This window comes from Scyliorhinus torazame, chromosome 7 (assembly GCF_047496885.1).
Source record: "Scyliorhinus torazame isolate Kashiwa2021f chromosome 7, sScyTor2.1, whole genome shotgun sequence".
Lineage (NCBI taxonomy): Eukaryota > Metazoa > Chordata > Chondrichthyes > Carcharhiniformes > Scyliorhinidae > Scyliorhinus > Scyliorhinus torazame.
This window is the reverse complement of record NC_092713.1, coordinates 248,291,226-248,363,314: the sequence shown is the minus strand read 5'-3', so window position 1 is coordinate 248,363,314 and position 72,089 is coordinate 248,291,226. Positions and strand designations below refer to the sequence as shown.

At 48.7% G+C, this 72,089-nt stretch overlaps 1 long non-coding RNA gene across 1 annotated transcript; it reads left to right on the top strand.

Moving 5' to 3' along the window:
- The first annotated feature begins 51,046 nt into the window (after window positions 1–51,046).
- On the top strand, window positions 51,047–58,972 carry LOC140426935 (uncharacterized). The gene is made up of 2 exons (XR_011948348.1): window positions 51,047–51,238; window positions 55,183–58,972. It is a non-coding gene; the product is annotated as an uncharacterized lncRNA (long non-coding RNA).
- Window positions 58,973–72,089: the final 13,117 nt, after the last annotated feature.

Below are 72,089 nucleotides of genomic sequence, written 5' to 3'. Positions count from 1 at the left end.
TAGAGTATGAGAGTAAATGTGGAAGTAGCATAAAAGTGGACTGTAAAAGCTTCTACAAATAGGTAAAAAGAAAAAGATTAATGAAGACAAATGTAAGTCCCTCATAGTTTGAAACAGGAGAATTTCTAATACAGAACAAGGAACAAAAAAAAGTAAACAATTACTTTAGTTCTGCCTTCACGGAGGAAGACACAAATAACTTCCCAGATGTTATATTCTTTTTTGTAGCCACAAAGAGAAAAAAAAATCAAAGGTGGCACACATCGGGTTCACATAACATAGTGCAGGGAGTTTATTAACAAGATTCTGCTCAAACAGGGTACAATCTGAACTCCGTGAAATGCTCCAATGATGTCATTGCGTTACAAGTCACATTACACCAGCCACTGGTGCTTCTCTGACACATAACATCCCTCCCTCTTTACTCCTTTAGTGTCTGTGATATTTTTACTCAATGAACCATTTTAACATAGATCCAACACATTATGCAGTAACTAACGTTGTTATGTTAGGGATAATATACGTATATCTCTGGGCGGATGCCTGTCTCGTTTTGGCAGAACACGACGTTCAGGAACTTGGCTCTTAGGGGGTAATAGGATTGTTCTCCTGTACAATGGTTGGTTAGGGTAAAACAAACTCATTAACTGTCTCTAGTTGTGTGGATGATTCTGTTGTAACAGATTCCGTAGTTTCGGCAGTTGTAGTCCTCAAGCCAGGCATGTCACTGTGGTGAAAGTATCTAGTTCAGATTCTGTACTCTCTTTACATGCAGTCAATAATTGGTCAGTGTGCCAACGTCATATTTATTCATCATCAGGTTGTACAGTATATGAAATATGAACAGTGTTGGCTAATACAATTGCTGGAGTACATTTTTCACCTGAGTTGTAATTCCTCGCAAGAACACGTTCCCCACAGTCAAAGACTCTGCTTTTGGAATGTTGTTCCCTTCTAGCCACTTGCATCTGATTTTGTTGCCTGAATAGCTCTGAAGTTGAAGGGTGAGTCAAAAGGTTGAACTGCAAATGTTGTTTCCTTTTGAACATCAGTATAGCCAGTGAGCTCTGTAGTGTTGAATGTATAGTGTTTCTCTACATCATTAGAAAGCTACTGACACATTTATGTAGAGAGACTTTATCCCTCGCAACTTTCACTACATGCTTGAGCGATTGTACAAAATGTTCAGCGAAGCCGATGGCAAGGGGCAGATTTAATATGGCAGATGCCGCACCCCTTCAGGTAGTCCTCAAATTCGGCCGATGTAAATTGAGCACTGTTATCGCTCACAAGCTGTTCAGGTCGCCCGAATCTTGAAAATACCTTGTCAAGCCTTTCTATGGTCTGTTCTGTAGCTTTCGATTTCATGATGGCAACCTCCAACCACTTCAAGTGCACATCAACCATGACCAAACCATGTGTCCTTCGACTGGTCCCGCATAATCAACATGGATTCTTTGCCATAGCCTGGTCGACTATTCCCATGGATGCAAAGGCTGTAATGGAGGTACATTTCTCAGCACAGAACAGGAATAGTATTACTCCACCTTCTCTATTTGGGCATCCAACACAGGCTACCAGAAATGGCTTCTTGCCAACACCTTCATTCTTACTACACCGGGATGGCCTTCGGGCAGCTGTTACTAGATTCTACTTTGTAGACAAGGCAGAATGATTACTCCAAAGCCCACAACAATACTTTGTCTTGTACTATCAAAATGCCTGGTAAGATAGGGTTTACGGTCTGGATTCTTTCTGTGCTCTTGTGTTAGAGTGCCTTTTTGAATCATACCGACCACCTTCCCCATCACCGGATCTGTTCGGGTAAGTTTTCCACCTGAGAGGACGTTACTGAAACATTTTTTACATGAGTCAGATAGAATATGCTGTTGAAGTGTTCATCAGATTCGTACTTATCTTTTTGGTTTTGTTGATCTTGCAGCACCAGCCTAGACAAAACGTCTGCGTTCCTGTTATTCAGAACTACAATATTCGATGACACAACCGTGTGCCAACAAGATTAACGGCCAGTGTTGTAATGGACTAGCAGCGAGCGAAGGGATCTCCCTTATGCAGTCCAAAAAATGTTGTTAAGGGATAATGGTTGATCAATCGGATAAATTGGCGGCCAAATAAATAATGGTGGAACCTTTGAATACCAAAAATAAAGCTGAAAGTTTGTTTCTCAAGTTGAGCATAGTTGGACTCAGTGTTAATCAATGTCCTGGAAGCAAATGCTATTGGTCGCTCTTCATCTGAAGGCATTATATGCGAGACAACTGCTCCAATCCCACAGGGTGATGCATCGCAAGCAAGCTGCAGCTCCGGTTTTCAGTTATAATGAACCATTTACTCTGATTCCTGTAATTTATTTTGACATTTTGGTAAGCATCCTCACAATCTTTCATGCAGAGCCAAGCTTGTTTGTTGCAAAGCAACATGTGTAAAGGGTTCAGCCTTGTTGCTAAGTGCAGCATGAACTTTCCATCGTAATTTACTAATCCTAGAAACGATCTTAACGGAATCAGGTTCTGTGGCCATGGAACATCCAGGATCTCCCACACCTTCTAAGGTTCTCTGTCAAATCCTTCTTAGTCGTTGATGTGTCAAAGATAGTCAATAGAAGAATTTTTTTAATTTGCACTTCTCTTCCTTGACCCTGAGATTATGTAGTTGCAACCTTGCAAGAGTAGTTTCTAGACTCTGTACACGTTGTACATCGTTCAAACCTGTAATCAAATCCAGGTAGCAATATACACGCAATATTCCACTCAAGATCTGATCTGTAGATCATTGGAAGAGATCTGTTACTGACGTTATCCCGAACGGAAGCCTCTGATATCGATTCAGACCCTTGTGTGTTACTCTGGTCAGTAATGGTTGAGGCTCAATAGTTACGTTCATTTGTAAATAGGCTTGGGAGATTTCAATTTTGCTACATTTTAGGCAGCCTGAGAGATCTGAAAAAAGATCTTGGATAAGTGGCAGAGGATGCTGATCAACACATAATACAGGGTTGATAATCGTTTTGAAATCACCGCATATTCGAACTGAACCATCCTTCGGTAAGATTGTGACAATTAGAGTTGCCCAATCACTGGTGGTGACAGGCTCAAAGACTCCTGTCTTCAGTAAGCTCTTGAGTTCTTCTTCCACTTTAGGTCAAATAGCATAGAGTGTGGTACGTGCTTTCAAACACTTAGGCACAATGTCTGCCTTTATCTTGAGTTTCACTTCGACCCCAGTCATGGATCCCAGTGACTCCTCAAATACCTTCACATACTTTTTCAGACGCGGTTGAAGATCTTTCATGGAATCAACAACTTGGTTCAGGACGGCCCAATTTAGTTCAATCTTCCTTAAGATCTCCTATACAATGCTGGAAGGCTTCTTTGATCAATGTGAAAAGGAAACTCTACTTTCTGCTTGTTAACTTCCACAGTCAAAGAACAAAGAACAAAGAACAAAGGAAGGTACAGCACAGGAACAGGCCCTTCAGCCCTCCAAGCCTGCGCCGACCATGCTGCCCGTCTAAACTAAAATCTTCTACGCATCCGGGGTCCATATCCCTCTATTCCCATCCGATTCATGTATTTGTCAAGATGCCCCTTAAACCTCACTAGTGTCCCTGCTTCCACTACCTCCTCCGGCAGCAAGTTCCAGGCACCCACTACCCTCTGTACTTACCTAGTACATCTCCTCTAAACCTTGACCCGTGCATCTTAAACCTATGCCCCCTAGTAATTGACCCCTCTACCCTGGGAAAAAGTCTCTGACTATCCACTCTGTCTATGCCTCTCATAATTTTGTAGATCTCCATCAGGTCGCCCCTCAACCTCCATCGTTCCAGTGAGAACAAACCGAGTTTATGCAACCTCTCCTCATAGCTAATGCCCTCCATACCAGGCAACATCCTGGTAAATCTCTTCTGCACCCTCTCTAAAGCCTCCACATCCTTCTGGCAGTGTGGCGACCAGGATTGAACACTATACTCCAAGTGTGGCCTAACTAAAGTTCTGTACAGCTGCAACATGACTTGCCAATTTTTATACTCAATGCCCCAGCCAATGAAGGCAAGCATGCCATATGCCTTCTTGACTATCTTCTCCACCTGTGTTGCCCCTTTCAGTGACCTGTGGACCTGTACACTTAGATCTTTCTGACTGTCAATACTCTTGAGGGTCCTACCATTCACTGTATATTCCCTACCTGTACTAGACCTTCTAAAATGCATTACCTCACATTTGTCCGGATTAAACTCCATCTGCCATCTCTCTGCCCAAGTCTCCAGATGATCCAAATCCTGCTGTATCCTCTTACAGTCCTCATTGCTATCCGAAATTCCACCAACCTTTGTATCGTCCGCAAACTTACTAATCAGACCAGTTACATTTTCCTCCAAATCATTTATATATACTGCAAACAGCAAAAGTGCCAGCACAGATCCCTGCGGAACACCACTAGTCACAACCCTCCAATCAGAAAAGCACCCTTCCATTGCTACTCTCTGCCTTCTATAACCTCGCTAGTTCTGTATCCATCTTGCCAGCTCACCTCTGATCCCGCCTGACTTCACCTTTTGTACCAGTCTGCTATGAGGGAACTTGTCAAAGGCCTTACTGAAGTCCATATAGACAACATCCACTGCCCTACCTGCATCAATTATATTTGTGACCTCCTCGAAAAACTCTATCAAGTTAGTACGACATGACCTCCCCTTCACAAAACCGTGCTGCCTCTCGCTAATACGTCCACTTGCTTCCAAATGGGATTCGACCCTGTCTCGAAGAATTCTCTCCAGTAATTTCCCTACCACTGGCGTAAGGCTCACCGGCCTGTAGTTCCCTGGATTATCCTTGCTATCCTTCTTAACAAAAGGAACAACATTGGCTATTCTGCAGTCCTCCGGGACATCTCGTGAAGACAGTGAGGATCCAAAGATTTCTGTCAAGGCCTCAGCAATTTCCTCTCTTGCCTCCTTCAGTATTCTGGGGTAGATCCCATCAGGCTCTGGGGACTTATCTACTTTAATATTTTTCAAGACGCCCAACACCTCCTTTTTGGATCTCAATGTGACCCAGTCTATCTACACACCCTTCTCCAGACACAACATCCACCAATTCCTTCTCTTTGGTGAATACTGATGCAAAATATTCATTTAGTACCTCACCCATTTCCTCTGGCTCCACACATAGATTCCCTCCCCTGTCCTTCAGTGGGCCTACGCTTTCCCTGGCTACCCTCTTGCTTTTTATGTACGCAATTTTGATGAAGCCCTTCAGCGGTACAACCTCCTCAGTATATGTCCTGAAATCCACATCAGATGATTGGCCTGGCAGATACTTCAATTTCTGATGGTATATCGATTCAGGTATAAGTGATACCGCAGCGTCCGTATCCACTTCCATCTTAATACTGTTCCCATTTAATTTTGGATGGATCCAAAATGGTGCTGGTCTCCTTATACTGCTAGAACACCGAGCTTACATTCCTTAAGCTGACTTAACACTTTGCTACTCGGTGAGTCTTCAGTTGGATCACTGAACTGATAAATACGCCCTGTAGACTTTGCAGTGCTTATCTTAGTACATTTCTTTTGTGCTGATGATGGTTGGTGTGACCAACATGCAGGGCAGCACGATAGCAAAGTGGTTAGAACAGTTACTTCACAGCGCCAGGGTCCCAGGTTCGATTCCCGGCTTGTGTCACTATCTGCGCAGAGTCTGCACGTTCTCCCAGTGTCTGCGTGGGTTTCCTCCGGGTGCTCCGGTTTCCTCCCACAGTTCAACGATGTGCAGGTCTGGTGCATTGGCCATGATAAACTGCCCTTAGTGTCCAAAAAAGGTTAAGTGGGGTTACTGGGTTACAGGGATAGGGTGGAGCTGTGGACTTTAGTAGTGCAGACCCGATGGGCTGAATGGCCTCCTTCTGCCTTGTAAATTCTATGGTTCTATGCCTTAGCAATGTGACCAACTTTACCACAATTTTTGCATTTGTTCTCCTTGCTCCAACAATCTCCAGCCATTTGTCCCACTTAGTTGCACCAATGACATGGTTGGTTCTTGACAGACCTGCTTCTCACAGACTCCATCTTATGGACTTTAGCTTGAACTCGAATCAGTGAAGCTTCTCATGCAGCAAGTTTCATAGACGTTGCAATTTATATAACTGATTTAGGGATTAACACAATTTAAGGCAACAATTTCCTTTTGATGGCTTCATTCCCGAGCCCACAAACTAATCGGTAGCAAAGCGTATCATCCAAAGTGTGGCCAAATTTACGATACTTTGCTAGCTTTTGCAGTGATGTAACAAATAGTGAAATGTTTTCCCCTTCCTCCTGTGCACAGCGGTGACAGCAGAATCTTTCAGCTATTAATAGTGGATGGGGAGAGAAATGTTCTTACAAGAAGGTCAACACAGTCATATGACTTGTCTCCAGGTTTGGCTGGATGTACTAAATTCAGTAGCAACATGAATGTTTTTGTTAGAACCTGCCTACTTACCATTGGCTGGGGACTAATGACAATCCCACAATCCTGTGGGAGTATGAGCTTCCCCAATGAGGGGGGCGGAGAAACCATTAGTAAACTCCAAGTATAAATAAAGCTGGCCAGTTTGCAACCAGCAGGAAGAAGTGTGCAGCAAGGGAAGTTGCTGCTGCTGTTATATATATATGTTATTGTAAATAAATGTTATTATTTTGTATCCTTAAAACTCGTGCTGGATCCTTCGTGACCCTCACAAAAGTTTTCTTCCCAACTGAGCTGAGAAAGGCCTCAGTATGCAGGTCTGCTGGTGTCTGATTGGCTTTAAGGAACGACTGGAACCTTTCCTCATAAGAGCTCCATGCCTCCTCCTCCTCATCAAAGATCCATGGCACCTTTTCTTCCCACCATTTTTGGATTGCAGCTCCTTGATTTGTGCTAATCAGCCTTCAGCCTGTCTTCCCTACCATTTATTTTCTTTCTGTTTACAGCAGACAAACTCACAGCGCACAAGCAGACTAGCTGCCTCGCTATGTCTCCTCCGCTCTACCTCACTACAAAGGCAAGTGCACTGAAAACTTCAAACCTCTATTTGAAATAAACCCCGCAAAAATTCACAGATGTCCGATAGCCTTTTAAAAAAATCTTTACTTGCGCTAGCAGCTGTTGCGATCGGTCAGATGATTCGCCAATGGCCTGCTACAATCTGTACGATATCTATACGATATCCAAGTACTTGCTTGAGAGCTGTTTTTACTCGATTTTGCCGCAGAAGTCAATGATATTTCTCCTGACCTCACACCCAATTGTGTATGGACCTTTTTCTGGCTCACAAAATAGTCGTTGAAAGTTGTTTTTCTCCCGTTTTTTTTTGTTGGTGGCCCAGAACCCGTCACCAGTTTCTCTTTTGCTATATTCATTGTTGCAGCCACAAAGAGAAACAATCAGAGGTGGCACACATCAAGTTTGTATCACATAGTTCAAAGGGTTCATTGATATGATTCTGCTCCAAAAGGATACGACGGTGATCACCACAAAAGCCCATAAAACGCTCGGGTGATGTCATTGTGTAACACGTGACATTACACCAGCCAATGGTGTTACTCTGATATATCACACCAGAAATGCCAAGGGGCAAAGGGTCTAATGAGAAGGAGGAATTGAAGAAAATTAGTATGACTAAAAAAAAGTGCTGGAGAACTAATGGGACTGAAAGCCGATAAATCCCCAAGGCCTGATTACCTACATCTTAGGTACTAAAGGAGGTGGCCATGGAAATAATGGATGCATTGGTTGTCATCTTCCAAATTTCTGTAGATTCTGGAAGAGTCCTGACAGTTTGGGGAATGGCAAATGTAACCCCGCTAGTTAAAAAAGAAGTGAGAAAACAGGTAAGTACAGACCAGTTAACCTAAACCTGTGGTAGGGAAAATGCTGGTGTCTATTACAAAGGATGTGGTAACAGGACACTTAGAAAATATCTGTTGCTAACTTTTGGTTGGTTCTTAATTTGGCTCTATTTAATCACGTAGTGCTGAGTGCTCTTTTTTTTTTAAATAATTTTTATTAAAGGTTTTCATAAAATATCAATAACAAAATGAGAAAGAAAAAAGAACCCAACAGGGTTAAGTACAAAACACAATCTAAAAAAGCAACCCCCCAAACCCCTCCCTCCCTGTACATAAATAATAAATTAACATTAACACCCCGACTTAACACAACAGGTGTATACACCCCCTCAGACCCTCCAGTGTAAATAACATAAACAAAAATAAAGTAAACCCCCCCCCCCCCCCCCCCCGATCTGATGCTGCCATTGACCAATGTCTATCGTTCTGCCAGAAAGCCACCATCTAAAGAACCCTTGTACCGACCCTCTCAAGGCGAATTTCACCCTCTCCAATTTAATGAACCCCGCCACATCGCTGATCCAGGATTCCACGCTTGGGGGCCTCGCATCTTTCCACTGAAGGAGAATCCTTCGCCGGGCTACCAGGGACGCAAAGGCCAGAATTCCGGCCTCTTTCGCCTCCTGCACTCCCGGCTCCTCTGCCACCCCAAATATTGCGAGCCCCCAGCCCGGTCTGACCCTGGATCCTACCACCCTCGACACCGTCCTCGCTACGCCCTTCCAAGATTCCTCAGCGCTGGGCATGCCCAGAACATATGGGTGTGATTTGCTGGGCTCCCTGAGCACCTAACACACCTGTCCTCACCCCCAAAGAACCGGCTCATCCTTGTCCCAGTCATGTGTGCCCTGTGCAGCACCTTAAACTGTATGAGGCTGAGCCTCGCGCACGAAGAGGAAGAATTCACCCTCCCTAGGGCATCTGCCCACGTCCCCTCTTCGATCTCCTCTCCCAACTCCTCCTCCCACTTACCTTTCAACTCCACCACCGAGGCCTCCTCCTCCTCCTGCATCACCTGGTAAGTTTCCGAGATCTTCCCCACTCCCACCCACCCCCCCCCGAGAGCACCCTGTCCTGTACTGTGTGTGGCAGTAGCCGCAGGAATTCCACCACCTGCCGTCTGGCAAACACCCTTACCTGTAAGTACCTGAAGGTGTTCCCCGGGGGGAGCCTGTATTTCTCCTCCAGCTCACCCAAGCTCGCGAACTTCCCGTCCACAAACAGGTCCCCCAACTTTCATATCCCTGCCCTGTGCCACCCCGAAGACCCTCCACCTGTTCTTCCTGGGGCGAACCGGTGGTTCCCCCGTAATGGGGTCCACGCCGAGGCCCCAATGTCCCCCCAATGCCGCCTCCACTGCCCCCAAATTTTGAGGGCCGCCACCACCACCGGGCTCATGGTATACCTCCCTGAGTGCTGTTTTTAAAGCGTCCACGGCATCCGTATGCTGTGGAAGCCATTCCCAAGGTGCCTGCTTCTTGAGTAGTTCGGAAAGGGGCGCTGCTTTAGTGGCAAAACCGTCAATATGGTTTCGGCAGCAGCCAACCAGTCCTAAAAATGCCAGGAGGGCTGAGACATTGTGGGGAAGGGGCAATTTGACGATCGAGTCAATTCTCTTGTGCTCGATTTCACGTTTACCATGAGTGATCACTGTTCCCATGTAAATCACATTTTCTTTCAGAATCTGGGCCTTCTTGGGGTTGACTTTACAACCAATTTCGTTTAGGAGAGCTAGGAGTACGGCGAGAAGCAAAATGTGCTCTCCCTTTGTGTCTGTCTGTAGTAACAAGTCGTCTACATACTGGACCAGACAATCGGGTCGAGAAAATGTTGCTAATCCATTTGCCAGCTGTCGGTGGAAAATGGAGAGGGAATTGTGGAAACCTTGTGGAAGGTACGTCCACGTGTACTGTTGCCCTTGGAATGTAAAGGCTAATTTGTACTGGCACGCTTTAGCCAATGGAATGGACCAGAAGCCATTACTAATGTCCAAAACCGAAAGAAAATTTGACTGGAGTCCCTGTTTGAGCATGGTCTCGGGACTCGTGGCTACGGTGGGGGCTGGCTGCTGGGGTTACTTTGTTCAGTTCCCGTTAATCAATGGTCAGTCGCCATGATCCATCCGGTTTCCTGACGGACCAAATCGGTGCGTTGTTTGTGGAGGCTACTGATCTGAGTACGCCTTGATCCAACAAACTCTCTATCACTTTGGAGATTTCTCCCTCTGCTTCCTGGGAAAATCCGTACTGCTTCTGGGGTTTAGGGTCGGGACCTGTAATGTTCACAAAGCCAGTCAAACTGCCACAGTCGTGCTTGTGCTGTGCAAATGCTGCTTTATGTTCCTGCAGGACCGCCCTAACCTGTTTGTCTGCACTAATGGCTCAAGGGTCGAACCAGAAGTCTCCTACTGAGATAATCCTATTTATGTATTCTCCTACTGTGAGCGTGGCGGGGGCTCGTGCTGCCTTTGCCATTTTCCATACACACTTGTTAACTGGATCAAAAGAAATGTTATGGGAGCTCATGAAATCGATCCCAAGGATATGTTCTGCTGTCTGGGGCAGATCAACTAAAACTACGGAGTGCTTGGTTGCGATGTTCCCTATCTGTATTGCTATAGGGGCTGTGATGTGCCCCTGTTGTAAATGGCCTGCAAAGCCACTGAGTGTAATGGTGTCTGTTGTGGGCCACGTGTCTCGCTGGAACATCGTGGAGGAATTGAGTGTGGTGCGGGACCCTCCTGTGTCCCAAAGAAATTCCACGGGTTGTCCCCGAACTTTGCCTACTACTACCGGTCTACCGGACTTGGCCCAAAGGATGTCGCAGACCCAAGTTGGGGAGCCCGAACACCGTCAGTCTGTGCCGTTCATGTCTGTACTCTCTGAACGGGTGCTAACGCTATGGATCGGCTTTGCCCTATTCCTGTTTAGGGTGCCTGTCTGTTGGTTTCTCTGCTGCTTTTGGGGGGCGTTGCACTCTCGTGCAAAGTGTCCTAGCTGTCCACAATTATAACATTCCTGAGGTTTTGGCTGAGGTTGGCTGTTCCTGCCCTCATTTACCCATGCGGGGTTCTGATGTGCTTTAACTGAGTTCATTTCTGCCTGCTCTTCATCGGGTGTTATAAATGCAGTTTTGCCTGCAATTGATTGCTCCCAAGTGCGGGACAATCTCCTCAAAACCCATTTTTCATTGTGGGCCTCATCTGAGGGGTCGTAATTTGCGCAAGCTTTTCATCCTGCTTCTGTGGTGTGGGAGGCTAGAATTCGTGTCCATTTGGCCATATTATCTGGGGACAAATGGGCACGGGCTAACTCTCCAAAAACTGCAGTAAAGTGAATCCACAAACATCCAGCAAATGCTGTGGGGTGCTCTGTCTTCTTTTGCCTATACTTATTTAGGCCTTCTACGGGGTCTCCTCTGTTAAAGCCGATCGCATCAAGGATCGCTGTGTGCATCTCTTGGAGTGTGCCTCCTCATACATTCTGTGGGTCGGGAAGGGCTGCTACGACTGAAGGATCGAGGCTTAAAACTGTGAGCTTCACTTGCTCCTTTTCGTCCAGGCCGTACATGGTTGCCTGTTGTTTGACTTTCACGAAAAATTGGTGGGGTCTGAAGTGGGAAGGAACGGTGTAATTTTTCCACACGCGTCCCGTAATTGGGTCACGGTTAACGGGGTTGTGTAAAGGAAATCTGCTTCTCCTTCTCCTGCGGCCCTGCGGTGTGTGGTTACAGGGTTCATGGGGGGGGGGGGGGGGGGGGGATCTGCCTGTTTGGTTGTGGGTTGGGGCGCTTTCCTTTTCTGGGGTTTTTCCTGCGTACATGTCCCATGTACGTATCTATGGGCAGTCTCGTTCAATTCCTGCCAATCGGGCCCATTTTCTTGATCTAATTGGGGTCCGAATGTACTCTGAAATCCATTTTGCATGGACAGCAGAGATTGCAATTCTGCAATTTGCTTCTGGCACTTTGCATGGTCTACTGAGCTCTGCCTTTGTTCCGTTGTGGAAGTATGGAGCGCTCGTAGGGCTGCTTTTAAATCGTTGCACTGTTTCTGCAATTTCTCAACTTGCTGTTCTGTTTCTTGTCTTACCAAGACCGCACGTTGCGTGTCCTGGTAGGCCTTATCGTATTGTGTCTGAAAACTGTTCAAATGCGCGAGACAAGACTGATGTGCCCTCTTCGCATCATCCACCTCTCTGTCCCTTGCTGCTAACTGCTCTTTCAGATCTCGATTCTCTTTCTCTCCCTCACGCACGTCTACCTCACTGGTTCTGTCTCGCTCCACTATCTCTCTACGGAGCGTCCTAACGACCTCCTCTGTGCCTCGCAATTGTGCCAAACAGGACACGAATGCCATCGGCTTGCGAGCTTTTCCCAAGCTCTTCTTGTGGATCTCTGACAGGTTCTCCCACCAAGTATGTCCTATACTCCCGGGTCCTGTTTCCTCATTATCACAGAATTCACTCCAAAGGGGCCATCCTTTCCCTCTGAGATATTTTCTGATCTCATCTTCCGAAACGGGACACTGTCCTACTCTACTGCTGGTTGCTGCGACCTCGAATTCCTGGGGGTTCAGAAGGCGTTCCATTGCCTTCATTGCCATTTTATCGACTAGGATCTCTACTGAATTTGGAACAAGGGGTGATAAAGCGGTGATGTAAACACGGGTACGGCTTACACTAATTTCCGGCCTACAAAACTCCCGACAGTTTTTCGCTACAAAATCTCTCAGGTTTACCTTATATCCCTGTTAGTACGCATGCATTAACACACTTCCGAATCTCAGAGGCTTGATCAGTACTGTTTTGACGCTTGTGGTTTTTCTTTCTATTCCCAATTGGACTCTCAATTCAAATTTTGGGTTCTCTTGGAGTGGTTAGGCCGCTTCTAAGTCGAGTCCCACCAGAGTCGCCAGTAAATGTTGCTAACTTTTGGTTGGTTCTTAATTTGGCTCTATTTAATCACGTTTGCTCAAGAGTCGCCAGGTATCTTTCGATACCGCCACAAGATTCAGAACCGAATACTGATCAATGACTCGATACACCAGTTAGTAAGTTCAAAAGCAATGCTCATTTATTTACACACAGTCAAATCTACTCATACATAAACTCTACAAACTAAACTACCACTATTAGTAAAGCCTATACTTAGCTTCGGGCGCCCACTCAGTCAGAGGAACAATGGCCGTTGCTCGGTTCTGAGGCTGCTGGGTTGAGCTGTGTACAGGGTAGCAACTAGGAGCGTCTATCTCGTAGCGTGCGTTGACTTGGGGCTTACTTGGTCTGATGCAGCTGCTAGGCAGGTCTCTCTCTTCGGTGAGAGCCAAAGCCAAAGGAGAGGGATTCTGCCTTGGGTGATACTTCTTATACTGCAAAGGGCTTCGCGCCTTTTGGGCGGGCCTTGAACTTGGCCTCAACTAATTGGGTCTTTCCCAATCATCTGTATCAATTTTCCTCCAATAGAGGGGTGGTGCCCTGATCGTTGGGCGTGTCCTGGTGACTGTCAATCTGCTTTGTTTTAGCTTCTTCTGGCGCCGGGGAGTCTGTCTTAACATTGTGTATCTAAATGTTTCCCTTTTGTCCCCAGAGATGGCTCATTAGTATGTAAATCGTTTGGTAGTTTCTGTCCTGTCTGAGCGTTTAAGGTTCTAATCAACAGACAGAGCTTGTGCCTGCTTGTTTCTTAGCATTGCCCAATTTTCCCTGCATTCTTTGCAGGTGTCCATTTTGTAATCAGGATGTGGCCATCCCAGATGGCTACATATCAATGGATTGACAAAGTCAACAGTGATTCATGAATGGGAAATCATGTTTGACAACCTCCTGGAGTTTTTTGAGGATTTATCGAGTAAAATAGATAAAGGTGAAACAGGGGTTGTGGTGTATTTGGATTTTCAGGAAGCTTTTGATAAAGGCCTATATAAGAGGTTTGTGTGCAAAAATTAAAGCATATGGGATTGGGGGTGATATATTGGCAAGGATTGAGATTTATTTAGCAGACAGGAAACAGAGAGTAGGAATAAATGGGTCTTTTTCAAAGAGGCAGGTGGTGACTATTGTGTTGCAAAGGGATCAGTTCTTGGGTCCCAACTGTTCACAATATAGATCAATGATTTGGATGAGAAACCCAAATTTAATATTTCCAAGTTTGCTGATGACACAAAACCTGGTGGAACTTAAGTGGTTAGGAGGATGTTAAGAGGCTTCAAGGTAATTTAGACCAGTTGAGTTTGTGGACAAATACTTAGCAGATGCAGTATAACGTGGATAAATGGGAAGGCATCAACTTTGGATGGAGAAACAGAATGGCAGAGCTTAATTTAAATGGTGATGCATTGGGAAATGCTGATGTCCTGGGTGTCCTAGTACGCCAGTCACTGAAAGCAAGCATGCAAGTAAAGCAAGTAGTTATGAAGGGCAATTGGTATGTTACAGAATCATAGAACACAGTGCACTGGGAGGCTATTCGGCCCATCGAGTCTGCACCAGCCCTTGGAAAGAGCACCCTACTTAATCCCACGTGTCCACCCTATCCCCATAACCCCGTAACCCCACCTAACCTTTTGGACACTAAGGGCCAATTTATCACAGTCAATCCACCAAACCTGCACATCTTTGGACTGTGGGAAGAAACCGGAGCACAAGGAGGAGCCCACGCAGACACGGAGAGAAGGTGCAAACTTTACACAGCCAGTCACCTGAGGCCGGAACTGAACCGGGGTCTCTGGAGCTGTGAAGCAGCAGTGCTAACCACTGTGACACCGTGACACTTGTATTGACCTTCATTGCAAGAGGACTTGAGAACAGGGGCACGAATGTCTTTCTGCAGCTGTACAGGACCTTGTTGAGACCACACCTGGAGTATTGTGTACAGTTCTGGTCTCTTTATCTAAGAAAGGACATATTTACTGTAATAACCCTCACAAGACCCACAGGGGTGACCCAATTGATCTCCCTGCGGGACTCATGGAATACAAGCTCCCCCGCTGAGGGGCTCACTCAACACAGCAGTCAAAAGCCGGCCAGGATTGGAACAGACACTTTGGATGGTCCCAGCTGGGACTGATGTACTGTGTGACGCGTTGCAGCCTTATTTTTCTTTGACAGAATAAACCTGTGTGTTTAAGCCTTCTCGGGACTCCTGTGAATATTATAATTATCATAGAGGGAATGCAGCAGAGCTTCACCAGACTGATTCCTAAGATGACAGCATTGTTGTGTGAGGAGAGATTAGGTCGACTGGGCCTGCATTCCTTGGAATTTAGAAGAACGAGAGGGATCAGTTGTAACATATAAAATTCTGACAGGGCTGGCCAGACTGGATACAGGGATCTTGTTTCCTCTGGCTGGGAGGTCTCAAACAAGGGGTCAGAGTCTCATGATACGAGGTGGGCTATTTGGGACTGAGATGAAAAGAAATGTCTTCACCCAAAGGGTGATGAACCTGTGGAATTCTCCACCACAGAAGGCCGTGGAGGCTAAGTCTCTGAATATATTTAAGAATAAAATAGATTTCTAGACTCTAAAGGCATGAAGGGATATGGGGATAGTGCGGAAGTATGGCCTTGAGATAGAGGATCACCCATGCCCATATTGAATGGTGGAACAGGCTCAAAGGGCTAAATGGCCTACTCTTTGTTATGCGTTTTCTCTACTACTTGGTCTTTTCTGTGGCTCTGTTCCAATTAGGGCAAACAGTGGATTTGCCTTCTTTCTATATTGTCTATGTCCGAATGCTTAGAGTCGCCAGGTATCGAATGATACCACCACAAGTTTCAACTGGCTATCGGTCAAAGAGCCAAACACCAGTTAGTTAGTTCAAGGTCAAGGGTACTTTATTTACACACACAACTATCATGCAACATAAACACTACTAGTTAACTACTCCTATTACTAAGACAACCTGTACTTAACTTTGGGCACCCGGCTTAGGTCAGGAAACAGTAGCCGCTGTTCAATTCTGAATCTCTTGGGTTCGAAGTGGTAACTGCTGCTCAGCTGGGCTCATTCGTCTGGTAGTGGGCGTTGAACTCAAACTTGCTTCTGGCATTGCTGCAGTTGGTGATGGCTGTGACCGGAGTACCAAGGCTAAAAGAGAGCGAACATATGGCAAACTCTTCTTTTATACTCAGGGGGTTTCGCGCTCTTTTGGGTGGTCCTTCGATTTGGGCCTTACTAATTGGGTGATCCCTGATCACTCCGTTCGATTCCTTAACCAATAGGTGGGCGGGGATCTGGATGACTGGGCGTGTCTCCAGCGGTCATTGACCCCGTTGTTTGCGTTTCCCTTGGACAGGGAGTGGCTCCTAAATGTCTGGGACTGTCCCAGTTGCTGGAGTACCAGTCCTTTGTGTTGGGGGAGATGGGCCATCGCCTGCTAATTGGCCTGATTAACATGCTAATGGGACGGAGTTTCGATACCGTCTGGACTTTGCTGACAAATATGCATTTCAGGCTCTGAGCCTGCCTGATTCTTGGCTTATCCATTTTACCCATCAGTCTTTGCTAGTTGATCTGTACCTAGTTGGAAGTGGCCATCTCAGATGGCTACATCTTGCTCTTAGTTTCCTTGTTTCTATGAAGGGCAGCACGGTAGCACAAGTGGATAGCACTGTGGCTTCACAGCGCCAGGGTCCCAGGTTCGATTCCCCGCTGGGTCACTGTCTGTGTGGAGTCTGTACGTTCTCCCCGTGTCTGCGTGGGTTTCCTCCGGGTGCTCCGGTTTCCTCCCACAGTCCAAAGATGTGCAGGTTAGGTGGATTGGCCATGATAAATTTCCCTTAGTGACCAAAAAGGTTAGGAGGGGTTATTGGGTTACAGGGATAGGGTGGAAGTTAGGGCTTAAGTGGGTCGGTGCAGACTCGATGGGCCGAATGGCCTCCTTCTGCACTGTATGTTGTATGGTATGTATGTATGAAAGAAAAATCAAATTTGGCAAACCTTTTGGAGTTTTTTAAGGATGTTACTTGTAGCATAGCTAAAGAAGGAACAGTGGATGTGGTGTATTTGGATTTTCAGAAGGCTTTTGATATGGTATTGGACAAGAGGTTAGTAAACAAAAAGAGGGCACATGGGATGGGGGTAATATACTGGTAATAATTTAGAATTGATTATCAGGCAGAGGGTAAGAAAAAATTGGTCATTCCCAAGATTGCAAAGATCAGTGCTGGGCCCACAGCTATTGATTGGTCACAGCTACTCACAATCTATATAAATGATTTGGATATAGGGACAAAATGTAATATTTCCAAATTTGCTGATGTCATAAAAAAAACTAGATGGGATTGTAAGTTGTGAGAAGAATGCAAGGAGGCTTCAATGAGACTTGCTAAGAGTCTTGCTAAATTAGAAAGGGACTCGGTGAGACCTAAAGTAGTGTGTGCAGCTTTTAGCCTCCTTATCTAAAGAAGGATATACTTGCCGTTGTGCATAGAGGTTCATCAGACTAATCCCTGAAATGGTGGTACTGTCACATGAGGAGAAATTGAAGAAAGTGGGCTTGTTTTCTCTCGGGTTTCGGAGAATGGGAGGTGATCTCATTGAAACTTTAAAAATTCTTATAGAGCGTGACAGAGTGGATGTAGGTAGGATGTTTCCCTGGCTGGTGTATCGAGAACCGGGGACACAGTCTCAAAATAAGGGGCAGGCCATTTAGAACTGAACTGAGGAGGAATTTCTTCACTAAAGAGTGGTGAATCTTTGGAACTCTCTACCCCAGATGGCTGTGGAAACTCAATCATTGAGCATGTTCAAGACTGCAATCAATAGATTTCTGAATACTAATGACATCAAGGGATATGGCGATAGCACAGGTAAGTGGCTTTGAAGTAGGTGATCAGCATGATCTAATCGAATGGTGGAGTAGGCTTGATGGGCTGAATGGTCTACTTCTGCTTCTATGCCCATAAAATTTACAACCATCCTTAATCTTTTTGCCACAGGAGATAAAATGCTTGTAAAATGTGATGGTAATTTTGAAATGCAAACAAACCAATGACATCCAGCTATTTGTTGCGACCAAAACAAAAGAATCAATGATCACTGCTAAGCACTTGTTACAAATCATTACACAAAATGCAACATTCTTCAAAGCACTGAAAGAACCATTCACAAGCATTAAATCTGATTTAGATATTGACATCTCAGATGAGCATGAGTTAAATGAGACCTCATCTGATGTCAGACGATAACCTAGGCAACAGAGTAAACATCCACCATATTGAAGTGATTATGTTACAAAATAGATTATTTTCAGTTTGTGCACAATTCTTTGTCTCATTGTACATGATCGAGTGTATTGTTAAATTAATACAAAAGTTTGCATATGTAATAAGGTTGCTGGCAAAGTTGAATTTTCAAGTTATGTTTAGGTTTGCCCTGCTGGAAACAAACCATTGAAACATGCTGTTGTAGCCATCTGGGATGGCCAATTACAACTCGGCACAGAGAAACTCGCAAAGCCTGGCGGGTAAAATGGACAAGCTAAGACTCAGGCAGGCTCAGAGCCTGAAATGTATATTTGCAAGCAAGAAGTCCAGACGGTAACGAAACTCTGACCAATTAGCATTTTGATGGGCCGATTAGCATTTGATAGCCCATCTTCACCAAAACAAAGGACTGGTACTCGAGCGACCGGTACAGTCCCAGACAGTTCGGCGCCACTCCCTGTTCAGGGGAAGCGTAAACAACAGGGTCAGTGACCGCTTGAGACACGCCCAGCCATCCAGATCCCCGCCCACTTATTTGTTAGGAATCGAACAGAGTGATCAGGGATCACCCAATTAGTGGGGTCCAAACTGAAGGACCGCCCAAAAGAGCGCGAAAACCCCCAAGTATAAGAAGAGTCCACCATGTGTTTGTCCTCTTTTGGACCTGGTGCCCCGGCAATGACCATCTCCAATTGCAGCAACGCCCGAAGCAAGTCCAAGTTCAACACTCGTTACCAGACGGATGAGCTTAGCTGAGCAGTAGTTACTTCACGATAGATCCAGAATCGAACAGCGGCCACTGTTCCCCTGACCTAAGCCAGGTGCCTGAAGTTAAGTACAGGTTGTCTTAGTCGATAGGTGTCGGTAACTAGTAGTGTTTATGTTGCATGACTAATTGTGTGTGTAAATAAAGTACCCTTGACTTTGAACTAACAAACTGGTGTTTGGCTCTTTGATCGATAGCCGGTTGAACCTTGTGGTGGTATCATTTGATACCTGGCGACTCTGAGCATTAAAACATAGATATTGAGGCTTCCGGTTGCGGCGATGACCAGCTAAGCCGCACGTTTCGGCACCTCCCGTTTCAACAGACTTTTGGGCACTTATCGGGAGCACCAACGGAAATTTTTTACGGCCGAACCCAGTGTGAGGCGACAAAGGAAGGAGTCCCCCCGGGTGTGGATGGAAAGAAGCGATAGTAGTGGCCAGATTGCGGAGGATCCTCTGGAGCAGCGGCAGAGAAGAGAGGGGAGAAGCAAGATGGCGGCTGAGGATGCCCAGATGGTATGGGGCCCGGAACAGCAGGAGTTCCTCCGACGATGTGTGGAGGAGCTCAAGAAGGAGGTGCTGGCGCCAATGTTGCTGGCGATTGAGGGATTGAAGGAGACGCAAAAGACCCAGGCGATGGAGCTCCGTGGAGTGAAGGCAAAGGCAGCCGAGAACGAAGACGAGATACAGGGCTTGGTGGTGAAGACGGAGACGCACGAGGCACTACATAAGAGGTGCATAGAAAGGCTGGAAGCCCTGGAAAATAGCTCGAGGAGGAAGAATCTAAGGATTTTGGGTCTTCCCGAAGGGACATAGGGTGCTGATGTTGGGGCGTATGTGAGTACGATGCTCCATACTTTAATGGGAGCTGAGGCCCCGACGGGCCCTCTGGAAGTGGAGGGAGCATACCGGGTCCTCGTGAAAAGACCAAAGGCAGGGGAAATACCGCGAGCAAAAGTGGTGAGGTTCCACCGCTACAAGGACAGGGAGATGGTCCGGAGATGGGCTAAGAAGACACGGAGTAGCAGGTGGGAGAACGCGGTGATCCGCGTGTATCAAGATTGGAGTGCGGAGGTGGCGAGAAGGAGGGCGAGTTTCAATCGGGCCAAGGAGGTGCTCCACAGGAAGAAAGTAAAATTTGGAATGCTGCAGCCGGCAAGACTGTGGGTTACACACCAGGGCAAACACCACTACTTCGAGACGGCAGAGGAGGCGTGGACATTTATTCAAGAAGAGAAGTTGGACACGATTTGAGGAATTGATGTTTGGAAAGAAGTAGCGAGGTGGTGGCAAAGAAATGCAAAGAGGGGAGAGGAGGTGGGTTTATCTGTAAAAATGTTAGACGGGAGAATTTTTCTCTCCCCCCCCCCCCCCCCGAGGGGGACACACGAAGAAATGGGGGCGCCGGTGGGGAAGGGGACAGGGAAGGGGAGAGGGAGCTGCGCCACTAGGGGCGGGGCCGAGAGGGAAGCGCGTTTTTTTTCCCCGCGCTATGGAAATTGCGGCGGGAAAAGTGGGCGCAGGAAGGAAGGGGGCCTCACACGCAGGGAGGCCAAGGGTAAACGGGGGAAGCCGAGGTCAGCCAGAGTTTGCTGACTCCCGGAAGCAATATGGGGGGAACAATCAAGCTAGAAGGGAATCTAGCGGGGGGGGTGGGGGGGGATTAACTGGGTTGCTGCTGCTGAGGGTAAGGGGGAGCTGATACGGGATGGGATGGTCGGGACAGGAGGGCGCCATCTGGGGGACAAACGGGTGCGTGGGACCCGGGTGAGGAGCTGGTTTAAAAAAGGGGATGGCTAGTCGACGATGAGGGGGGGGGGGGTAAAGGGCCCCCCAACCCGGTTGATCACGTGGAACGTGAGAGGGCTGAATGGGCCGATTAAGAGGGCAAGGGTATTTGCACCCAAAGAGACTGAAGGCGGATGTGGTTATGCTTCAGGAGACGCACCTGAAATTGGCAGATCAGGTCAGATTAAGGAAAGGATGGGTGGGACAGGTATTCCACTCAGGCTTAGATACGAAAAATAGAGGGGTGGCAATACTGGTGGGGAAACGGGTATCGTTTGAGGCTAAGACCATAGTGGTGGACAGTGGGGGCAGGTACGCGATGGTGAGTGGCAGATTGCAAGGTGAGGCGGTGGTGCTGGTGAACGTATATGCCCCGAACTGGGATGACGCGGGTTTTATGAAGCGTATGTTGGGGCGCATCCCGGACCTAGAGATGGGAAATTTGGTAATGGGGGGGGGACTTCAACACGGTGCTGGACCCAGGGCTGAACCGGCCCAGATCTAGGACCGGGAGGAGGCCGGCAGCGGCCAAGGTGCTTAAGGGGTTTAGGAGCAGATGGGAGGAGTAGATCCCTGGAGATTTGCTAGACCGAGGAGTAAAGAGTTTTCCTTCTTCTCCCACGTCCATAAAGTATACTCCCGGATAGACTTTTTTGTCCTAGGAAGGGCGCTGATCCTGAAAGTGGGAGGAACGGAATATTCGGCTATAGCCGTTTCAGATCACGCCCCACATTGGGTGGATCTGGATCTAGGAGAGGAGAAGGAGCAGCGCCCACTTTGGAGATTAGACATGGGACTGTTGGCGGACGAGGGGGTATGTGGAAGGGTGAGGGGATGTATTGAAAGATACCTAGAGGTCAATGATGATGGAGCAGTCCAGGTGGGAGTAGTATGGGAGGCGCTGAAGGCGGTGGTTAGGGGGGAGCTGATTTCCATAAGAGCCCACAGGGGGAAACAAGAGGGTAAAGAAAGGGAGAGACTGATTGGGGAGATTCTGAGGGTGGATAGGCAACATGCGGAGGCCCCGGATGAAGGGCTATACAGGGAAAGACGGAGACTACAGACGGAGTTTGACCTGCTGACCACGGGTAAGGCGGAGACGCAGTGGAGGAAGGCACAGGGAATACAATACGAATATGGGGAAAAGGCGAGCCGATTGCTGGCCCAACAACTTAGGAAGAGGGGGGCGGCGAGAGAGATCGGAGGAGTTAGGGACGGGGAGGGAAGGATGGAGCAGAGAGCGGGGAGGGTGAACGGGGTGTTTAAGTCATTTTATGAGAGGCTGTATAAGTCCCAACCCCCGGAGGGGAAAGAGGGAATGCTACACTTCCTGGACCAGCTGGAGTTCCCGAGGGTTGAGGAGCAGGAGGTGGCAGGTTTGGGAGCGCAGATTGAGGTGGAGGAGGTGATTAAAGGAATTGGGAACATGCAGGCAAGAAAGGCCCCGGGACCAGATGGGTTCCCGGTGGAATTTTACAGGAAATATGTGGACCTACTGGCCCCACTCCTGACGAGAACCTTCAATGAGGCTAAGGAAAGGGGGACACTACCCCCGACAATGTCGGAGGCGACGATATCGTTGATCCTGAAATGAGACAAAGACCCGCTGCAGTGCGGGTCATACAGGCCCATCTCCCTCCTAAATGTAGATGCCAAGTTACTTGCCAAAGTGATGTCGACAAGGATAGAGGACCGTGTCCCAGGGGTGGTACGTGACGACCAGACAGGATTTGTTAAAGGGAGGCAATTGAATGCCAATATACGAAGGTTGCTGGGGGTGATGATGATGCCCCCACCGGAGGGGGAGGCGGAGATAGTGGTGGCGATGGATGCAGAGAAGGCATTTGATAGAGTGGAGTGGGACTACCTGTGGGAGGTACTGAAGAGATTTGGATTTGGAGAGGGGTTCATCAGATGGGTTCAGCTCCTGTACGGGGCCCCGGTGGCAAGCATGGTTACAAACAGGCAACGATCCGACTATTTCCGATTACATAGGGGCACAAGACAGGGGTGCCCCCTGTCCCCGTTACTGTTCGCGTTGGCAATCGAGCCATTGCCCATAGCACTGAGGGGCTCTAAGAAGTGGAGGGGGGTGCTCAGAGGAGGAGAGGAATATCGGGTGTCATTATATGCGGATAACTTGCTGCTATATGTGGCGGACCCAGTGGAGGGGATGCCAGAGATAATGCAGACACTCAGGGAGTTTGGAGAGTTCTCGGGATATAAATTGAATATGGGAAAGAGTGAACTTTTTGTGATGCACCCCGGGGAACAGGGCAGGGGGATAGACGACCTGCCGCTGAGGAGAGTAGCAAGGGATTTTCGATATCTAGGGATCCAGGTGGCCAGGAACTGGGGAACCTTGCATAAACTTAACTTGACGCGACTGGTAGAGCAGATGGAGGAGGACTTTAAGAGGTGGGACATGGTGCCCCTGTCATTGGTGGGCAGAGTACAGGCGGTTAAAATGGTGGTTCTCCCGAGGTTTCTTTTCGTGTTTCAGTGCCTCCCCATACTGATTACAAAGTAATCAAGAATTCAAGAAAGTGGACAGGAGTATTATGAGCTTTGTGTGGGCTGGAAAGACCCCGAGGGTAAAGAGGGGGTTCCTGCAGCGCAGTAGGGACAGAGGGGGACTGGCACTGCCGAGTCTGAGTGACTATTATTGGGCCGCCAACATGTCTGTGATATGTAAGTGGATGAGGGAAGAAGAAGGGGCGGCGTGGAAAAGGCTGGAGATGGCGTCCTGTAAGGGAACAAGTTTAAAAGCACTGGCGACCGCTCCGTTACCGTTCCCCCCAAAAAAATACACCAGAAACCCAGTAGTGGTGGCGACTTTGAAGATTGGGGGGCAGTGGAGACGACATAGGGGAGTGACAGGTGCCTCGGTGTGGTCCCCGATAAGGAACAATCACAGGTTCGTCCCGGGGAGGATAGATGGGGGATTCCAATCTTGGCAGCGAGCAGGAATTGGGAAGTTGAAGGACTTGTTCTTGGACGGGACGTTCGCGAGTTTGGGAGCATTGGTAGAAAAATATGGGTTGCCACCTGGGAATGCCTTCCGATATATGCAAGTGAGGGCATTTGCGAGGCAACAGGTGAGGGAATTTCCGCAGCTCCCGGCGCAAGGGATCCAGGACAGAGTGATTTTGGGGGCATGGGTCGGTGAAGGTAAAGTGTCCGATATATACAGGGAAATGAGAGACGAGGGGGAGATGATGGTAGAGGAGCTGAAGGGTAAATGGGAGGAGGAGCTGGAGGAAGAGATTGAGGAGGGGCTGTGAGCAGATGCCCTAAGTAGGGTAAATTCCTCGTCCTCGTGTGCCAGGCTTTTAGCCTGATCCAATTCAAGGTTCTACACAGGGCACATATGACGGGAGCAAGGCTGAGTAGATTTTTGGGAGTGGAGGATAGGTGCGGGAGGTGCGCGGGAAGCCCGGCGAACCACACCCACATGTTTTGGTCATGTCCGGTATTGCATGGGTCCTGGGTGGGTGTGGCAAGAGTAATCTCAAAGGTGGTGGGGGTCCGGGTCGAACCGAGCTGGGGGTTAGCTATATTTGGGGTTTCAGAAGAGCCGGGAGTGCAGGAGGCGAGAGAGGCCGTGTTTTGGCCTTTGCGTCCCTAGTAGCCCGGCGAAGGATTCTACTTATGTGGAAAGAAGCCAAACCCCCGGGCGTGGAGGCCTGGATAAACGACATGGCAGGGTTTATAAAATTGGAGCGAATAAAATACGCACTAAGAGGTTCGGCTCAAGGGTTCACCAGGCGGTGGCAACCGTTCCTTGATTATCTCGCAGAGCGATAAGGGAAAACAGGAAAGACAGCAGCAGCAACCCAGGGGGGAGGGGGGGGGGGGGAGGGTTTACTCTGTGTTTGGGTTTTTTGTTCTTTTCTTTCTTTCCATGCTAGTTGTTTATATTTATTTTTTCAGTATTATTATTTCTCTTTTCTTATTCTTTTTCTGCACTTGTTGTTAGTTTAATATATTGTTTAAATAACGGTCAATGTACATTTTGTTACAAAGTTGTAAAAATGGAAAATTCTTTTTGATCGAAAAACTTTAATAAAATATATATTTAAAAAAAAAACATAGATATCAAAAGAAAGGAGGGCAAACTCACTGATTGCCATAATTGGTACAGAGCCGCGGAAAAAGATAGGAAAAAGAAAGCACAACAGCTATTAGCGGCATCTGACGGGATTCGACCCAGAAGTGACCGTGTCACTCCGAGAGAACCCACAAAAGTGTTTGAATTAGAAATCCAAATTGGCAAAGTAAAAAAAAACACAAGTGAAACCAGTATCGATCAAAACTCCAGAATTCGGAAGTGTGTAATTTGCATGCGTACTAACAAAGGGATATAAGGTAAACTCGATAGATTTTGTTGCGTGAAACTTTCGGGAGTTGAGGAAACCGGAAAATAGCTTGAGCCGTACCCGTGTTTGCACCACCGCTTTATTCCCCCTTGTTCCATATTTCCGGTAAAGACAGAAGTAATTGTAGGGATGGCCATGAAGGCAATGGAACGCCTTATGCATCCACAAGAGCCCGAGGTTGCAGCGACCAACAGATCAGAACAGTGTCCCGTATGGGAAGAAGAGATTAGGAGATACCTAAAGGGGAAAAGATGGCCCCTGTGGTCGGAATTTTGCGCAAATGAGGAAACAGGTCCTGGCAGCATAGGACAGACTTGGTGGGACAGCCTGACCGAGATCCACAAGACAAGTTTAAGTAAGGTTCGTTAGCCGATGGCAATCGTGTCCTGCTTGGCACAATTGCGAGGCACAGAGGAGGTCGTGAGGACGCTCTGTAAGCAGCTTGAGGAGAAGGAGAGAAGTAGAGAGGGAGATATCATTGAAAGCGAGAGATTAAATGTACAGCTCCGGGAGCAGTTAGCAGCGAAGGACAAGGAAATGGATGATGTCAAGAGGGCACATCAATCTTGTCTCGCCCACCTGAGCAACTTCCAAATTCAGTATGATAAGGCCCACCAGGACACGCAACGTGCTGTAATGGTAAGAGATGAGACAGAGAATCAGGTACAACAATTGAGGAAACAGTGTGATGATTTGAAGGCAGCCCTCCGAGCACTCCACAGTTCCACCAGGGAACAGAGGCAGAGTTCGATGGATCATGCCAAGTGCAGGCAGCAAATTGCAAAATTGCAATCCCTGCTATCTGTTCAAAACGGGTTCAGAGACACCTTTGGCCCACAGCGAGATCAGGAAGACGGCCCCGATTGGCAGGAACTCAGTGAAATGGCCCGGCGGTACGTGAGTGAGACCGAAAATCAAAATAGGGCACCCCAGGCCCTGAAAAGAAAAGCACCCGCGCCACCGACCCAATGAACCCCATCACTATGCAGCGCAGGGTCACCATGGAAGACCAACCCGATTTTGGGTATACAGCCCCATTAACCATCTCCCAGTTAAGAGATGCCTGCAATAAGATTGAGACTTTCTACCCCACATCAGACCCACACCACTTTTTCGAACTAGTGAAGCAACAGACCCTCATGTATGGCTTAGACGAAAAGGAAGAGGTAAAGCTCATAGTTATGTGCCTTGACCCGTCAGTTAGTTCAGCCCTTCCCGACCCACAAAATGTATGAGGAGGTAGCCTCGAAGAGATGAAAACAGCCATTTTAGACGCCATTGGCTATAATAGAGGAGATCCGGTGGAAGGACTCAACTGGTGCCGACAGAGGAAGGGAGAGCATCCAACAGCATTTGCTGGACACCTCTGGATCCACTTTACTGTGGTATTCGGTGAGTTAGCCCGCGCCCATTTATCAGCAGACGATATGGCCAAATGGACCCGTACGCTAGTATCCCATGCCACAGAGGTAGGACAGAAGGCATGTGCCAGTTACGACCCCTCAGACCCGGCACACAATGAAGTGTTGGTACTTAAACGCTTGTCGAGAGCTTGAGAACAGTCTGTACAGAGAAAGACAGAGCAGGAGAGAGTAGACGCCACAATGAATCTGGTGGGGGCACACCAAACCCCGCATGGGTAAATGAAGGCAGAAGTGGCGCGCAGCACCCTAAAGCACAGGAATGTTATAATTGCGGACACCAAGGACATTATGCCCGGGAATGCAATACCCCCCTGAGGCAGCAAAAGAATCAGCACCCAAACGACCCCCCCGGAGGCAGTGCCAGGCCCATCCACAGTGTTAGCGCCCGACCAGATAATTTGGCCATGAATGGCACCAATTGATGGTGTTCGGGCTCCCCAACTTGGGTCTGCGATACCCTTTGGCATAAGTCCGGAAGACCGGTTGTTGCGGGCGCGGTCCGGGGATGCCCAGTAGAGTTCCTTTGAGACACAGGAGGGTCCCGAACCACGTTCAACTCCTCCATCATGGACCAGAGAGAGATATGGCCCACTACGGACACCATTACCCTTAGTGGCTTTGCAGGTCACCTCCAGCAGGGACACACCACAGCCCCTGTTGATGTACAGCTTGGCAATATTAAAACAAAACACTCGGTCGTGTTAGTAGATTTACCCCAGGCAGCAGAACACATCCTAGGCATAGATTTCATGAGTGCACACAACCTTTCGTTCGACCCAGTTAATAGATGTGTATGGAAAATGGCTAGAGCAGCACAAACCCCCGCCACGCTCACAGTAGGAGACTATGCACACAGAATCAGCTCAGTAGGGGAGTACTGGTTTGATCCACAGACCATTGCCACGACAAAGCGGTTAGAGAGGTCTTGAAAAGACATAAAGCAGCGTTTGCCCAGCACAAGCACGACTGCGGCAAAATCCCAGGAGTGGTTAACATTACAGGTCCCGATCCTAAGCCCCAGAAATAGTCCGGTTTCCCCCAGCAAGCCGAGGGAGAGATAGCCAAGGTAATCCAAAGTTTATTAAACCAAGGAGTGATTCGACCTGTAGCATCGACGAACAATGCCCTGATTTGGCCAGTAAGAAAACCAGATGGTTCATGGCGACTGACCATCGACGACAGGGAATTGAACAAAGTGACTCCCCTAGCAGCCCCCACCATTGCCATGAGTCCCAAGACCATGTTAAAACAGATACTCCAGTCGAAGTATTTCACGGTACTGGACATCAGCAATGGCTTTTGGTCCATACCACTGGACAAAGCTTGCCAGTATAAATTTGCGTTCACTTTCCACGGACAGCAGTACATGTGGACGTGCCTTCCACAAGGCTTCCACAACTCCCCCTCCATCTTTCACAGACAATTGGCAAATGGCTTATCTAAGTTTTCCCACCCTGAATGCCTTGTTCAGTATGTGGACGACTTGCTCCTACAGACGGACACCAAGAAAGAGCACATCTTGCTTCTTGCAGAATTATTAGGACTACTCACAACAATTGGATGCAAAATTAACCCCAAGAAAGCCTAAATCCTCCAGGAAAAGGTCACATATTTAGGTACGGTCATCACGCATGGGAAGCATAAACGCATAGATTCCATTGTAAAATTGCCCTTGCCCCAAAACATTACAGCACTCCGGTCATTTTTAGGACTGGTTGGATATTGTAGGAACCACATAGATGGTTTCGCCACATAAGCAGCCCCACTTTCCGAGCTACTAAAGAGACAGGCCCCATGGAAATGGCTTCCACAGCACATGGATGCCGTGGGTGCATTGAAACGCTCCCTGAGCACAGCCCCCGCTTTGCAAGCCCCAGATCCACACTCCCCATACGCGATAGAGGTAGCGACCACCGACCGAACCCTTTCAGCCGTACTCCTGCAGGAAAGGCACAATCGTTTAGGACCTGTAGCCTATGCCTCACGAGTCTTAGATCCAGTAGAACAGGGATTTTCAGCCTGCAAAAGGCACCTACTAGCAGGTTTATGGGCTGTACAGTAATTCTCGTACATAACCGGACTCAACCCAGTAACCATTTTGACCGAGCACACCCCGACACAGCTTTTATTGGACGGCACAGTAAGCCAAATTCTAGCAGCCTGATGGACCCAACACCCAACACAGGATCCTTAAGGGGGAGGGCGAGCAGCCAGAAGTCGTGGTGCACATTGGTACCAACGACATAGGTAGGAAAAGGGGTGTGGAGGTAATAAACAAGTTTAGGGAGTTAGGCTGGAAGTTAAAAGCCAGGACAGACAGAGTTGTCATCTCTGGTTTGTTGCCGGTGCCACGTCATAGCGAGGCTAGGAATAGGGAGAGAGTGCAGTTGAACACGTGGCTGCAGGAATGGTGTAGGAGGGAGGGCTTCAGGTATTTGGATAATTGGAGCGCATTCTGGGGAAGGTGGGACCTGTACAAGCAGGACGGGTTGCATCCGAACCAGAGGGGCACCAATATCCTGGGAGGGAGGTTTTCTAGTACTCTTCGGGAGGGTTTAAACTAATTTGGCAGGGGAATGGGAACCGGATTTGTAGTCCAGCAACTAAGGTAGCCGATATTCAGGACGCCAAAGCGTGTAATGAGGCAGTGGGCAAGGGAACACTGACAAAGGAGAGTACTTGCAGGCACGGAGATGGGTTGAAGTGTGTATACTTCAATGCAAGAAGCATCAGGAACAAGGTGGGTGAACTTAAGGCATGGATCGGTACTTGGGACTACGATGTGGTGGCCATCACGGAAACTTGGATAGAAGAGGGGCAGAAATGGTTGTTGGAGGTCCCTGGTTATAGATGTTTCAATAAGATTAGGGAGGGTGGCAAAAGAGGTGGGGAGGGGGGTGGCATTGTTAATTAGAGATAGTATAACAGCTGCAGAAAGGCAGTTCGAGGAGTATCACCCTAATGAGGTAGTATGGGTTGAAGTCAGAAATAGGAAAGGAGCAGTCACCTTGTTAGGAGTTTTCTATAGGCCCCCCAATAGTAGCAGAGATGTGGAGGAACAGATTGGGAAACAGATTTTGGAAAGGTGCAGAAGTCACAGGCTAGTAGTCATGGGTGACTTTAACTTCCCAAATATTGAGTGGAAACTCTTTAGATCAAATAGTTTGGATGGGGTGGTGTTTGTGCAGTGTGTCCAGGAAGCTTTTCTAACACAGTATGTAGATTGTCCGACCAGAGGAGGGGCAATATTGGATTTAATACTTGGTAATGAACCAGGGCAAGTGATAGATTTGTTAGTGGGGGAGCATTTTGGAGATAGTGACCACAATTCTGTGACTTTCACTTTAGTAATGGAGAGGGATAGGTGCGTGCAACAGGGCAAGGTTTACAATTGGGGGAAGGGTAAATACGATGTTGTCAGACAAGAATTGAAGTGCATAAGTTGGGAACATAGGCTGTCAGGGAAGGGCACAAGTGAAATGTGGAACTTGTTCAAGGAACAGGTACTACGTGTCCTTGATATGTATGTCCCTGTCAGGCAGGGAAGAGATGGTCGAGTGCGGGAACCATGGTTGACAAGAGAGGTTGAATGTCTTGTTAAGAGGAAAAAGGAGACTTATGTAAGGCTGAGGAAACAAGGTTCAGACAGGGCATTGGAGGGATACAAGATAGCCAGGAGGGAACTGAAGAAAGGGATTAGGAGAGCTAAGAGAGGGCATGAACAATATTTGGCGGGTAGGATCAAGGAAAACCCCAAGGCCTTTTACACATATGTGAGAAATATGAGAATGACTAGAGCGAGGGTAGGTCCGATCAAGGACAGTAGCGGGAGATTGTGTATTGAGTCTGAAGAGATAGGAGAGGTCTTGAACGAGTACTTTTCTTCTGTATTTACAAATGAGAGGGGCGATATTGTTGGAGAGGACAGTGTGAAACAGACTGGTAAGCTCGAGGAAATACTTGTTAGGAAGGAAGATGTGTTGGGCATTTTGAAAAACTTGAGGCTAGACAAGTCCCCCGGGCCTGACGGGATATATCCAAGGATTCTATGGGAAGCAAGAGATGAAATTGCAGAGCCGTTGGCAATGATCTTTTCATCCTCACTGTCAACAGGGGTGGTACCAGGGGATTGGAGAGTGGCGAATGTCGTGCCCCTGTTCAAAAAAGGGACTAGGGATAACCCTGGGAATTACAGGCCAGTTAGTCTTACTTCGGTGGTCGGCAAAGTAATGGAAAGGGTACTGAAGGATAGGATTTCTGAGCATCTGGAAAGACACTGCTTGATTAGGGATAGTCAGCACGGATTTGTGAGGGGTAGGTCTTGCCTTACAAATCTTATTGAATTCTTTGAGGAGGTGACCAAGCATGTGGATGAAGGTAAAGCAGTGGATGTAGTGTACATGGATTTTAGTAAGGCATTTGATAAGGTTCCCCATGGTAGGCTCCTGCAGAAAGTAAGGAGGCATGGGATAGTGGGAAATTTGGCCAGTTGGATAACGAACTGGCTAACCGATGGAAGTCAGAGAGTGGTGGTGGATGGCAAATATTCAGCCTGGATCCCAGTTACCAGTGGCGTACCGCAGGGATCAGTTCTGGGTCCTCTGCTGTTTGTGATTTTCATTAATGACTTGGATGAGGGAGTTGAAGGGTGGGTCAGTAAATTTGCAGACGATACGAAGATTGGTGGAGTTGTGGATAGTAAGGAGGGCTGTTGTCGGCTGCAAAGAGACATAGATAGGATGCAGAGCTGGGCTGAGAAGTGGCAGATGGAGTTTAAACCTGAAAAGTGTGAGGTTGTCCATTTTGGAAGGACAAATATGAATGCGGAATACAGGGTTAACGGTAGAGTTCTTGGCAATGTGGAGGAGCAGAGAGATCTTGGGGTCTATGTTCATACATCTTTGAAAGTTGCCAGTCAAGTGGATAGAGCTGTGAAGAAGGCCTATGGTGTGCTCGCGTTCATTAACAGAGGGACTGAATTTAAGAGCTGTGAGGTGATGATGCAGCTGTACAAAACTTTGGTAAGGCCACATTTGGAGTACTGTGTACAGTTCTGGTCACCTCATTTTAGGAAGGATGTGGAAGCTTTGGAAAAGGTGCAAAGAAGATTTACCAGGATGTTACCTGGAATGGAGAGTAGGTCTTACGAGGAAAGGTTGAGGGTGCTAGGCCTTTTCTCATTAGAACGGAGAAGGATGAGGGGCGACTTGATAGAGGTTTATAAGATAATCAGGGGAATAGATAGAGTAGACAGTCAGAGACTTTTTCCCCGGGTGGAACAAACCATTACAAGGGGACATAAATTTAAGGTGAAAGGTGGAAGATATAGGAGGGATATCAGAGGTAGGTTCTTTACCCAGAGAGTAGTGGGGGCATGGAATACACTGCCTGTGGAAGGCAGTTGAGTCGGAAACATTAGGGACCTTCAAGCAGCTATTGGATAGGTACATGGATTACGGTAAAATGATATAGTGTAGATTTATTTGTTCTTAAGGGCAGCACGGTGGCATTGTGGATAGCACAGTTGCTTCACAGCTCCAGGGTCCCAGGTTCGATTCCGGCTTGGGTCGCTGTCTGTGCGGAGTCTGCACGTCCTCCCCGTGTCTGCGTGGGATCCCTCCGGGTGCTCCGGTTTCCTCCCACAGTCCAAAGATGTGCAGGGTAGATGGATTGGCCATGATAAATTGCCCTTGGTGTCCAGAATTGCCCTTGGTGTTGGGTGGAGGTGTTGAGTTTGGGTGGGGTGCTCTTTCCAGGAGCCGGTGCAGACTCGGGGGACCGAATGGCCTCCTTCTGCACTGTAAATTCAATGATAATCTATGATTAATCTAGGACAAAGGTTCGACACAACATCGTGGGCCGAAGGGCCTGTTCTGTGCTGTATTTTCTATGTTCTATGTTCTTACAAGGCCGCGACATTACCGTAAAACGAACAAAAACGCACACGTTTCTGGCCGACAATTTGCACTATGCAGGAACCCCACATGAGTGCGCAATCATAGCCGCCAAGCACAGTACAGGTCTCTTTGTTCCCAAGTCGGTACCAAAAAAGACAGGCATCCGACCACAGACGACCCAGCCCACAGACAAAGCTTTGAGAATTTATGTAGATGGCTCCTCCACAGTCCTTGATGGAAAAAAGATCACAGGATCTGGGATTTATGTAGAGGAGGCGCAGGGACGCGCTTTAGAAGAAATTGCTTTAAAGTTGCCTGGACACTTAGGTTCGCAGGCAGCCGAGTTAGCAGCCATCGCTTACATTGTCCAGCACCCCGATTCGTTCCCGACCCCAGCAGACATATATTCAGACAGTTTGTACGTCTGCAACAGCCTAACAGAATTCCTACCCCTGTGGGAATCTGGAGGATTTATTTCCGCCGACGGAAAACCTCTCCCCTCAGCCCCATTGCCCAGACATATCCTTCAGACAGCGAAAGGCAGAAAATATGGCATAGTTAAAGTAAGAAGTCACCATCGTTCTTCCCCACCCGGTAACGTGAAAGCTGATGCCCTAGCGAAGGCAGGCTCACGTCATGGCCACTTTTGGCAACCCCCGAGAGTGCCCCAGTACACGCAGCTCAGGTCTCACAGACCAACATCCAAGACTTAGCCCAGGCACAGAAGGAAGACAAGACATTGAAGGAAATTTTGAAAGGAAACTTCCCAGCTCCCTACGAAAAGTTTAGGAATTCTTTAACGATCCATGAGGGAATCGTTTTAAAAGATGGCATTTACGTAGTCCCCACCCAGGACAGGAATGAAATCATTTGTAAGTTCCATGACGGACATTGACACCAAGGGATTGAATCCACCCTTGCCCACCTCAGACCTCTGCTGGTGGCCTGATTTAAAAACCGACGTATCCCATTACGTTGAAAATTGCTTGATTTGTGCACAGAGCAACCCGGATAGATATGCGAAGAAAGCCCAGCTATGACACACCCGCCCTGTAAATGGCCCGTGGACAAACCTTCAATTAGATTATATTGGTCCCCTTCCCCCCTGCAGAAATGGATACAAATATGTGTTGGTGGTAATCGACACATTTACAAAATGGGTCGAAGCTTTCACCTCGAGAACAAATACAGCCAAGTCCATGGCAAAGATCTTAACTGAGCAAATTTTTACCAGATGGGGCTCCCCGGTAGTATTGAGTCGGACCAAGGTTCGCACTTCACAGGCAGGGTTATGAAGAATGCCATGACAATTTTTGGTATTAAACAAAAGTTCCACATTGCCTATTGCCTATCACCTGCAGTCCAGCGGCATTGTGGAACGCATGAACTGGACACTGAAGGCCACACTTAGGAAAATGGTGCAGCACTCCCATTCACACTGATATTTATTAGAAACACGGTGTCGAGTTCAACAGGATATAACCCCCATACCCTCATGACCGGACGACCCATGAAGGGTACCGAGTATTTATTTGTACTTGATTTGGCCAGCCCCGCAGTCACCGCCTTGACCCATGAGAAATCAGTCCAGTACATGGTCGAGAATATTGAAGCAGCACAGCTCGCTGCAGCTGTTTGACTAGGCGCTAAACAAAAGCAGAATAAGGCCTGCTTTGATAAGACTGTACACCCGACAGAATATACAGTTGGACAGCAAGTAATGATCGCCTGATACAACCCCAGCTCATTCCTCTCCCCTAAATTTGCAGGACCCTATTCAATCTTGGACAAAGTAAGCCCCTCAATTTATAAAATCACACATCTGAACGGAAAATCAGGATGGTTCCATGTAAACCAGCTTAAGGTTTATAGAACGCAGTGCAGCCACTCGCACCACATCTCATTGGCGATGGCAGACAATGAGGACCCGCCCACTGACAACCCAATTCCCCCCTCCCCCAGCAGCAGCAGCACGTCCACAGACATGACCTCCACCCCGCCCCCAGGATCAAATTTCACCCTAACGCTTGATTTGGCTGCTGGCGACAGCGACAGCAACAGCGACTGCGACAGCACAACTGAAGCCCCTGAGAAACACAGACCAGGCCGCAGTCACTACAGCCCCAGAGACACCGACCAGGGTATGTTCAGCCCCTCTGAGATGATTTATTTGCCCACACTGGAACCTGACCCACCACCCGACGATAGCGACACCCCCCTTGCCCAGACCGCCCTACGGAACATGACACATTGGCACCGTGATAATTCCTGTCGTCTGACACGGAATGACGAAATGGACCCCACATCGGCACACGCGTTAGCACGAAAACTCCACACGCGAGTTTGGCACCCGGGAGATGGTGATGACTCCGAGTCTGACTCCCACCATTGTAACCCCTTTGAGACCCTTTTCGGAATGGAACCTTGAGGTGTCCAGATGATGAGAGTCAGGAACCGATTGAGATTTACGGTGTCCTGTGCTCTGATGGAACCTGCCCGCTTTTCTTGTTCAGTTTATTTTAAATGTTGTACTTTCTCTCTTGTACAATTTGTGAGTCGGCCTCACGGACACTTTCTTGATACAGTCATAATTACTCTTCTGACGCCACATGGCAGTTAAAGAAACAAGTTTGTTGGAGCCCATATATTTCCAAATTCTTACCGCTCTTGGAAGGTCACTCAGGCAGTGGAGTAATGGCACTTATCACCGCCTTGCCTGAGGACTCCCTCATTTGATCAGCCAAGCTTGGGTAGTGGGGTAACGGCACTGGTCACCGCCCTACCCGGGGGATTCCACCCATTCGGAGAACTGTTTTTGAAATTCTTTTGCTGTTCTTTTTCATTCCTGTGGTTTAAAGAATGCATTTTGCCACAACTTTTGCCCCTTTCCGGCGACCCTTCGGTTGCTATTCCCCCCACCTACTATTTACATGTCAGAATCACTTGGTTGGAAAAACAAGTTTGCAGAGGACGGAGTAATTGTCCGCCCACTCAGCCCATCAAACACAGGCTGCGAGAGTGCTCGCACTGTGACACAGAACCTTTTCGGATGTCTTGTCTCCCAAAAGGTTGTTTTTTTTTTAAAAAATGAGCGAGTCACATATGGTGACGATTCTGAATGGGAAATTGACGATAAGGAGAAACAGACAGACAGACGAGATATTAAGCAACATGATAATAACAGATATTATGCTTGTTCCCCTTGGAAAATATGAAGACACTTACAGACGGAGAAAAGCCCGAACAAAATGAAGACGGACCTGATGATCTACATCATGATCATCGCTGGAACAGTACAGTTGCGTGCGTTACCCACCTCTACCTCCCTCACCACACAGGCCCCAAACAGTACTACCCAACACAACACCCCCAGCCCGGACACTACACCACACATAGACCCAGCCACTGATACCCCCACATGGTGTGAGAATCTCATTAAATGGTACTCCCTGTCCTACACAGTGGAAGCCGTATTAGTGATGGCCATATTGTGCAGTGTCATCCAGACAATCAGATTGTGGAAATGGAGAAGGAGAGGCTCCCACCCTCCAGTATACACCTTTAGAGCCCCTTTCCTTGGACTCCAGCAAACCCCACACTCTTTCTGAACCTTTCTCTTTAATAAATTCCGCGGTTGTTGTTTCGTTAATAAAGCTTATTTTTCTGCATATGAATGCTAGTGATAAGAAGGATGGTGATGCTGCTATTGGATTATTTGTGTTGTAAGATAAGTTCTTTGATTGTTAAATAGCAGCATGAGTGTAGTCTAGTTAGAGACAGTTCGAGGTCCCCTTTTTTATTATTTATAAAGAAAATGGAATATAGGATTGAATGTTAAGTGCCCCCTTAGGGATTTTTAGATATGTGTTGTATTAGGGAAATTTAGATAAATGTTTTTGACCCATAGGACAGAGTAGGGTAGAACCTGTCCTTGATTGAGTGTACCCGGCATTTCAGAGAACAGGAGAAGACCCAGCAGTGTGATCCTTCACGCTTCCCATTGAGGATCAAGAGGACGGAGTGTTGCCATCTGGGATGGCCACTTACAACTAGGGACAGAGAAACTCGCTTAACCTAGCGGGTAAAATGGACAAAGCAAGACTCAGGCAGGCTCAGAGCCTGAAATGTATACTTGCAAGCAAGAAGTCCACACGGTATCGAAACTCCGACCTATTAGCATTTTGATGGGCTGATTAGCATTTGATGGCCCATCTTCACCAAAACAAAGGACTCGTACTCGAGCGACCGGTGGTACAGTCTCAGATTTTTCGGCGCCACTCGCTGTTCAGGGGATGCCTAAACAACTTGGTCAGTGACCGCTTGAGACATGCCCAGCCATCCAGATCCCCGCCCACTTATTGGCTAGGAATTGAACAGAGTGATCAGGGATCACCCAATTAGTGGTGTCCAAACTGAAGGACCAACTGAAAGAGCGCGAAAATCCCCAAGTATAAGAAGAGAGTCCGCCATATGTTCATCCTCTCTTGGACCTGGCGCCCCGGCCACGACCATTTCCAAGTGCAGCAACACCAGAAGCAAGTCCAAGTTCAACGCTCGCTACCAGACGGATGAGCTTAGCTGAGCAGCAGTTACTTCTCCAGGCGCAATAGATCCAGAATTGAACAGCGGCCACTGTTCCTCTGACCTAAGCCGGGTGCCTGAAGTTAAGTACAGGTTGTCTTAGTCGATAGGTGTAGTTAACTAGTAGTGTTTATGTTGCATGACTAATTGTGTGTAAATAAAGTACCTTAAACTAACAAATGGGTGTTTGGTTCTTTGATCGATAGCCGGTTGAACCTTGTGGTGGTATCATTCGATACCTGGCGACTAGAACATAGATATCAAAAGGAAGGAGGGAAAACTTACTGATTGCCATAATTGGAACAGAGCCACTGAAAAAGATAGGAAAAAGAAAGCACAACACTGTGTCCCTTATTTACTAAAATGTGGATGGATGTAGTGTATTAAAAATTGCATTGTGCATTTGGTCCACTTAAGGTTACCATACATGTGTATCATCAGAGGGAACCAAGAAGGAGAAAAAGGAATCTATGTTTGAACAACATGTGCAGTCCTGATTCTGAATGCACCTTGCTGAATCTTACTTTTTCTTCCCAAGAACTTCACAACATTCCTTAGCAATCTCAACTTGTGTGAGCAATACTGCTACAATGGAGTCACAATGAATGGCACTAAGTGTACCGATGGCATTTTGAAACTAAGGTGCCTTGTTTACTCTGGGGTTTCCATACAATATGTTGCAGACCTGCATTGTTACATTGGCAATGCCAAGAGGATTGAATTTGGCGGATGTACAAGAAGAAGCATTATAAGAACATAAGAACTAGGAGCAGGAGTAGGCCATCTGGCCCCTCGAGCCTGCTCCGCCATTCAATGAGATCATGGCTGATCTTTTGTGGACTCAGCTCCACTTTCCGGCCCGGACACCATAACCCTTAATCCCTTTATTCTTCAAAAAACTATCTGTCTTTATCTTAAAAACATTTAATGAAGGAGCCTTAACTGCTTCACTGGGCAAGGAATTCCATAGATTCACAACCCTTTGGGTGAAGAAGTTCCTCCTAAACTCAGTCCTAAATCTACTTCCCCTTATTTTGAGGCTATGCCCCCTAGTTCTGCTTTCACCCACCAGTGGATCTGGCAAGAAAGGACTGGAAGAAGGCAAGGGAGATGCAGAACGACGAGGGGAAATACAATGCATTAACGTTGTAGAGACCCAGAAGTAGTTGGCAAAACAATGGGTGAGATCTTCTAATGTTCACATCGGCGAGATCTTCTGGTCCTGTCGACAGCACATTCATTATGGGTTTCCCGGGCAGCGTGGGGTGTTTACAATGGGAAATCCCATTGACAGCAGTGGGACCAGAAGATCTACCACCAGCCAATGGCAAGCCATCTCCTGCTGCCGAGAAGTACCTTGGAATGCCCAATACTTCATTGACCTCCTCTAATCCCTAACCCGAAAAGTTAGAAAAAGCCTGTCAGCAATAACAACCCTTGTTATCCCTTCACCGCTCCCTTATTTCTGCATTAAAGAACATTGAAACCATTTAGCCAATCTTATATCACAGTCATTCTTACAAACAGACTAAGCTTTATTGAGCGAAAAATGGAAAATGCTGGAAAACTCAGCAGGTCTGCCAGCACCTGTGGAGAAAGAATATAGAGTTAATGTTTTGTGTCTGTACGACTCCTCTTCAGGGCTCTGAAGGGTCATATGGACTGAAAATATTAACTCCTTTTTCTCTCTCCCCAGATGCTGCCAGACCTGCTGAGTTTTTCCAGAACTTTCTGTTTTTGTTTCAGATTCCAACATCTGCAATATTTTGCTTTTATTAAAGCTGTATTGAGAATTAGCTACAGACTAACTTGCAATTCAATACAAGTGTTTATTTTAATTCCAAACAACAAATTGCAGGTGCTTTTAATCCCCAGGGTTGTGTTGATTTGGATTGCATGTGAAATATTTTTTTAAAATTTAGAATATGGCCTCAACCTACCCAGTTCTCATCTTAAAAGGGATGGGTCAAATGTAGCAGGTGATCAATCAGGACGTGGGTCAATGACAAATCCTTTGACACTTTGTGCCTCTGTTTTAATTGTTATTTATTTTTAGCTCGTATCAGCCAGGATTCCCATGACTCAGGACTCTCAGCAAATAAGAGAGAAGAGTTGGTTTTGAGGGAAGTGAATTTAAAGCCCTACTCCCAAGAGGAGCAAGAACATTTCCTCAAGGCCCAACAAGCTTACCTCTGTACAGATCAAGTGATTGCCCTACTCACAACACCCCACATTAACCTTAATCTCCCCACCTGCCATGATAACTATGCAATCTCCAAGCTTCCCTCATCACCTCATGATCTTGAGTGGGCTTGATGGCGATCTGCTCCTGATTCTTAAAGCTTCACTATTTAAATGAGCCCTGTGATGGTCAGAATGGAACCAATCTCTGACCGTTCAGAGAAAGACTGCTCTTTGGGCGATGGAGTCTCAATGAAGGAAGGCCCCACTACATTTCTCTGAGACCATCTTTGGACATCATGTTGTGCCCTGTGGGTGCAACAGGGGAGATTCTGTTTCCAACAGATGGGAGAAAGAAGCATGCCAGAGACCGAGCAGATATGGCTAGAAGTGTAGGAGGAGATGCTTGCTCCCGGATACCTTGTTGCATGAGGTTTAATGACTGGATCCGGAAAGTTAACTGACATTGCCACATTCAAGTGTAAAAGAAAGGTATACATTTATCTGGAATCATTCATGACATCCGAATATACTTTACAGCCGGTGAATTATGTCACTGTTGGAATGTAAGAAATATCGCAGCAAATGTATGCACCGTACCACAAAACAGCAACAGCAAACTGATGTGTTTTTGTGATGTTGATTTTGGGAGACGTATTGGCCAGGACACTGGAGATATTTCCCCTACTCTTCTTTCAAATGGGACATTTATGTCCACCAGGGAGTTTAATATCTCACTCAAATGATAGCACCTCCACCAATGCAGCACTCCTCTGTACTGCACTACAGTGTCAGCCTAATCGTTTTTTCAAATCCCAATCCAGGGTACCCACAACTTTTACTGTCTCAAAGGTGAGAGGCCTACCATTGAGCCACAGCTGGCACACAAACAATATACAAACCCTTTCATTTGAACTCACAGAGCGTTCTTTTCTCCTGAACAATGCTCCTCAGACTGCCTTAGCTTTCAGGTCCAGCCATTTTTCTCTTTCAAGGCATCTTCTCACATCCCCACCTTAACAGCCACCACTGATACTAATTTCCATATTATTGCACATTACTCATAGTGAGTCTCTGCAAATGTGTCCATTTATCTGTTCCATTTCTCACACTTGTAGCTCTCATCTTTTTTTCCTTGGAGGGAGAGAGAGTGACGAATATCAGGGACAGGCGGGAAACTCCAGTCTTTGCATTCCTGACCACGACAGAGGAGGACACACTGGAGATAAGAGTCTCAAACATGCATGGTCATTAATGATAATGAGCTGTGGTTCTCCCATATACCTGATAACAGAATCACGTACCGTACAATCGCAAGGCAGACAAAACTTACTAATGTTGATTTGATATCTGAAGGCAATGGAAATTGATGATCTGCACAATAAAGACTGATAACCCTCACACCTCTAATTCGTGTATTTAATCTCCCAAAGGTCCGGCAAGTGTGATACAGGAGTTGGTGTCAGACGAGGATGAAATTCCTCAGGGGAGGTCATGCACTCTGGGAAGCACTGTCACATGCCTCATGCACACATTCCATCAGCTCAGTTACATACACCTCATTGGAGCTTCTAGGACAGGTTGCTGCATGGTAAACCACATATCACAAGTGAGCAGGAACACGTTTTGGAGATAGAGTCAGCAGTGAACCTTCAAGTTCTGCACTGCTCGGAGCAAGTTCTGAGCATCAGGGATCATTAACAAAGGGGGCTATCATGGAACAGGAGCAGAAAATGTGCGAGGCCCTGTCAGCCTTTCTAGATGCACCGTGAACAACTGGAGAGAGATTGGAAGAGTTCATCTCCACCATGAGTGCTACGATGGTTCAGGATTTTGCACTTGTGTTTACTTTCATGAAAATGTGGCCACTTGCATGAGGGATCAGACATGACATGGAACAGTGTGCATGCTGGTCCTAACTAATGGCCTGCACATTTGATCTGGCAGCTTAAGTATGGTGGAGGATGATTTGTTATGTTGTAGGTGTAACATAAGCGACTTCCTTGTGGTGCACTTGACAAAGGAAGGTTCAGACATGGAGATAATTTCAACATGTTTATTAAACTATTTACACTTCTATTACTCGGGTTCAACACTACTGCTAATCCTACTATAGCTACCCAGACTGACTAACCAGCTGCTGCAATCCACGTGGTGGGTCTAATATTGAATCAACCCTGTGTCTGTACTCACTGACTGTCTCCACTGGAAAGAGGTAGATCATGTGTGTGGTGTCCTTTATATATGGGTTGGTGTAATGCCCCTCTGTGGTCGTGTCACCTCCTTGTGTATCGTGAATGTCCATTGGTCGCATCCTATCTAACTTATCTATTGGTTGAGTGTGTGTGTGTGTGATGTTTCTGGTGCTCCCTCTAGTGTCTAGCTAGCCTACATGTATTTACATTGATGCACATTACCACATCCCCCTTTTTTATATGTTACATATTTTCTGTACACTTTAAGGAAATAGAACAAAGAACAGGTTGATAAGGTAAGGTATGTACAAGTCATGGGAACAGTGATTAAACAATAAGTCTAAATCATTCGTGTGAGTCCATAAACCATCAATCATCATGGTCAAATGTCTCTCTTGGTTATGAACGCCATCAACGTCCCTGTGCCACAGGAACCAAGAAGTGGTCAAATCACTTCACTGTCTGATTTGGAGTCCCTTTCTTTTTTCGATGTTTGTGATGGTGCTATTGGATGGCATCTTGTAGCTCATAAGGTGTTGACGTTGAAGAGGTACCATCAACAGTATCATTTGAGGTCATGGATGTGCCATATGGTGAAGTTGGATAAGACTGGACATATTGGTTCTGGCCACGTGCTGTGCTGGAAGAGTGATTCAGCTAAGAAGCGTTGAAGCTTGTCGAATTGGAGACAGAATTGCTGCTCGGATAAATAGCTGGTGATGGTGTAAAACTAGAACCTTGCATCTGATAGGAATATACCATCTGGCCAGGCTGGGGTGCAGCAAATCCTGGGATGTAACTAAGGCTTCCAATCTGTAGTGCAGATTGCACTTGCGGTAGTCCTCCTTCAGTCTTGATTCCATTAGTGGGCAATCCGTAGTGCTGGCCTGTTTGAGAATATGCTGCATAGACTGCTGGCTGCTGCATGCCTGAATACTGGGTTTGTCCAGCATGAGCTGTCATTGGCTGCACTGCTGGTGTGGAAAAAATGTGTGGATATAGCTGTGGTGAATATTGGTGTATTCCTCTTGGACTGTAGCCGCTGCTTGTTATTACTAACCCAGTGTAATTGTTAAGTGATCCATCTCCTGTCATTGTGGCATCTGCTGTCACGCTGAGCGTGCCATCATTGAGGTTGTGGCACTCCCTGTCTGGAGTAAAGTCCGGCTTACGTGAATCAGAGTCGGCGTTTGGTTGCTCCCCATCTGGAGTCTGGTCTGTTTTAACTGAGTCAGTGTTGGTTTGTTGATGCTCCCCGTCCGGAGTCTTAGCAGGCTTTGAAAGCAGATCAAGGCAGGCCAGCAGCATGGTTCAATTCCCGTACCAGCCTCCCCGAACAGGTGCCGGAATGTGGCGTCTAGGGGCTTTTCACAGTAACTTCATTTGAAGCCTACTTGTGACAATAAGCGATTTTCATTCATTTCATTCATTCATTCATTCAGGTTCACTGGAGTCCGCAGAGATTTCTTGAAGCTGCACGCCTGCAGTCGGAAATGCAGGAATGCATTGACTTGTGGAGAGGTGCGAGCGAATGAGGGTGGAAGTATCATGGTGTCACCGGAGTCACCAATGTTCTCACAGTGATCGTTGAGTGCCTCTGTAAATACGAGCTGAGGTCTGTCACTTTGCACATCTTGCATGGGAAGTGGGATGCTGTCGTCACTCGTCTCACATGCCGTGGGTAGATCCTCAGTAGCTGCTTGTTGTTCACTTGGGTTGGGTAAATTGTCAGAGTCTCCATCTGGTGGCGCAAACAATGTGGGTGGACTGTCATTGTCTTGCTGTTGTCCTTCATTTGGGCTTGGATTGTCATCGTCACTTTGTTCTTCACTGTAGCATGATAGACCGTCATGGTCGTCCTGCTGTGCACTGGAGCGTGGTAGACTGTCGTAGCCTTCTTGCTGTTTACTTGAGCATGGCAGACTTGCATCATCTGTCGCTAGTTGGTCAGAGGAGGTTGCTAGACCCTCGTGATCTTGTTCCTGCAAGGACTGCGCGTTGGAGTCTTGCGTTGCTTCTATCGTGGAGGCTGTCCACGAGCTCGCTGCAGAGGCTTGTGACACTGGAGTCACGTCTTGTGTGTGCAAGAACTGCGGTGTGGAGTCTTGCATGTCTTCTTTCGTAGAGTCAGAAACCCTTCGCGGTGCGTGGACCACGCTCTGTGTGGCAGCAGGCCGCTCTCTGTGGGCTTGTACCGCTCTCTGTCTCTTGGTTTCAGGCTGCAGCATCATCCTGAACTCACGAATTGGGATGTAATATTTGCTGGGCTGAAGATCCTCAAATCCGAAGAACGAATCCGCGTCTGCGTCGGATTCAGTACGGGGGTCGCGATTTCTAATGAAAGAACCTTTGTCCGAATCATAGTCTTCTAGGACCATGTCATCACTGTTTGCGTCGGAGCTGTCATTGGGCTTGCGAGGTCCAGAGAAAATGTAAAGGTCGGTATCGAAGTATTCAAGGCCGGAATCATCGGTTTGTGCGTAGGTAACTGATTGTTGCAGGGTTCTTCGGAGATTAATTTCATTCCCTGGTTCAATTTGAGGCATTGTGCTGCCTTTCCAGGTGTAGAAAGGTTGTTTTACAGCTTTAAAAGATTTTCTCTTTGATTTGTGACATTTCCCCTTTAAATGGGCGTGGTCCACGTTCTCTGACGTCATGACACATGTGATGTAGCGCGTAGGAAGCGGTTGCGCATGCGCAGATCGCTGTTCCTGTACTGATGGCCTTTTTCGTGATTGTGTATGCGCGGCGTCTTGCGCATATGCAAACAGACCTTCCCGTTCTGCGTGCTTCTCGTGCAACTACGCAAGTGCAGTCCCTTTAGAAAGATGGCCGCCAACCAAAATCGTTCTCTGCTCCGGGATTTCGGCCTCGAGGTGAGTACTGGCGCTTCTCTTACCTTTTCTTGCTGGTTGGAGTGTGTTTTCCTCACAGTATTTGCCGAATTTGTCCAGGACTGCCTGGAAGTCGGTCCTGTTTTGTCCCTTGGAGAATTTGAATTTTTAAAAGATTTCTTCTGCTCTGGCACCGGCGATGGTGAGCAGAAGCTCTGTTTTATTCCGGAGCGGACACTTCTTCTAGTTCGGCTGCCACCAGGACGATTTCAAACTTTTGCCGGAATGCCCGCGAGTTTTCGCGGAGATCGCCGTGGCACTGGAGCTGCTGCGGAACCCGGATCTCGAACATCTTGCCTGGGTATTGCTGGTTGTCACTGTACGCTGAGGTATGGCTATCTAGATTGAAACAGTTCACTTCTGGTACCATGATTTGTTATGTTCTAGGTGTAACATAAGCGGCTTCCTTGTGGTGCACTTGACAAAGGAAGGTTCAGACGTGGAGATAATTTCAACACGTTTATTAAACTATTTACACTTCTTTTACTCGGGTTCAACACTACTGCTAATCCTACTATAGCTACCCAGACTGACTAACCAGCTGCTGCAATCCACGTGGTGGGTCTAATATTGAATCAACCCTGTGTCTGTACTCACTGACTGTCTCCACTGGAAAGAGGTAGATCATGTGTGTGGTGTCCTTTATATATGGGTTGGTGTAATGCCTCCCTGTGGTCGTGTCACCTCCTTGTGTATCGTGAATGTCCATTGGTCACATCCTATCTAACTTATCTATTGGTTGAGTGTGTGTGTGTGATGTTTCTCGTGCTCCCTCTAGTGTCTAGCTAGCCTACATATATTTACATTGATGCACATCACCACAGAGGAAAGCCTTGTCTTGGCCCTTTAGTCTAGCAAAGTGCGGCAAGCTGCTTTCATGTTCTTGGCCAGCAGGAAAGTGCATGTGGCCCATGTAGGGCAGCATGGTAGCATTGTGGATAGCACAACTGCTTCACGGCTCCAGGGTCCCAGGTTCGATTCCAACTTGGGTCACTGTCTGTGCGGAGTCTGCACATCCTCCCCGTGTTTGCGTGGGTTTCCTCCGGGTGCTCCGGTTTCCTCCCACAGTCCAAAGATGTGCAGGTTAGGTGGATTGGCCATGACAAATTGCCCTTAGTGTCCAAAATTGCCCTTAGTGTTGGGTGGGGTTACTGGGTTATGGGGATAGGGTGGAGGTGTTGACCTTGGGTAGGGTGCTCTTTCCAAGAGCCGGTGCAGACTCGATGGGCCGAATGGCCTCCTTCTGCACTGTAAATTCTATGATAATCTATGATGATGTGAAGCAAGATGGAGAGAGGGCCATGGATGTGGCCATTGTCGGTGAATAAATGTGAGTTTATTCTGGCCATAGAAAATGGCTGCTATGGTGACGTACACACACTAGGTCCCCATTTGGGACTATCAGAATGCCGGTCCCTGTCTGGGCCAGCTTTTACACAGTCCCGTAACAAGCCCCAACTGTGTGAGCCTCCGCCCTCTAGCGGGGAAGCTCGTATCCTGCCCTTGAGCTTGTGTGATATCAAGGCGTGGCTGGCAACATGTACCGTGGAGCCTCAGAACATTATAGGGACCACCATGACCCCGGTCACTCAAAGGCAGCAGATGGTTAGGCTTCAGCTAATAGTGGTACGGGGCTGGGATCAAAGCTGTTGGGCTGCGAACACTTCGCCTGGACCGGCAACAAATCTTCTGGATGGACCCCGGCAGCTTTTATGAGGTTCTCAGGAAATATCCGGAGGTTTTCCAGGAGGGGCTGGGAAAAATGAAAAGGGCCAAGGTAAGAATTTACATTTATCCGGAGACCCAGCCCATATACTTCAGAGCACGACTGGTCCCTTATGCCTTGCTTGTGAAGGTGGAAACCAAAATACGGAGCTTAGAGAGCTTGGGCATCGTACGCCCGGTCCAATTTGCAGAGGGGACGGCACCAATGGTCCCAGTGTTGAAACCAGATAAGTTGTTTCATTTCTGCGGTGATTATAAATTGACATGATCAGGACCTACCACCTGGACCAAAACCCCATGCCACGTGTGGAGGATTTGTACTTGAAGCTAGCAGGGGACCACTTGTTCACAAAACTGGACATGAGCCACTCGTGTCTCCAACTAGAGCTAGGCGCAGCATCACGGAAGTATGTGCCCATAATAGCTACTGGGGTCTGCACAAATATAATTGGCTCCCCTTCAGGGTCTCATCCATGTATGCAATATTCCGGAGGGTAATGGAAGGCAACCTCCAGGGGCTACCCAAAGTGGCAATATATCTGGATTATGTACTCATTTCGGCAGCACTGAGAAGGGACACTTGGAAAATTTGGAAGAAGTTCTCAGGCAGTTCTCCCAAGTGGGGGCCCGCGTTAAGAGAGACAAGTGCGTGTTTCAGGCGTAGGTGGTCACATACCTGGGTTACCATGTAGACAAGGATGGCTTGCACCGAATAGAAGAAAAGGTTCAGCCCATAATGGGAGCCCCGACACCAGAAAATATAGCTAAACTGAGATCATTTGTGGGGCTCGCGAACTATTATGGGAAATTTATCCCGAACCTAGATACACTGTTGGCATCTCTTCATGCGCTACTGAAGAAGAACCAAAAATGGGCACCGGGAGTGTTTCCAAGGGTGAAATGGCAGCTACTATTTTCCAAGCTGTTGACACATTACGACCCTTCAAGACCCCTTGCCCTCATATGCGGAACCTCCCGAAGGCATTGGAACAGTATTGTCCCGTCGGTGGGATGAATGCATGGAACGCCCGATAATACATGCATCTAGGACCCTTGCACATGCGGAACGTTGCTAAGCCCAGATAGAGAAAGAAGGTCTGGCTGTGATATTTGCAGTGAAAAAATTCCAACAGTACGTCTACGGCCACCGCTTCTTTATAATCACTGACAATAAGCCCCAGCTGGGCATCTTCAAGGAGGACAAGGGGATTCCCCCCATAGCCTCAGCCTGAATCCAGCGCTGAATCTTGTTTTTAGTGGCTTGTGAGCACACGTTTCAGCATTCCCTGGGTGTACAGATAGCAGACACTGACGCTCTCAGTCAACTCCCACTGCCTGTGAACACCGCCCTTTCCACCAGTAATGGACGAAGTCGTGGCAACGCTGAACTTCATGGACACTCTGTCCGTGATGGTTGGGTAAATCTGTACGTGAACGCAGGAAGATTCCTCTTTGGCGAAACTATACCACATCATGCTGCATTCCGAGTTACAGGGAAGAGCACCGGGAGCGCCAGAGCCCTATATCATGGAGCAGTAGGAGCTCAATGTGGAGGACGATGTCCTCCAATGAGGAGCTCGCATGATTGTTCCATGGCTGGGTCGAGAGACGATCCTGAAAGACCTGCATAGTGGATACCCTGGAACCTCAAAGATGAAGATGCTACTGAGGAACAATGTGTGGTGGCCCAGAATTGACGGTGACATGCAGACAGTAGTAACGGTGCCCGGCAAGTTCCAGATGAGCATACTTGCTTCCTCCTTTAAGGGGGAGAACTGACTGGTGGTCGTTTAACCGAAGGATCACCACACCTCAGACAATGGGGAAGGTTGAGAAGGCGGGGCCTTCATGAATAATCTCAGCTGTACGGGAATTGAACCCACATTGCTGGCCTTGTTCTGCAGCTGTCTAGCCCACTGAACTAACCTCTGGGGTGGGGAAGCTATTGGATTGGAAACAATTCTGAGAGACAGAATTAATCTGCATTTGGGGAGGCAGGGATTAATCAAGAACAGTCATTGTTAAGGGGTAGTCATGTCTGACCAACTTGATTGAATTTTTTGAAGAGGTGACCAGATGAGGGAAATGACTTGGACTTCAGCAAGGCTTTTGATAAGGTCCCACATGGGGGACTGATCGCGAAGGTAAGCGCCCATGGGATCCAAGGAAATTGCATCCAGTATTGGCTGAGTGGCAGGAAGCAGAGGGTGATGGTCGAGGGGTGTTTTTCTGACTGGAAGCCTATGTCCAGTAGGGTCCCGCAGGGATCAGTGTTGGGTCCCTTGCTGTGTGTGGTTTATATAAATGATTTAGACATGAATGTAAGAGGGTTGATCAGTAAGTTTGTGGATGATACGAAAATTGATGGGATGGTAAACAGTGAGGAGGATAGCCTTAGATTACAGGAGCATATAGATGGGCTGGTTAAATGGGCTGATCAGTGGCAAATGGAATTCAATCCAGATAAGTGTGAAGTGATGCACTTGGGCAGGACAAATAAGACAAGGAAATACATGATAATTAGCAGTATCCAGGGAAGCACCAAGGATCAGAGGGACCTTGATGCGCATGTGCACCGGCCCCTTAAGATAGCAGAGCAGGTGGATACAGTGGTTAAGAAGGCATATGGTATTCATGCCTTTATTAGCTGAGGCATAGAGTTTACGAGCAGGGAGGTTATGCTGGAACTGTATAAAACATTGGTTAGGGCTCAGCTAAAATATTGTGTGCAGTTCTGGAATCCACATTATAGGAGGGATGTAATAGCATTGGAAAGGGTGCAGAGGAGATTTACCAGGGCTAGGGTGGAGACTTTTAGCTTTGTAGAGATATTGGATAGATTGGGGTTGTTTTCCTTGGAGCAGAGGAGATTAAGTGGGGGACATGATTGAGATCAATAAAATTATGAGGGGCGTAGATATGGTAAACGGGAAGAAACTTTTTTCCTTGGTGGAAGGATCAATGACTAGGGTCAAAGATTAAAGGTAAGGGGCAGGAGGTTTAGAGGGGATGTGAGGAAAAACTTTTTTACCCAGACGGTGATAAGAGTGTGGAACTCGCTGCCTGAAAGAATTATTTCATAGATTATCATAGAATTTACAGGGCGGAAGGAGGCCATTCGGCCCATCGAGTCTGCACCGGCTCTTGGAAAGAGCACCCGACCCAAGGTCAATACCACCACCCTATCCCCATAACCCAGTAACCCCACCCAACACTAAGGGCAATTTTGGACACTAAGGGCAATTTAGCATGGCCAATCCACCTAACCTGCACATCTTTGGACTGTGGGAGGAAACCGGAGCACCCAGAGGAAACCCACGCACACACTGGGAGGATGTGCAGACTCCGCACAGACAGTGCCCCAAGCCGGAATCGAACCTGGGACCCTGGAGCTGTGAAGCAATTGTGCTATCCACAATGCTACCGTGCTGCCCATTTAGATGTGCACTTGCGATCCGAAGGCATACAAGGCTATGGGTGAAGTGCTGCGAAATGGGATTAGAATAGTTAAGTGGTTGCTTTTGACTGGCGGAGACACGACCGGCCAAAGGGCCTTTACTGTGCTGTGGAACTCTATGACAGTTTCAGGAGACAGGGTAGTCTGAGATGAGTAAAACCTTGGTGAAGCTTTCTTACTCAAAGGGTAGTGAACCTGTGAAATTTTCTATCACAGAAGCCTGTGGAGGCCACGTCACTGAATGTAGCCAAGAAGGAGAGAGATTTTTTTTTCATTTTAATGGCATCAAAGGATATGGGGAGAAAGTGGAAATATGGCATTGAGATCGAGGATCAGCTATGAGTATATTGAATGGCGGAGCAGGCTCGAAGCTCTGAATAGTCTATTCCTGCTCCTAGTTTCTATGTTTTGTATATCTGGAAGGAACTGGAAGTGAAGAAATTCAGAGTTGTGGTGACTTTGACCACCACTGGTTGTGCAAGCCCACCTGTTCCATCTTGCAGGAAACATTCTTCCAGGAGGCTGCAGATGTTAGAAATGAAATGATGTGTAAGTCTGAGTCTCCTGAGGCACTGGTGCTCAGTCATGTCCTGGAAGCTAATCACCTCTACCTGGATATACTGAGTTAGGAGATAGCCCTCCTGCAAGGTGAAGTTCTGTGTTCATCCCTTCTATCCTGTAGAGTGAGAAGTATCTGGTTGATACTGTTCCTGTTGGTGCTGCCCCAAGTGCTGCAGTTGTTGCAGGTGCTGCTCCTCACCTTCCTGCTGCTCCTCACCTTCCTGATCAGAAGTCCAAGGGCAAGCTGCATAAGCTGGTGAGCAGCCTGATAAAGGCAGAACTTCCAAGGTAGCAGAAATGTCCTCCAAAATCTTTGGCAATCACCTCCAAAGCTGACCCTCAAAACAAGACCCATGAGTAAAAACCCTTTCACTTCGGCAAAGAAACAGCTGGCATGTTTCAGTATTTAAAGGTTTTCCAGCCTGCCAATTGCTTAGCCCTGTGAACCCCTCACCTTGTTCAACTTGTTGAGTTCCAGGTAGCCTGGAAAACACATGTGCTGGCAGTTAAAGTCAGAATTCATTTTTAAAAACACTCAGTTGCCTTTTAGCATATCTTAACAGCAGACCACCTTTCCCACGGGGGGTTCTCACATGAATGCGCTGGAGTTAAATATGAAATCAGCATATTCCTGCCGCCTTCCTAACATGGCGCAAATTCGTTTACACTTCATTTTGCACTTCATTTTGTGGGCAGCCCTCCAATCAAATGTTAATGATGCCCAGGAGTTAAAATAACCCAGTCCTCAAATTGATGACATTGGGTGTATTTGGCACTCTGCCACACTGCCTGACCCTTACCATAAGTTAAATTACCTCCCCCCCGCCCCCAGCACCCGCTATCTGTACTGCATATATACAATTTTAAACAATGCGGTTTGAAATGCAAGAATTAAATGGTATTCTATTTCCAACTGATTATATTTTGTCAATTTGATTAATTTTGCATTGAAACAAAAATCTATTTATTTTCCTCTTTAGAGATTTCCAAACAGAATTTTAAAAGCTAAGTTAGAATATTCCTCCAGTAGGCTTATTACACATTTTTTTTCAAACTTGTTTCCATTTTTTATTGGGATCTGCTAGCCTGTCACTCTCCATGACTTACAACTGCGCTGGAAAATACAAATTGGCAGCAAACAGTGACGCAGAGGGAGCCTGATGCTGTGAAACATACACCAGGAATTGTGTGGCAGCTGATGACAGGAGTCAGAATTGCAGAAGAGACAGCTGGGGGAAAGGCTGAAAGACATCTGGAGGCAGGATTGACGCAAAGACCAACAAGGTAGATGAAATCGCTAAACCTATTATAGCACAGACTGAAAGTACTAAGAGTTCGCTTATATGCACTGTAAGAAACAAGGAATTTTTCTTCTAGATTTGTAAATTTCTTAATCAGAATATAACTAATGATTTTGAACTGGAAATGTAATGGAAAATGATGACTCTTTTTCGCCTCCCTGCTGTTCTCCTCATGTTCTTTAATAGATGTTGGCTCAGGGGTTCATGGGTGTAGGATGGAGTCTAATATCGCAAGCAAATGGTTATATTACATCTGTGCTTCCAGGTGGTAAGTGCTGGCAGGTTATCAGAGATGAGTCTAACATTGTTCCCTGCTAGCACCTCAACATATACACTTCCTAGCAGAAGCTGCCGGAAAGCTATTATGAATAGAAACTCTGGCAGATATCCCTCTTCCCTAACCCATGGTAAAGGCTAGCTGTGATGCCATGATTACCATATCTAGTGGGACCAGCTAAGACAGCATGCACCAATCATGCCTGAGATCATCTGGTTAGTATATGGTTCAGCTATATGTTTCCTACAGCAATCCAATATATGGTGTGATCGGTATATTTTATTTAGGTTTTCAAATTAATGTTCTTACCAGGTAACAGTTGCTTTATAAACATGAAGATGCTGCAGAAAACATTGTCAGGGGGTTGGGGGGGGGGGGGGGGGTTGCAGACTGCTTTAAGGGCATTCTGTTTGCAGAAATTGTGCTGAAAGCATGCTTCCAGATGCACTGGCATCATTGGCACGAAGGAGACCAATTTCGTGGACTATCTGTTTTAATTATGCACTGATTGACTTATAGATCCATATTTCTCAAGCATGAACATAACGTTTGAAGTTACAAAACCACATTTAGCATGACATCTGTTCCAAACTGCACTGTTTCAAACTGTGGGCATGATTTAACCACCGCGTTGCACCTGGCGGGGATCTGGGTGCGCCGGTTAAACAGTGGGAAAGGCCAAAATCGATATTCGTGCCGTGTGCAAATCAGTTTGCGATCTGACCGACCGGCTCCCAATGGTGGGATCATGCCCGAATAGGGCAAACTTATCATTAACCTGCATTTGCATTAATTTCCATCTTATTAGCAAGATATAAGTCGAATGTAATGGCCTCCCGGGAATTAACTGGCTCCCCAGCGAGAAATCATGTGAGCGACGTTTAGTACTCCTTTTAAAAACATAAAGCTGCTGAGGGGAACTGAGGAGGTGAGTAGACATTTCCATTTTTGGACATGCAGCTCAAGGTCACTGCAGCAGCTGCCCCAGTGCTGGGGATGGGGAGCGGGGTTCAGGGACCCCTCAGGGGGGTTGGGCTTGGTTGGGGGGCTGAAGTGTTCCAGGTTGGGGGTCATCCCTGGGCTGGGTGGGGGGGGGGGGGGGGGGGGGGGGGGGGGGGGAGGATGAGATATGACGAGCTTTTCATTTGCTGGCCTTAAAGCCATCTTTAAATATTGTGGAGACCCATTACAGGGGCAACTACAGCTGCTGCCTTTCTGTCCTTCCAACACTTCCAGGGCAGAGTCTCTAGCTACACAGCTCAAGGCTATTGCTAATAAGGAATTGGCCTTGTTAGTTTAAGAGCATTTCACAGCATACCGGGAACCTCGAACACCGGGCTCAGGGACACATATGAGTCCAGAAGGCACTCAGATTTGAAGCAAGAAGACACTGTGGGACCTGGTGCGTGACATTGATCCGAATGAGCAACCTGATGAAGATGTTGAAGAAATGCTTTTGCAGATTGCTGATGCTTTTGTTGCTGGTGTGGTGAGTGCTGCATGTAACTGGCATGTCACCATAGGTCAAACACGCTGGAAGTCAAGGAAGTTCAACTGCCCCTTAAGCGCCAGTGGAATATATGGATGCCAGGATTTGGTTCCAATGAGATTTGGTGTGTGGGAGGGTCTGCACAGCTCCAGCTCCTGGACGGAGAATGGCACTGACACTTATAGTATATATAAATGATTTGGAGGAAAATGTAACTGGTCTGATTAGTCAGTTTGCAGCCGACACAAAGGTTGGTGGAATTGCGGATTGCGATGAGGACTGTCAGAGGATACAGCAGGATTTAGATTGTTTGGAGACTTGGGCGGAGAGATGGCAGATGGAGTTTAATCCGGAAAATGTGAGGTAATGCATTTTGGAAGGTCTAATGCAGGTAGGGAATATACAGTGAATGGTGGAACCCTCAAGATTATTGAAAGTCAGAGAGATCTAGGAGTACAGGTCCACAGGTCACTGAAACGGGCAACACAGGTGGAGAGGGTAGTCAAGAAGGCATACGGCATGCTTGCCTTCATTGGCCGGGGCATTGAGTATAAGAATTGGCAAGTCATGTTGCAGCTGTATAGAACCTTAGTTAGGCCACACTTGGAGTATAGTGTTCAATTCCCGTCGCCACACTACCAGAAGGATGTGGAGGCTTTAGAGAGGGTGCAGAAGAGATTTACCAGAATGTTGCCTGGTATGGAGGACATTAGCTATGAGGAGCGGTTGAATAAACTTGGTTTGTTCTCACTGGAACGAAGGAGGTTGAGGGGCGACCTGATAGAGGTCTACAAAATTATGAGGGGCATAGACAGAGTGGATAGTCAGAGGCTTTTCCCCGGGGTAGAGGGGTCAATTACTAGGGGGCATAGGTTTAAGGTGAGGGGGGCAAGGTTTAGAGTAGATGTACGAGGCAAGTTTTTTACACAGAGGGTGGTGGGTGCCTGGAACTCGCTTACCGGAGGAGGTGGTGGAAGCAGGGACGATAGTGACATTTAAGGGGCATCTTGACAAATACATGAATAGGATGGGAATAGAGGGATACGGACCCAGGAAGTGTAGAAGATTGTAGTTTAGTCGGGCAGCATGGTCGGCACGGGCTTGGAGGGCTGAAGGGCCTGTTCCTGTGCTGTACATTTCTTTGTTCTTTGTTCTTTGTTCTTTGAAACAACCGAGAAGTGCCGCATTGATGAACTGTTAATTTCTACGACAAAGTTCTGGACATGATAAAACATTTGCAGGCTTATCCTCAGTTTCTGGTGAGGAACCTGTGAAAATGAGCTGACATAGCATTGTATTGGTAGCAATTTGGAATGGTGACGTTTCCTTGTTGGTTAATGATTAGTGTGATATGTGGAATGTTACATGTTGATTTTGTTCCTGATGACCGTAGTTGCCAAATAAATATTACTCAAGTGGCTTCTCGTGGGTACACTTGCCATGTCTCAGACAATGATTATTGCTTCGCATTTCAATCAAACTTTAAGCTTGAACAGTTTGCCTGACCTAAGAAGCTTCAGCATCAGACGGGCAGCAGCCAACAATCAAACACTCAAGAGCTGGGCTTCAGCACTGGGAATATCCTCATGACCAAAAGGTGAATGTGTGGATCAGGGGAGAGCACCTGAGCATGGTCTCCCTAATGTTCCCGCAGGGGTCAGGGGTCTCTGAGCTCCTGATGTAGCTGGGGTTGAGTGTGCAGAGTGAGTTACTCCAGCACAACTGGCTTGCAGGATGGCACTCAGAGAGACGGTGGGACACGTAAGGATGGGGGAGACAGGGTGGTACACCGGTTAGCACTGCTGCCTCACAACGCCAGGGACCCGGGATCGATTCTGACCCGGGTGACTGTCTATGTGGAGTTTGCACGTTCTCCCCGTGCCTGCATGGGTTTCCTCCGGGTGCTCCGGTTTCCTCCCACAGTCCAAAGATGTGCAGGTTAGGTGGTTTGGTCAAGCTAAATTTCCCCTTAGGGTGGGGTTGCAGGAATAGGGTGAGGGATTGGGCCTGGTAGGGTGGTCTTTTGAAGGCTCAGCGAAGATCTGATGGGTTGAATGGCCTCCTTCTGTATTATAGGGATTCTATGACTTGAGGGATTTGAGCGATCCGGGGTGGAAGCCCTAACTGACTGTCAGTCTCTCTCCTCTCCAATTCCTTACAGATAACAAAATGGATGGTGGTGTCGATCCCGCGGAGGATGCTGGTGGCAGTCCAGAGGCCAGAGAATGCAGCAGCGTTGATGCAGGCTGGAGGTGGCTCCCCACATGCAGGGTCCAATGCACAGCCTAAAGACCTGGTCCCCCATCAAGCCGAGGATGAACCCAGAAGGGGACACCAGCGATGGCCCAAGGTGTACAGGCGCCTTTGGTCTTTCAAGGAGATGATGAACAGCATGTGCCGCAAGAGACTCTGTCTCAACAAAGAGACAGTGTGGCCTCTCAATTCCACCGACTGCCCTGTTCCACCCTCCCAGGGTCTGTGTAACATCACTGCAGGGTGATGGGCTTGTGTCGGCATTGTCAGCGGGTCAATATACAAGGCAGGAGAGTGATGATAACTCGCTGTGAGGAAAGCTCTGGTGCTCCTCTGTCTATGCCACAGTCTGACTCCTGTCTTTTTTCCGACAGCAAGCTCACACCTGTCCTCTGAACGGGGTCTGCATTGGGGTTGTTTGATATTTTGACATTGAACCACTGTGCTCGCTGCCCTGTGAGGGTTGGGGGAACAGCGAGCAACATGGGGTAGGGGGGCAGGCAGGCCTGTTGTGAAGATTAACGTGTCATAGGCTTCACATGTATCAGGTGTAACATGTTTTAATTGTGAACATGGGACATTTCCATTTCCCCTGGCTACACATGGTGACCCGGTCCCCGCTCCCCCTCCCCCCCACCACTGCAGTCCCCCCCCCCAGTGCCATTCAGTGCTCCTCAATCTTCTTGATCTTACATGGTCTAGTGTGACATCTAGGTGTGTCCCCAGGATGCACCTTAGAGGTGGAGGTAGCCTGCCGCTTTTCCGACCCTGCTGCCTTTGATACCCTTGGCGGATGTCCTCTGGGGGACCTGGAGCCCAATCGACTTACCGGTTTCAGTGACTTCGCCATGCCACCTTTTTCTGCCCGCTGCCCTCGAGATGCGCCAGTGTTGGGTTGGGGTGTGGGGGTGGAATTCAGAAGATGTGGAGACCTCCATCGTCTTCTTAGTGGTATGCCCCTGGTTGGCCTCCAGTGCTTCCTCCTCCCTGAAGGTGCCTGTAGGGCCCTGGAGGTTTCCTTGAGATAGAGGGGCAGCTGGTGTGAGCTCCAGAGGCCTCTGCATCATCTGGTTCGGCTGTTCCTGGCACCTCCTGTTGTCTGCACCATTGTGTTGACTCCTCAGGGCTATGCTCTACAGTACCCTGACAATGTCCATCTGTGTATGGGACATGTCCCTTAGCGACTGGGAGATAATGTCCCAGCAGATTGTGCCCCAGAAGCCTTTCCACTGATGTCGCCCACCAAAGTGCCTGGCCCTGCGCTGGTGGAATGTGGGGGTGATAGTTGTTATACCTTGATAGTGGGACCTCCTCAGAGCTCTGCTACGAGGTGGTCTCTTGGGTGGTGAGGGGCGGGGGAACAACTCTGGATGACCCTGCCCCATCTGACGGAGATCCTGTGAGAGAATGGACATGTGGTCAGTGAGAGGGAAGGACAATTTTGTCTGACATGAACAATTCACTTGAGACAGGTCATATAGGTGAAGGGAAGTAGATCCTCACCTCTGCAGTGCAGGTCAACCTTGCTATCGGTGATTGCTCGCTCTTCTTGGACAATCCCGCAATTTCCAGGGCCCATTCCTCATAGGGGGCGAGGACTCGGATCTTTGGCACTCTGCACTCTGTCTTGGCCCTTTCCTGTTTATTATGGGCTATCTTCTCCTGCGGGGACAAAGAGAGGGCTTTGTGAGTCACGCGCTTGATGGATCAAGGGGGTCTCAACTGGAATCTTGAGTTCATGTCACATTACATGTAACCCCTACCATACTACCTAGGTTTGCAGAATCCTAGTAACTGTCCTGGCTTCAGACAATTCACATGTCGATTACCTGTGATTATCCCTCACTCCACTTGCACTGTTTGTACCTGTAAAGACTTGTTACCTGTAAAGACCCACATTTCAACCATTCTTCACATTCCAATCCGTAACTATCTTGCAATTGTATCTCTGCCTATATATGCTGTGTTTGTGAACCTGTCTCCACTTCACCTGATAAGTTGGATGGGGGTGGTTTGCAGAGGTCCCATCAGGGCGTTTAAAAGGTTCGCATTGTTGATCAGGAGAAGTAGTCCTTCTCCTCCCGTCCCAAAGGCAGTACAATTACGCTATTTATCTCATGCTCACCTCGTTTCATCAGTCGAAAATCATAACCTGCAGGTGTTAACAATAAGTGTCAGCTGAAGTGGAGGATGCATCCCGCTTGATAAATTTCAGTGACTGACCTGACTCAGTGGGTTGACCATCCTGTCCCTGACCACCTCCGTAAAACTAGAATTTGGTGAATTGGAGGTGGGTTCGGGTCTGGGTTGCTTTTTAAAAATATTTAATGTCACACCTGTTCCACCGCAACCACCCTTATCATCCCCCCACCCCTACCTATCCCCATGGTTTTATTACCCCAGAGAGTTTGTGTCGTGCAAACTCAGGTGAATATTCTTTCTTTCTAATGAATGTGCAGTTCCCAGTTGAAGGTGGGATTCATGTGAAACTGAGAAGTACAATAGATAAAGAAAAACAAGTATTGAAGAAAATACTCCATTTTTGCCTCACTTCAAGAAATAATAGGGTTTTTTTAAGTAAAGAACCATTAAAATGATTTCTTAAATATATGTGTTCTATAAATTGAATCTGTAAATGTTAAAGGGGGACAGTTTTGGTGGCGAAGGAATAGTTTGTTTAATAAGGACACGGGGAGTCCACACCAAGTAAAAATAAGAACAGAGTTTTATTTACAAACGATATAGATATATCCTTCCGGTAGACCCCTACTGGGTTCCTGCTGGGTTGATACCTTACTGGCCGACCTATAGACACTGGGTAATTGAGATACCCTGCCCCACGTGGGTAAGCTCTCACTCCGCAAGGTGCATGGGGTAGACAAGCATTCCCACAACGTAGGTCCCGTACGGGATACTGCAGTTTGGTAAATGGAAACAAATCCTTAGGTCTTTCATTTTAATGACAATGAGATTGTAGCCATCTGGGATGGCCACTTACAGCAAGAAACATGGACGTTCGCAAAGCCTAAAGGGAAATGTGGACAATGTAAGGTTCAAACAGGCTCAGAGCCTGAATGTATATTTGTGAGCAAAGAATCCAGTCAGCATCGAAACCCCCAGCCGATTTGCATTTTAATGACCCATCTCTGTAAGACAAAGGATTGATACTCAGGTAACCGATACAAGCCCAGACATTTCGGTGCCACTCCCTTTACTCAGGAAGCATCAACAACAGGGACAATGACCGCTTAGAACACACCCAGCCATCAAGGCACACGCCCCTTTATTGGCTCAAATCGAATACAGTGACCGGGAACTACCCAATTAATGAGGTCCAAACCGAAGGACCGCCCAAAAGAGGGCAAAACTCCCAAGGGATAAAGAGAGACACTGCCATGTGTTCAGCCTCTCTTGGACTTGGCGCTCCGGCAACGTCCATCTCCAATCGCAGCACCACCAGAAGCAAGTCCAAGTTCAACGCCCACTACCAGGCGGATGAGCCCAGCTGAGCAGCAGTTACTTCTCCAGACCCAGTAGATCCAGATTCGAACAAAGGCCACTGTTACTCTGACCTAAGCCAGGTGCCTGAAGTTAAGTACAGGTTGTCATAGTTGTTAGGTGTAGTTTAACTAGTAGTGTTTATGTTGCATAATTAATCTTGTGTGTAAATAAAGTACCATTGATCTTGAACTAACAAACTGGTGTTTGGCTCTTTGATCGATATCCGGTTGAACCTTGTGGTGGTATCATTTGATACCTGGCGACTCTGAGCAATATAATATCGATATCTAAAGAAATAAGGGCAACTTCATTGATTGCCATATTTATAGCAGGTAAAAAAGGCAACAAGATACAATAAATCAGTCATAAAGATCAAGCACTGGGGTAGAAGCTATTTTGCAGATCGACAAGTCTCTTCCCTTAAAATATTATTTCGTTTCCTGATTAGTTTATATTTTAGAACTTCTGGAGTAGACACCTTTTATGTACTTCAGATATTCCCCTGGATCAAATAGTAGCATGAGTCTTTTGGCACCATTTAAGATTTATATTGACTAGCTTATTACTTTATCGATTGTTATTTTAATGTTCATTCAATACACCACGGCACTGCGGTATGTCTGAGTTACTATCCAATGCCAAATACCTGCCAATTTACAAAGGTTTCAGTATCATTATACTCCTTGTTTTGCAATAAAATGCCACAGAGGATTCAATATTTTAAGGCAAAAGGAAATGTGATCTTTGGCTGCAAAACTACAGAAGTTCCAGGCATCAAACTGTAGTCAGTAATGAATCTAATGCTGAAATATTACTGTTCCTGATCATTTAAAAACTGCATGAATGTCACCCATTTATTTACAGGCACTAATTCCAGCAGAAATAGATTGTTTTTGCCGGCATGCTGTTTTTTGTTTAAGCGTCAGACTATACTCAAAACAATATTTTATTTTCTACAGTAAGATGTCTTACAACACCAGGTTTTCTAGAGGGAGCCATCTAGTCTCGTCAGAAACTGACGATGATTTAAGCTGCAGGTATCAACCTACGCTCTCTAATTTCATGTCAAAGTACATTGAAAGGAAATGAACCCAGCCTTTCGTTGCTGCCTTTTTAAATCCACTCAATGCAGCTGCAAACCCAGTGATGGAGCAGACAGTGAATGAATTCTCAGAGCAGGAAACACCATCCAATTAAGGATGGTGGGCAGACTAGTGAAATGAGAAGCCCAATCGGAGGACCCTCGATGAACTGCAAACAGGGGAGGCGGGTGCTGCTGCGCTTTCCAAATTTTGTTATAATAACATGTGTGTTATTAAGTGTATTATTATAATTATATAATCTTGGGCTTATTTACTGTACAAGACACAAGGCACCGATCGCTCATAAGGAATATGGTAAGCACATGAGGGTTAGTTTATTAAGGCTAGGCACATGAGAACAGTTTTACACACGTATAACGTTTGAAGACATCGGAGCTGTGTGTGGATCACATGACACATTTCCCTTCTACTAATAACCATTCTGATAACCCTTAAAGACATATTGCAACAACCCCTTTCTTTTTAAAGGCAATTTCCCCCTCCGTAGAAATATGACTATTTACAATACATGTTCAGTTACAATTCAAGAAGGGTAGAGAACTGATGAATCCAAGGGCGCAATTCTCCCAAAAGGGAACAACGTCCCTGTGGTAAACCACTGTTGCACCTATATTAGGTGATGTATGGTAGGAACTGTACTACAGGTATGATGGTAGTCCCTGCCTGCTGGCTCCGCCCAGTAGGCGGAGTATAAATATGTGTGTCCTCCGTGCGGCAGCCATTTTGCCAGCTGCTGTGGGAGGCCACACATCTTAGAGCAATAAAGCCTCAGTTGTATTCAACTCTTGTCTTTGTGCAATTGATCGTGCATCAAGTTATTGCTCTAAGATTTTCAGAAAATGGACCTCCGTATCCAGCCGGATTGCCTGCAGCAGGATCCGAAATGAAGCGACGCCAAAAAGAGCTTTCAGCACTGGCTAGCTTGTTTCGAGGCGTACATCAACTCGGCGCCAAGCTCTGTTCCGGAGGCTCAGAAAATACAGATACTGTACTCGAGGTTGAGCTCCAACATCTTTCCGCTGAACCAGGAAGCGCCAAACTATGCCGAAGCCATGACGCTACTCAAAGAAAATTACGCCCAGAAGACGAACACGCTCTTCGCCAGGCACGTATTCGCCACTCGCTCTCAACTCCCTGGTGAGTCCATAGAAGACCTCTGGCAGGCCGTAATCCCACTAGTCCGGGACTGTGGCTGTTAGGCCATTACGGCCACGGAACATTCAAACCTCCTTAATGTGGGACGCGTTTGTTACGGGGATTGGGTTGGACATCATACGCCAGCGATTTCTAGAGGGGGCCACGATCGATCTCTCAGAGACAAAGAGGCTAGCGATCTCTATGACGGTCGCCTCGTGCAATATCCAGGTCTACACCTCCAGCCGCGCGGCCCACCCCTCCTACGCATCGTGGACCCCACAGACGGCCGCTCCAGCGGGGGCCTTACGCAGCTAATACGCCTGTCCCACGCGCCAGCCAGCAAACCCCGGGGGTCCCCGATGTTACTTTTGCGGCCAGCAGAAACACCCTGCCAACGCTGCCCGGCCCACGCTGCCCTTTGTAAGGCTTGTGGTAAAAAGGGGCACTTTGCCGCAGTGTGCCAAGCCCGCGCAGTCACCGCTATCACTCCCACCCCCTTCATTTACGGACAATGGGCGACGCCATCTTCATCCCCCCTTCAGACCACGCGCGGCCAGTGGGCGCCGCCATCTTCCCCTCTGCGCAACACGTGCGGCCCATGGGCGTCGCCATCTTTTTCAACCCCTGCCACGTGCGGCCCATGGGCGCCGCAATCTTGTCCTCCCCAAGATCTTCAGGTGCCGCCATCCTGTCTCCCCCACGGCACATGGGCACCACCAGCGTTCCAGGACCCATGCCCCCTGGGCACCGCATCATCCGACACCAGCGACGACCAACCACGACTCGCCTCAGTGACCATCGACCAGTCTCGTCCGCACAACCTGGCTACCGCATCGACCAGCGCTAAAATCGATGGACACGTGACCTCTTGCCTGCTGGACTCTGGGATCACTGAAAGCTTCTTCCACCCGGATACGGTAAGGCGATGCTTCCTCACGGTACACCCCGCCAATCAAAGAATCTCCCTGGCCTCCGAATCCCATTCCGTGGCGATCCGGGGGTACTGTACGGTCACACTCACGGTCCAGGGCGTAGAATTCAGCGGCTTCTGCCTCTACGTCCTCCCTAATCTCTGCACTGCCCTACTACTCGGTCTGGACTTCCAGTGTAACCTCCAGAGCCTAACACTGAAATTCGGCGGGCCCCTACCACCTCTTACAGTGTGCGGCCTCGCGACCCTAAAGGTCGATCCACCTTCCCTCTTCGCAAATCTAACCCCGGATTGCAAATCTGTCGCCACCAGGAGCAGACGGTGCAGCACCCAGGATAGGACCTTCATCAGGTCAGGCCTGAGGTCCTTCGGGAAGGCATCATCGAGGCCAGCAACAGCCACTGGACAGCCCAAGCAGTAGTAGTTAAAACTGGGGAGAAATACAGAATGGTCGTGGACTACAGCCAGACCATCAATCGGTACACGCACTTCGACGCGTACCCCCTCCCACGCATGTCTGATTTGGTCAATCAGATTGCACAGTACCGGGTCTTCTCAACGGTAGGCCTCAAATCCACCTACCACCAACTCCCCATCCGTAAAGCGGACCGTCCATACACTGCCTTCGAGGCAGACGGTTGCCTCTATCACTTCCTCAGGGTATCCCATCGGCGTCACCAACGGAGTCTCGGTCTTCCAAAGGGAGATGGACCGAATGGTCGACCGGTATGGTTTGTGGGCCACCTTTCCGTACCTAGACAACGTCATCATCTGCGGCCATGATCAGCAGGACCACGATGTCAACCTTGCCAAATTTCTGCACACCGCCACTCTCCTAAACCTCACCTACAACAAGGCGAAGTGTGTGTTCAGCACGAACCACTAAGCCATCCTCAGCTATGTGGTCCAGAACGGAGTTCTGGGGCTCGATCCTGACCGCATGCGCCCCCTCATGGAGCTCTCCCTCCCCCACTGCCCCATAGCCCTCAAATGCTGCCTGGGGTTCTTTTCATACTACGCCCAGTGGGTCCCAAACTATGAGGACAAGGCCCGCCCACTCAGGTAGAGAGGGAGAACGGGACGGTATGGAGGGCCGTCTAACTGGCCCTACGGTCCAGGAACCTCCCTGCCTCCCGCTGGCAGGAGGTCCTCCCTGATGCACTACACTCCATTCGGTCACTACTGTGCACCGCCACTAACATCACACCCCATGAACGTCTCCTTGCCTTCCGCAGGAAGTCCACATCCGGGGTGTCGCTCCCAACTTGGCTCGCAGCTCCAGGACCTGTACTCCTCCGTAGGCACGTCCGACTCCACAAGGCGGACCCGTTGGTGGAGAGGGTGCAGTTGCTCCATGCGAATCCCCAATATGCCTACGTGGCATACCCCGACGGCCGCCAGGATACTGTCTCCCTCAGGGACCTGGCACCAGCAGGTTCCCCACACACACACCCCTTCGGCCCGGTGCCACCCTCCCCTTCCCCGGCGCTCCCAGCAGCAACCCCCCCAGGACCATCCGTCCTCCCCTGCCCACTTCCGAGGATGAAGAAGATTTTGGCATGCTCCCGGAGTCACTGAAGACCAGACCAGCATCAGCATCGCCGCCACCACTGCGTCGCTCCCAGCGGCACATCAAGGCCCCGGACCGGTTGAATCGCTAACTGGTTCACTGGACTTCAAAAGACATTTTCTTTCTCAAAAAATTGTACATGTAAAATTCAGTTGTTGTATATAATTCTCCACCAGCCCCGCCGGACTCAATTTTAACAGGGGGTGAATGTGGTAAACCACTGTTGCACCTGTATTAGGTGATGTATGGTAGGACCTGTAGTACAGGTACGGCGGTAGTCCCTGCCTGCTGGCTCTGCCCAGTATGCGGAGTATAAATATGTGTATCCTCCGTGTGGCAGCCATTTCACCAGCTGCTGTGGAAGGCCACACATCTTAGAGGAATAAAGCCTCAGTTGTATTCAACTCTCGTCTTTGTGCAATTGATCGTGCATTAGTCCCCTAGCAAGCGCATTAAATAAGGGGCCGGAATTGGGAACGTGCGGCCAGGCCACACATAGTCCCTTTTGTTCAGTGGGGAGCTCCACTCGCTGGAACTCCCCAGTGTAGTGAGAGATGGGACATTTTTCAATGCTGTCCCAATCTCCGAGGCCCCCCAAAATATGCCCCAATCTCCCCCCCAGCCCAAATGCACTTTGCGAGCGTCCCCCAAGCCAGGCACCCCGGACCGATCACTTGTACATAAAAAATGTCAGCTTGGCAGTGCCAACCTGGCACCGCCCACACTATCTGGCAGTGCCACCTGGGAACCTTGTGACACCAGCAGTGCCAGCGTACCACCCTTCCCAAGGGCATGTAGCTGGGGGCCTCCAATCCCCTGGGAGACCCCCACGAGTGCCGTTCTGTCAGGTCCCCATTTGTGGGGACCAGTGCTGAATGATACTCACCTGAGGTCTCTGAGGTGAAGGGGTTCAATCCCAAAGCCTCAGGTACCTCGGGAATCTGCACATTAGAGTAAAGCTAACTGCCTCGCTGTAATATGCAGATTTGCCAACAAGTGATCCCGCCCACTGTGGGCAGGTTTTACATCACTTCATCTCGCGAGATCACATTGAATCTCGGGAGGTGTGGCGAGCCATGTAGATCCCGGGAGTGGGGTCTGCCGGCTTTCATCGGCCGTGCTGTGCCCCACCAACCTGTTCTTCCAGGGCACCGTGGCCAATGGATTGCGTCCTAAGAGTCTCTAAAGTGCAGAGGCAATTTGCTGGTATGCCCAGATTTTGTAATGGTAACCTTGCCTGGAGGTTTCTTTAATTGCTCACAGTGATCCGTGGGATTATCATCCTTGGATGTTGTTTCTGGTTGCATTTACGATCATATCCCAGATGCAATAGGACTATACGCTGGTTGAGGAACTGGAATTGATCAGTAACACTGAAATGTGCAGATCTTGCTCCTCTGTCACCCCCCTCCTGTCTCCTTTCCTTTCTCTCTACTTACTCTTCTTCTCTCTCTCCTGTACTGCTTCTGTCTTCCCAACTCCTCTATTCCATCCCGCTCTCACTTACATTACCCTTTCCCTCCTTTTCTTTCCTCATCCTCTTACCTCCTCTCTTTCTCTGTTCTCCAACTCCATGTCCCATCTGCTCTTTCTCTTTCTCTATGCTCCCTTCCCTCACTTCTTTACCCGTCCTCCTTTTTTGCATCCCCTACCTTCCCTTCTCTCTGCCTCAACCTCCTCTCCTCTCCAATGCCTTGCATTTCCCCTTTCTCCTCTCCCCTTGCCCTTCTCTCACTTCACTTCTCACCTACCCCTCAGTCCAATTATTCCTGTATCCTATAATTCTTCTTTACCTGAAAACTGTTCTTGGCCTTGACTCTTAATGTGCAATGCTATTGGAGATTGATTAGTATTAAACTAATTAAAAATAAAAAAGAGCTTGAAATTGGTTGTGCAAAAATATAAGGCAGGTCCAAACTATTTTCAGGTACAGTCTTCATAAATGTTATTGACAGTCTTGGTTACCAAGCAGGGTGGAGAACTGGCTGGTGAGTGTTAGAGACTGCTGGAGAGAAAATCAGATCTAAGGGCTTGTGGTGTGCAGTTTGAATGGGCTGGCAATATGACTGCTCTTCCTCCTGACACAAAAACCTCCTTCTAGAAAAATAAAATGTTGCCTTTTCTTCGCAGCCCCAGTTAGGGAATGCTGATTAGGTTGCTAATGTAGAGAAATATCGGAACTAGCATGCTCCGGTCCATTTGTCCATGAAAACTGTGATCAGGATCCCAAATTCTGATTTGCGTATTTAAACTGCCTCCTGTCTGTTTTGATTCGGAGTTCTGGCCAACCATTCCCCATCAGATTTTCTTGGGTACCTGCTATTCAGTCAAGAAGCAGATGGTAGGCAGTTGAAAATCAAGGAAGTTCTCCTTTAGTTACTGACAAAAAATTGCATAAAATGACTGCCATAATATACACCCATGCACATCATGAGGTAAAAGCAGGCAGTGACAGACACTCAGCTGAGCCAATCAACATACAGAGCAGAACACGACCAATCACCAGACAGAACATCAGAGGAGGGCTTCCAACTATAAAACACACAAGGCATCAGCACTCTGCCTCTTTCCACTGGTGACAACTGTAGTGACAGTCAGGGTGTACAAATCATTCAACACCTTCTATACGTGGATCGGAGCTAGCCTGGTCTAGATAGTTAATATTCATTTACTTAGAGTAGTAAAGAGTGAACCCACAGGCAGCTGTGTGCTTCGTTGCTGAAGTTCAATAAATCTTATTGAACCAACGTTTGGTGTATGCTTGATCATTTAACTGTATCGTGTTGCAGTCCATGTTACCCCAGGGTGAATAACACAACATGATACCAGGAGTGGCTACTGCTTCTAAGTAATTTACGTTCAAAAATTCACTGACGACCAGCAACTGCCATCCAGTGGCATGGAAAAGTTCCAGGCACTTCCACGGCTCCGGATCTCCGGGAACCTTGGCGCCAACTGGCGGGTCTTCAAGCAGAAACTCAGTCTATGAGGCCTTGGGCCTCGAAAGTGCATCCGATGCCTGAAAAATCGCGCTGCTACTGTCGACTGCGGGGGACCAGGCCACCCAAATCTTCAATTCGCTCACTTTTGCCGACGGTGAGGACAAGACTAGATTCCAGGCCACCTTAGTCAAATTCGACAGTCACTGTGAGGTCGAGACGATCGAAACATCATGTCTTCCAGCAGCACCTTCAGGGTAAGGGCGAGCCTTTCCAGTCTTTTCTCACTCATCTTCGCATTCTAGCGCAATCCTCCAACTACGGTGACACCGCTGACTCCCTCATCAGGGATCAGATCGTGTTTGGCGTCCACTCCGACGCCCTGTGGGAGAAGCTCCTAAAAATAAAAATTATGACCCTGCCAGTGGCCATCGAGACGTGCAAAGTTCACGAACAGGCGAAAAGTCGCTATTCCCGCCTTAAGTCGGCAGAGCAGGACCAACTTGCCTCCCACGAGGCTGAGAGTGTACAAGCCATCGCCCGAATGCGGGGTCTGAGCATCGATGAAGGCGGGCATTTTGCGCACTTTTCCAGGGGTCCCACGCATGCGCACCATGGTCGGGAGAACAAAGCAGCCGAAAACTACACTGCGCGGGTGTGAGCGGCGGCTGAATGCACTGCGCATGTGCGACAACGCACCGAGCGTCACAACGTCAACGTGATGACGTGTCCCAACTGCGGCACCGCCCATTTAAAGCGGCAATGCCCTGCAAGAGGCAGGCGGTGTCTCAACTGCAAGAAGCATGGCCATTATGCGGCTTTGTGCAGGTCTGCACCTCCGATAGGGGGCCAGCGATCCCAGTTCCAATGCAGACGCGTTCGAAGTGTGCAGCAAGGGCTGCTGGATTTGAAACCTGATCCCGTCACGGATCCAGAGGACGAGTGCCCCACATCGAGTGGGCATCATCACCATGCATGAAAACGCCTCCTCGCATTCAGCAACACACACACCCATCCTCAATGTGGCTATTGCGGACGAGTGGCGTGCCACAGTATAAGTCAACGATTGTAGCATCCGGTTCAAGCTGGACACCGGTGCTTCGGCCAATCTAATATCCCAAGCAGATCTTGCTCGTATCCAAAGGCAGCCAACAATTCTTCCGCCGGCCTGCTCGACTACAATGGAAATGCCATCACTGAGTTAGGATCCTGTCACCTGCATGTATCCAACAAGGCCATCAAGGCCACTTTGCGGTTTGAGATCGTCAAGCCCGGCAAGGCTTCTCTGCTTGGTGCCCATGCATGCAAGCTACTCCATCTCGTCCAGCGTGTACATGCCATGTCCTCTGCCAACAGCACTCTTCAGGCCGACATTGAGGAGCTACTATTGCAATACCCGGATGTGTTCAGTGGGATGGGAACACTGGCCTACCGCTATAAAATTCTACTCCGGCCTGATGCCACGCCTGTCATCCATGCACCATGCCGGGTGCCGGCGCCCCTAAAAGACCATCTAAAGGTGCAGCTGCAGGAGCTCCTAGATCAGGGAATAATATCCAAGGTGATGGAACCAACTGACTGCGTCAGCTCGATGGTCTGTGTCAAGAAGCCCTCTGGAGGGCATGCACATTTGTATTGATCCCAAAGATCTGGGGTGGGATTCTCTGAAAACTGGCGCGATGTCCGAGACCCGGCGCCAAAAACGGCGTGGATCACTCCAGTGTCGTGCCCCCCCAAACAACGAAAATTCTCCGGCCCCGAATGGGTTAGCAGCAGCGTGACGCCATTCGCAATGGAGTCACCCGACATGGACGCCGCATGGCGTGACGGCTCAAAAGACGCCCCACCCCGGAAGACCCGACAAGATGGCCGCCCGCCGCGCAGCCCCGAGGTTCCAGGACCGCGACATTGAGGCGCTCCTGGACACAGTGGAGCAGAGGAGGGAGGCCCTGTATCCCGGACACGGCCGCAGAGTTGCCCCACGCCTCAGCCAGTGTCTGTGGAGGGAGGTGGCAGAGGCCGTCAGCGCTATGGCCCTGACACCACGGACAGGCACCCAGTGCCACAAGAAGGTGAACAACCTCGTCAGGGCAGCCAGGGGGAGTCCCCCCCCCTCCCTGCCCGATGTGCGGCACACCCCCAGGTGAAACCAACCCGAACCCTAACCTCTGCACGATACGCGCAACCGATGGCATGCATTCATTTTCCTGTCTAACACTGTTGCCCTTTACCCCTGCCACCCACCCACCCCCCACAGGAGAAGCGCGCACACAATAATAGGGAGCATGAGAGGACTGGAGGGGTCCCAGCTGATGAGAGGCCACTCACCGTACATGAGGAAAGGGCCCTGGAACTGGCTGGAGGACCTGAGGACCGGGAGGTTGCCGAATCAGAGGTCGGGGGCCCACCAGCAAGTGAGCCACCGACAGCCCATCCCCATATCCCCCCTCCCCCATATCCCCCATATCCCCCCTCCCCCGTATCTCCCATATCCCCCCTCCCCCATATCTCCCCCTCCCCCATATCACCTGATCACCGCCTGCGTGTCTAACCATGCATGCTTCATTGTGTATTGCAGGGGCAAACGTCGAGGCATCCATCCCCGCAGATGCCGACCGCCCACAGGATGCTCCAGGGCGACCACGGGATACGGAGACACCCGGACCCTCTGGCACACGATGCCCGCAGGATGCCCCAGGGCGAGCACAGGATACGGAGATACTCGGACCTTCTGGCACGCGACGCCCGCAGGATGCCCCAGGGTGACCACGGGAGACGGAGAGAACCGGACCCTCTGGCACGCGACGCCCTAACCCTAACCCTAACCCTAACCCTAACCCTAACCCTAACCCTAACCCTAACCCTAACCTGGAGCGATAGGGAGACGATGCCCCCATCTCGTGCGGGTGCGGCGATGCAGGCGTGTGCCATCCAGCGACGAGGGGGGCAGCCACAGGCCCCCGTCACAGCCAAGCCACGAAACCACGACCCAGGACAGCCCGACCCAGGACACCCCTACCCAGGACACCCCTACCCACGACACCCCTACCCAGGACACCCCTTTCCAGGACACCCCTACCCACGACACCACTACCCAGGACAGCCCTACCCAGGACACCCCTACCCAGGACAGCCCACCCACGACACCCCTACACAGGAGACCCCTACACAGGAGACCCCTACCCAGGAAATCGAAATACAGGACAGTGACATAGAGTGGATGGGTGGAGACAAACCGTCACCCCAAAGTACCATGGACTCAGAGTCGGACGATGCGCACGACACAACGCCATTGCTGTCTCCAACACCCTCCACCATCGCAGAGACACTCACTTCGGTTGGGCATTTTAGTGATGAGACGTCTGGCACACTCACTGGTGCGCACAACACAGCTGTACAGGTACAGCAGGTGGAGGTAGGAGCAGCAGAGGGGCCGGGAGGTCGGAGGGCATCCTGGCGCAAGCGAACATCTGCCGCCCAGATGGATCCTGGGTTCCTGAAGTTAACACACCCACCCATAGCCCCAATGCAACCACCGAACCTGGGACGAGGGTGACGGTCGGCTTGCAGCGGCTGCAGTCGCAGCTGGAGTAGTGCACCCGAGACCAGGAGCTGGCAGTGGTGCCGGTCATGCGTGCCACCCAGGCCGACACCGCACGGGTGGCGTCCACGGTGGAGGCAATGGGTGCGATGGTGTCAGACATGGGGAGCAGTATGCGAGGCCTGGGGCTTTCCGTGCAGGCGGCGTCTCTGGCCCAGGACATGGCTGCCCTCTCACAGGAGGCCATGAGCCAGTGCCAGCGGCAGATGGCAGAGGGGCTCAACTCCGTGGCACAGTCTCAGCAGTCCATATCCCAATCTCGGCAGGCCATGGCCCAGTCTCAGCAGGCCATGGCCCAGTCTCTGCAGGCCATCGCTGAGGGCATCGGCGCCATTGGCCATGTGCGAGCCGGCGTCGCACAGTCACAGACAGGGATGGCCAACTCCCTGAGCTCCATGGCTGCAAACCTGCAGACCCTTGTCGATACCAGCACGGGCCTCCAGGCCTGGCAGCGCCAGGTGTCGGAAGGGTGTTGGATGGCCGGTCCGTTCACACCCCGACCCATGTAGAGGCCTGGGGGCCATTGGGCACCCCGAGGGAGGAGGAGTTGCTGGCGCCCGTCCCTGGTTCCCCTGTAGGGGAGGTTCAGGAACACTGCAGCACATCGGACTCCCCCCTTCCATCCCAGGTGCATCGGATGGGCAACGGGCAGGACAGGCTGGCAGCTCGCCATCCCAGTCGCTCGGGCCGCAGCCTTGCCCATCTAAGCCAGGACGCCCCAGGAAACGGCCGCCAGAGGGATCCCGAGTCAGAAGGCAGGAATCGCAGGAGTCCACCTCCAGTTCTGCTGTACCATCTGGGGAACCACCTAGGCGTAGTCAAAGGGCCCATAAGGCCAAACAATTAGACACTGAGTAAGTTGGCTCGGGTGCAGGGCACAGATTAGTTATAGGGGCTAGGGCACGTGTATGCACTGTTCGTTATTGAAATCACTTGAACACCTACAGAAGCTGCCTTTGTGCTCTGTGCTCTGTGCTCATCTGGGGAGGACTGCGCCTCTTCCTGCTGCTCTCCACTCCACCCTCCTCTGCCTGCGGAACATCGCCCCTCTGCTGGGCTATGTTGTGCAGGACGCAGCACACCACAATGATGTGGCCAACCCGATCTGACGGATATTGGAATGTGCCCCCAGAGAGGTCCAGGCACCTGAAACGCATTTTGTGCGGGGGTGTCATGTACGCTGAGCGCCAGTGTTTGTGTGAGGGGTGGTCTTGCGTTGGCCTCAGGTGAGTCTGCCCCCTTCCCCCTGGGCCGCCCTCACCATCCCCCCGGGCAGAGGACGGGACCGTGCGCTGCAGTGTCACAGCCGCATGCAGGGATGGTCCGGGTGGATGGAGGTACTGTGGCCTTGGGTCAGACATAGTCCAATGATGTGGAGCCAGGCATTCATTGTAGAGCGGGTTGTCATTATCCTCCAGGGCCTGCAATAGACACGCTTCCACCGGCACCTGTGTGAGCCCGGCCGTCGTGCCGCAGGTGGATCTGCAATGGGGGGTGGTGTGCATGCGGGTGGGGTGGGTGTGGTTGGGGGGGGTGAGGGTGCTGGGTGGGTGGCTGGGTGGGGGGGGGGGGGTGAGGATGTTCAGGTGTTGCCATGGTGTGCGATATGTGGCCATACTCGCCGATTCCCACACCCCCTAGTCAGTGAAGCGGGCGGCTATCAGCCTGTCCCGTGCCCACTGACCCAGCCGGTAACGGTGGACAGCCACCCGCCTGTGTCTAGCCCGTCTGCCCTGACCATTGCCCCCATCCCCCTCATCTGGGGAGGACTGCGCCTCTTCCTGCTGCTCTCCACTCCACCCTCCTCTGCCTGCGGAACATCGCCCCTCTGCTGGGCTATGTTGTGCAGGACGCAGCACACCACAATGATGTGGCCGACCCGATCTGACGGATATTGGAATGTGCCCCCAGAGAGGTCCAGGCACCTGAAACGCATTTTGAGCACGCCAAAGCACCTCTCTATCACACCCCTTGTCACTACATGGGCATCATTGTAGCTGTTCTCCGCGTCATTCTGTGGCCTCCATATAGGC